The 56125-nt window shown below is 43.2% G+C and overlaps 3 protein-coding genes across 6 annotated transcripts; 2 read left to right on the top strand and 1 right to left on the bottom strand.

Moving 5' to 3' along the window:
* Positions 1–3447: 3447 nt before the first annotated feature.
* LOC139542140 (uncharacterized) lies at positions 3448–15762 on the bottom strand. Of its 3 annotated transcripts, none has more exons than XM_071347219.1 (14): positions 15623–15762; positions 15173–15281; positions 14710–14992; positions 13788–14436; positions 13380–13501; positions 11271–11322; positions 9427–9564; positions 9094–9242; positions 8774–8828; positions 5231–5298; positions 4959–5045; positions 4385–4838; positions 3972–4192; positions 3448–3713 (listed from the first exon to the last, which is right to left on the bottom strand). In XM_071347219.1, the coding sequence occupies exons 2-14, from the start codon at positions 15232–15234 to the stop codon at positions 3639–3641; spliced, it is 2415 nt and encodes an 804-aa protein (XP_071203320.1). In that variant the 5' UTR covers positions 15235–15281; positions 15623–15762; the 3' UTR covers positions 3448–3638. The 3 variants fall into 3 exon arrangements, with proteins under 3 accessions (XP_071203320.1, XP_071203323.1, XP_071203321.1); XM_071347222.1 differs by having other exon boundaries at positions 14710–14983; positions 15623–15760; XM_071347220.1 differs by having other exon boundaries at positions 15173–15265; positions 15623–15754.
* A 2158-nt stretch (positions 15763–17920) lies between these two features.
* On the top strand, positions 17921–35309 carry LOC139542137 (differentially expressed in FDCP 6 homolog). Of its 2 annotated transcripts, XM_071347216.1 has the most exons (11): positions 17921–18097; positions 27863–28003; positions 28176–28361; positions 30425–30652; positions 30810–30956; positions 31214–31322; positions 31552–31850; positions 32049–32215; positions 33122–33320; positions 33788–33878; positions 34652–35309. In XM_071347216.1, the coding sequence occupies exons 1-11, from the start codon at positions 18002–18004 to the stop codon at positions 34861–34863; spliced, it is 1875 nt and encodes a 624-aa protein (XP_071203317.1). In that variant the 5' UTR covers positions 17921–18001; the 3' UTR covers positions 34864–35309. The 2 variants fall into 2 exon arrangements, with proteins under 2 accessions (XP_071203317.1, XP_071203318.1); XM_071347217.1 differs by lacking the exon at positions 28176–28361.
* Positions 35310–38810: 3501 nt separating this feature from the next.
* On the top strand, positions 38811–55516 carry ppardb (peroxisome proliferator-activated receptor delta b). The gene is made up of 8 exons (XM_071347218.1): positions 38811–39141; positions 41001–41453; positions 41667–41818; positions 42429–42567; positions 44613–44815; positions 49364–49570; positions 54096–54339; positions 54681–55516. The coding sequence occupies exons 2-8, from the start codon at positions 41075–41077 to the stop codon at positions 54926–54928; spliced, it is 1572 nt and encodes a 523-aa protein (XP_071203319.1). The 5' UTR covers positions 38811–39141; positions 41001–41074; the 3' UTR covers positions 54929–55516.
* Positions 55517–56125: the final 609 nt, after the last annotated feature.

Below are 56125 nucleotides of genomic sequence, written 5' to 3'. Positions count from 1 at the left end.
AGCAGGGTACAGGGTACATTTCAGATAACCAGCAGCAGAGGAATGCTTACGTTATCATCATGTGTTCCTCATCAGTATGTGTTACATATACTATAGTCTTGCTGGTCTCCACCACCCCCAGTGTCAGAGATACATTGGCTGTGGGAAGAGATGACTTGCTTCCTGAAAACACTGTCTTTAAAGTAACTGCCCAGTGTTTCCAGATTTCTGTTAAATATGACCTATAATTAATTACAATATGCATGAAATAGTTTTCCTTCCAAAAATGTTTTAATTAAGTATGTTTAAAAGCAGCTTTTATGTGCTGGAATGGTGTGGGCGTACCCCAACGACATAATGTGTGGGCGGTATACCAGTCATTAAAAATATTAATGTGAGTAGACCTTTAACAATGAACGTAGCCTTAAAGATGCTTTTGGGAAACCGGGCCCAGTTTGACATACAAGTTTAAAAAAAATTGTTTTTACCTTTTTCTCTCCAATTTATGCTTTGGCCACAAATACAAGTATAGGACGAGTCAACAACATTATGAGTATGAGTTAACATAATATACACTTTTAAGTGAGATTTTCACCAGACAGATACTTTAACTTTAGTATGGCCCAGTAGAAATTCAGGGAATGTTAAAGTTATTTGTCAATCACCTGTAGACACACATTATACATTTTAATCTGTTATGAGGCAGAAAAATTCAGATTAAGACACACGAAATCTTTTAACATGCCAAGCGGTACAGTAGCCAAAGCCAATGGTATGAGCTACAGGTCGCGTTCTACGTTGCAGTCGCACACTAAATCTCCCAAATACTTTTGTTGTGTTTTACATGTTACTAACTGAATCAATATGACATGACTGCAATGTAGACTGCAACGTAGATGACGTACCATTAAATAATTGGTAAATGTGTGTAGCGTGACTACTTTGCAGATGTCTGGTGTGTGATGTCTGGAACGCGACTACAGTCTTGCTCTTCTTCAGAAGCACAGGCCAGTGTATTCATCTGTTATGCGGTATAGCCCAGTTAAAGGGAATGTCTTGAGGAACAACATACTCCCCCGCTAAAGGTTACAGATTCCAGATGGCATTCCATACACAGCGCTAGAAAGAGTCAGTTGACACAGAGGGCTGGATTCAATTCAGGTTATAGCTCGACTGAAATGTAGAGGCAATGATCTCGCCTTCGTGGACTGCATTCACGGTAAACACAGCGTCGGCTCAATCTGAAATGACCTTTACATTTTAACGCGGATCTTCTTGGTCGTCATTGTAAATAAAACTGGTTAAATAAAAATGAAGAGACACTAGTCTGGCTCTGCGAGATTGCTGTAGTTGACACTGTGCACCAGAACCTAAAAAGCAGTCTGGCTCTGTGAGATCGCTGTAGTTGACACTGTCCATCAGAACCTAAAAAGCAGTCTGGCTCTGCGAGATCGCTGTAGTTGACACTGTGCATTAGAACCTAAAAAGCTCTATTACAGTAAGTATAGTTTCCAACGGGCTTCACGACCATGTCATAATAAAACTCACAAAACATGCATCATACAACAGTTTTACACGTCCTGAAATCTACACAATCTGATTTTGGCCTCATTTTAGTGAAACAATGCTGACATCGATATTGACTCAGTTTCATGAAAAATTACAAAATAAAAAAATCAAATAAAATCTACATATTCCCCTTATCAATTCCGGAAGATCATTTAATTTAAATATTTGTAACATTGATCAAGCCACAGATTCCCAACAGTGTCCAAATGGGATCAGTAGTCTAGAAAATATCAACATTGATTTGACAATTCATTTTCTTTGTTTGATTTGAATGAAACACTTTTAATGTCACATTCTTGGATACTGTCAATACTGGCAAAAATAAAATGATTTATTTAACTTTGGCAGCGATTACAGCCTTGAGTCTTCTTGGGTTTAATGCTACAAGCTTGGCACAGCTGTATTTGGGGAGTTTCTACCATTCTTATCTGGATGGGGAGCATTGCTGCACAGCTATTTTCAGGTCTCTCCAGAAATGTTAGATCGAGTTCAAGTCTGGGCTCTGGCTGGGCCATTCAAGGACATTCAGAGACTTGTCCCGAAGCCACTCCTGTCTTGTCTGGGCTGTGTGCTTAGGGTCGTATTCCTGTTGGAAGGTGAACCTCTGCCCCAGTTTGGAGGCCCTGAGCACTGTGGAGCAGGTTATCATCAAGGACCTCTCTCTACTTTGCTCCGTTCATCTTTCCCTCGATCCTGACTATTCTCCCAGGTCCTGCCGCTGAAAAACATCCCCACAGCATGATGCTACCACCACCATGCTTCACTGTAGGGATGGTGTAATGTTTCCTCCAGACGTGACACTTGGCATTCAGGCCAAAGAGTTCAATCTTGGTTTCATCAGACCAGAGAATTTTGTTTCTCATGGTCAGAGCCTTTTACTGAGGAGTGGCATCCATCTTGCCACTGTACCATAAAAGCCTGACTGGTGGAGTGCTGCAGAGATGGTTGTCTTTCTGGAAGGTTCTCCCATCTCCACAGATGAACTGTCAGAGTAACCACCGGGTTCTTGGTCACCTCCCTGACTGCTCAATTTGGCCGGGAAGCCAGCTCTAGGAAGAATCTTGGTGGTTCCAAACTTCTTCCATTTAAGAATGATGGAGGCCACTGTGTTCTTGGGGACCTTCAATGCTGCGTAACTTTTTTAGTACCCTTCCTCAGAACTCTGCCTCGACACAATGCTGTCTCGGAGCTCTACGGACAATTCCTTCAACCTCATGGTTTGGTTTTTGCTCTGACATGCACTGTCAACTGTGGGACTTTATATAAACAGGTGTGTGCCTTTCCAAATCATGTCCAATCAACTGAATTTACCACACATGGACTCCAATCAAGTAGAAACATCTCACGGATGATCAATGGAAACAGGATGTACCTGAGCTCAATTTCAAGTCTCATAGCAATGGGGCTGAATACTTATGTAAATAAAAGGTATCGTTTTTTTTTTATTTGTAATACATTTTCAAAAAAACAGTTTTTGCATTGTCATTATGGGGTATTGTGTGTAGATGGATAAAAAAAAAATTTATTTTATCAATTTTAGCGTAACAAAATGTGGGAAAAGTCAAGGGGTCTGAATACTAACTAACTGCACTGTAAAAATTCTGGGCAGGTCATTTTGGCTACCATGGCTATGCCCCCATAGGATGACAATGCCCCCATCCACAGAGCACGAGTGGTAACTGAATGGTTTGTTGAGCCTGTAAACCATACGCCATCTCAGTCATCAGATCTCAGCACAATTGAAAACTTATAGGAGCTTCTGGAGTGGCATCTGAGCCTGCATTTTCCACCAGCATCAAAATCAAAATACTAAATGATAGAACTTCTCGTGGAAGAATGGTGTTGCATCCTAACAGAGTTCCAGACACTTGTAGAATCTTCAGTATGCCAATGTACACATTATGTTGGTGTTTCCTTTATTTTGGCAGTTACCTGTACATACATACACTCCTTCAAGTCTTTGCTTAACAATCCGTAATTTTTACAGTGTCTTATCAGTAAACTAGACCAGACAAAAAAAGAAGAGAAACAAAAAGAAAAGAGCCATCATCTCTCCTGTAGAGGAGAGGAGCAGGGGGAGGAAAGAGCCATCATCTCTCCTGTAGAGGAGAGGAGCAGGGGGAGGAAAGAGCAGACGAGGGGTCCAAGATGATTGACTGAAAACTCTGAAGGGGAGAAAGGAAGGGAAGAACAGGAAAAGAGTTAAAATTTACTTTTAACTATCACAAAATGATCAATGATGCTCTTCTGATTATTGGACAATGAACATGAATCCTCATCAATAGTTAGGAAGGTCTCACGATGCCATCCTTCCAAGTCTTGTTCATCACCCGACTACTGGAGGAATCTTAGAAACCGATGCTATAGATGGGCTAAATGCCTGTAGGACTAACATGTGAATTAAACAATGATACCAAACTTACAGTGTAGTCCTGCAGATACAGGGCTGCTGCCACAGGGTTTCCACAGCGGGTCTGCACGGGCCAGGAGGAGGTGGCAATGGAGGAGCAGGGAGGGGCTGGGGAGGTGGTGGTGTAGGTAGCCACCTCCTCATCCAGACGTAGCTCCTGCAGAGGGGGGAAGCGCCGGCGGAGCAAGGCTGCAGCAGAACTCAGAGCGCCGCTCTTTGGGATGATGATACTACCTGCAACGACACAGGTTACTGGTTAGACATTCAGAGGACCGCGGTCAGTCAATCAAATGTATTTATTAAGCACTTCTTGCATCAATGGGATAAGAACTATCAAATGTTTATCTATCAATGGATTCTGCCCACTCTACTGAGTCAGCCCAGCTACAAGTAGTATCAAAAGGTAAATTGTCTCAGCAGTCCTACCTCTGGGATGACTCAGGGGGACAAATGCTGAGGGGTTGGCTAGCCTGGTCAAGCCTGATGCTATGGCTGCAGTAGCAACCGTGGATAGAGTTTCTGGTCCAGACGAGGGTCTGACTGGATGTAGCAGGAGCTCAAGGACAGTCCCCTGTGCTGAAGCTCTGGCCCCAGGCCAACACTTCTCCAGTGGCCCACCTCGCTCCAGAAATCCAGCCACAGGGCTCTCCTGTTCTTGTGCTGGAGCTGCTCTGAGCAGCTTCTTCCCCGTTGAGAAGAAAATGACAGATTCCCTGTGTGGGGCTTGAAAGAAGGTCTGGAGTCCTCTTCCCGTGTTATTTTCCTCCTCCTCCTGGTCCTTGTCTGCTCGGGTCTCAGTAGGGTCTTCGACCAGCTCCCTGTTGTCTATCCTATCTTCCTCCTCTTGGTCCGTCTCCTTGAATAATCGCTGAACAACCTCCTGCCACAAACACGCACTCAATGACTTAAGTGACTCAACATTATGAAATAGACGTTAGCAACCTAATTCAGTCATGTGGTGTAGGATATATATATTCCATTAGTAAGCCTTCGTCCTCACCTCCTTGTGTGTCTCCAGATCTCGGTTGTGGCCCCAGAGTCTAGGAGAGCATGCGTAGGGGGTCCGGTGGGCAGACAGGTGCCTCCCCTGAAAGAAGATGGCTCAGTGAGTTAGAGCATCTATGGTGCTGGCAATATCAGGGTTGTCAGTTTGATTCCACCATGGGCAACATATGCTGAGAAGGTGCCACTTTAGTGTTGACAGTTCAAAATCGAAAAACTCTACATACAGACCATGGACATACGAGTGAAATTGTACTGTAACATACTTACCATGGACATGGGCTGATGCCTGGTGTCAGGGACCCGCTGGGGTGTCCACTTCTGGCCGACTGGCATCACTGACGAGAGGGACAGACAGATAGATCATATTGACAGACGGACAGCGACAGACTACTTCATAACACAAAGACAGAGCAGAGGGGTATCCTACGAAGCAGGTTTGTGGAGTTAGCAAGGTAACTGTGGTCAACTCAGAGTTCAAAATCAGGATTAAATAAATAATAATAAAAATAGGTCATACGAAAGTGGCTCACTTTTTCACCAGGTACATGTCTATGGAAACGAATCCTTCAGAGCTAACTAACTCTACTTACCCTGAATGAGATGACAAACGCAAATTGAAGACCAATCAGATTCATTCCCTGTTGCAAAGATTGCGTCATCATCCCCTTCATTTGAGGAAGATGAATTATTCAATATTTTATAACTCAAATGTTTTTTGTGTGCAAAAAAGTGATGTTAAAATATATCACATTACACATTTAGTAACAACATAATCCATTTTAAACTTCACGCAATGTAATACAAATATCGAAAGGAGTGGGGGAAAAAAGGTGCTTGTGCATTGATAAGCACCCCAAAGACGGCATTAACGATAAGTAATACAATGAAGATGGCACAAGAACAATCCTATTTCACACCATAGCCTGCTGAATTTGCATGATACATTTTATTTTAGGCACAAATTAAAATGTGGCACTGACTCGCCCAATGGATTGACGTTTCAGCATTGCCTCAAAGAGTTGTGTTCGACTAGCCACGTGCGACGTCGACTAGCCACGTGCACAAGCAGTTACAAGCCTGCGAGAGTCAGCGGCAGGCGGACAAGCCTGAGCTGGAATGTGAAATTAACTGAAGCTGGTTAGCTTTAGAAAACCCTCAGTAGATCTAGCTTGCTTCATAGGATACCCCACAGAGGCCCGCTAACTCTAGCAGGCTTGTAACTTAAGTCATATAAAAGGTTTTACTGTGCATGAAGATTCAAATGCATTCTGTCATTACTAAATGTGATGGGTATTTTAACATTTAAAACAAAAAAGAGAATACTCAATCAGTCTTCTTCCTTAAATGAAGGGGATAATGAAGCAATCTTTGCGATAGGGAGGGAATCGGATTTCATTGGTCCTCAGCTCGCAGCTCACACTTCATTCAGGATAAATGTAGTTAGCCTGCCCTGGAGCAAGTTAGTTCTTAAGGATTCGTTGCCATAGAAATGTACCTGGCTAAAAGGTGAGCCACTTTGGTGGTACCGGTTGACCAAAGATACCTCGCTAACTCCTCAAACCAGGTATGTAGTATTGGGCTCAAATCAAGTTATAAGACAGACATAACATTTGAACATTTACATTTTTGTCATTTAGCAGACGTTCTTATCCAGAGCGACTTACAATTTGGTGGTCCTCTTAAGATAGCTGGGTAAGACAACCACATATTACAGTCGTAGCAAATAAATGTTTCCCTCAAGGCCCCTGAGTAACACAGACCCAAGAGGAGAGGGACAACCCGGTGAATATCTGGCGATAGAAACGGTAGCATATACAGTGTATTCGGGAAGTATTCAGACCTTCACTTTTTCCACATTTTATTACTTTACAGCCTAATTCTAAAATGTATAAAACATTTTTCCTTATCAATCTACACACTATACCCCATAATGACAAAGCGAAACAAGTTTGTAGAAAACGAAGTATTTAGACCATTTACTCAGTGCTTTGTTGAAGCACCTTTGCCAGCGATTACAGTCTTCTTGTGTATGCCGCTACAGGCTTGGCACACCTGTATATTTGGGGAGTTCCTCCAATTCTTCTCTGCAGATCATCTCACGCTCTGTTAGGTTGTATGGGGAGCGATGCTGCACAGCTATTTTCAAGTCCCCAGAAATGTTTGATCGGGTTCAAGTCCGGGCTCTGGGCGGGCCACTCAAGAAAATTGAGACTTGTCCTGAAGCCACTCCTGCGTTATCTTGGCTGTGTGCTTAGGGTCGTTGTCCTGTTGGAAGATGAACTTTGGCACCAGTCTGAAGTCCTAAGCAGGTTTTCAGCAAGGATCTCTTTACTTTTCTCTGTTCGTCTTTCCCTCGATCCTGACTAGTCTCCCAGTCCCTGCCACTGAAAAACATCCTCACAGCATGATGCTGCCACCACCATGCTTCACCGTGGGGACGGGGACAGGTTTCCTCCAAACATGACGCTTGTCATTCAGACCAAAGAATATTTTTTCGAATGGTCAAAGTCCTTTAGGAGCCTTTTGGCAAACTCCAAGCGGGCTGTCATGTGCCTTTTACTGAGGAGTGGCTTCCGTCTGGCCACTCTACCATAAAGGCCTGATTGCTAGAGTGCTGATGAGATGGTTGTCCTTCTGGAAGGTTCTCCTATCTCCCAAGAGGAAAATCGGGAGCTCTGTCAGAGTGACCATAAATGTTTCCATTTAAGAATGATGGAGGCCACTGTGTTCTTGGGGACCTTCAATGCTGCAGACATTTTTTGGTACCCTTCCCAGATCTGTGCCTCGACAACAATCGTGTCTCGGAGCTCTACGGACAATTCCTTTCGACCTCATGGCTTGGTTTTTACTCTGGCGTGTACTGTCAACTGTGGGACCCTATATAGACAGGTGTGTGCCTTTCCAAATCATGTCAAATCAATTGAATTTACCACAGGTGGACTCCAATCAAGTTGTAGAAACATCTCAAGGATGATCAATGGAAACAGGATACACCTGACCTCAATTTCAAGTCTCAGAGGAAAGGGTCTGAATATGTAAATAAGGCATCTGTTTTTTTATTTTAATACATTTGCAAAAATGTCTAAATTGTTTTTGCTTTGTCATTACGGGATATTGTGTGTAGATTGATGAGGAAAAGGCTGTAACGTAACAAAATGTGGGAAAAGTCTGAATACTTTCCCAATGCACTGTAACTATACTGAACAAATATATAAAACGCAACAGGTAGTGTTGGTCCCATTTTTCATGAGCTGAAATAAAAGATCCCAGAAATGTTCCATATGCACAAAAAGCATCTTTCCCTCAAATTTTGTGCACAAAATTGTTTAAATCCCTGTTAGTGATCATTTCTCATTTGCCAAGATAATCCATCCACCTGACAGGTATGGCATATCAAGAAGCTGATTAAACAGCAAGATCAGTACACAGGTGAACCTTGTCCTGGGGACAATAAAAGGCCACTCTAAAATGTGCAGTTTTGTCACACAAGACAATGCCACAGATGTCTCTAGTTGAGGGAGCGTGCAATTGGCATGCTGACTACAGGAATGTACAACAGAGCTGTTGCCAGAGAACTTAACCAAAAGCCGCCTCCGACGTAAGAATTTGGCAGTACATCCAACCAAGTGGATGGGCCTATGCCCTGCCAGGTCCACCCATGGCTGCACCCCGACCCAGTCATGTGAAATCTATAGATTAGGGCCTACTGAATTTTACTCAATTGACCGATTTCCTTCTATGAACTGTAACTGAGTAAAATCTTTGATATTGTTAAATGTTGCGTTTATATTTTTGTTCAGTATAACTTACCCAGAGGTCCTCCAGATGCTTCAGTGCAACTCTTTGTGACAGGTACTCTCTGAGCCTGGAAAAGTAAAGCACCACAGTGAATATTCTGTTTATATTCCTAAAGCCTCTCTATACTCATCAGTAAACTGTGGCTGCCTGTTTCATGCAGCCCTAAGGAGACATGACATGAGAAATAGGGACATGAGGCAGTACTATGGCAATGACTTTTAAATCTTAATTGAAATGCATATAAAGTTGTTTTCACCCTGGCTGGAGCGGATTTATATGCATGATCAAATCATACATTTTAAATACAATTATCGATCAAAGTATTTACTCACAGTGTAGATGGAGGTCCCCCTGGCAGAGGGGCAGACAGAGGTGCGTTGTGGTGTGGCCCCCAGCATTCCCCCAGCCGTCACCCCTTCATTCTGTAGGATGCTGCTTAGGGCCGTGGGGTCTGGGGTGAACGGGACACTCCGTCCTGGACCTGGAACACAAGGTTACAGACTTGTTAGTTTAACTTTTTTTCTTTCTTTTAGCACTGGTTGAAGCTAGAAAGCTTCTTTACAATGAATATTTTTGCATCATGATTATGAAGCAGTAGTAAGCTATTGCAGACATTTCTAAGCTTTGCTCTTCAAAACGTGCTCAAAGATAGTACTACCACGGACCTGCCAAGGCTGCAGTCTTCTGGTGACTCTTCATGACGGACACTCTCTGGGGCTGCAGAGGGTAGGTAACCCCTTCATTCTGAAGGATGCTGTTGAGGGCTGAAGGCTCAGGGGAGAACTGAAGAGATCTTAAAGGACCTATAAACAATTCAAGCACATACAAGGCTATAGACTTGCTAGCCTGTCCTAGGCCCTTAGATTGAGCTGGAGTAGGAGTTTGAATAGGCTGGGTAATCAAACAGATCAGTGCAAATTGTGTTTTTAAAGGGGTGCTACATGCAACATTTCCACACGGAAATAGCCTTCAATGTCAATGTTAAACTCACCAAAAAAAGAAACGTCCCCTCACTGTCAACTGCGTTTATTTTCAGCAAACTTAACATGTGTAAATATTTGTATGAACATAACAAGATTCAACAACTGAGACAAACTGAACAAGTTCCACAGACATGTGACTAACAGAAATTGAATAATGTGTCCCTGAACAAAGCAGGGGGGGGGGGGGGGGGAGTCAAAATCAAAAGTAACAGTCAGTATCTGGTGTGGCCACCAGCTGCATTAAGTACTACAGTGCATTTCCTCCACATGGACTGCACCATATTTGCCAGTTCTTGCTGTGAGATGTTACCCCACTCTTCCACCAAGGCACCTGCAAGTTCCCAGACATTTCTGGGGGGGAATGGCCCTAGCCCTCACCCTCCGATCCAACAGGTCCCAGACATGCGCAATGGGATTGAGATCCGGGCTCGTCGCTGGCCATGGCAGGAAACTGACATTCCTGTCTTGCAGGAAATCACGCACAGACCGAGCAGTATGGCTGGTGGCATTGTCATGCTGGAGGGTCATGTCAGGATGAGCCTGCAGGAAGGGTACTACATGAGGGAGGAGGATGTCTTCCCTGTAACGCACTGTGTTGAGATTGCCTGCAATGACAACAAGCTCAGTCCGATGATGCTGTGACACACCGCCCCAGACCATGACTGACCCTCCACCTCCAAATCGATCCCGCTCCAGAGTACAGGCCTCGGTGTAACGCTCAGTCCTTTAACGATAAACACGAATCCGACCATCACTCCTGATGAGACAAACCCACGACTCGTCAGTGAAGATCAATTTTTGCCAGTCCTCTCTGGTCCAGCAACGATGGGTTTGTGCCCGTAGGCGACGTTGTTGAGGTTGATGTCTGGTGAGGACCTGCATTACAACAGGCCTACAAGCCCTCAGTCCAGCCTCTCTCAGCCTATTGCAGACAGTCTGGGCACTGATGGAGGGATTATACATTCCTGGTGTAACTCGGGCAGTTGTTGTTGCCATCCTGTACCTGTCCCGCAGGTGTGATGTTCAGATGTACCGATCCTGTACAGGTGTTGTTACACGTGGTCTGCCACTGTGAGGACGATCAGCTGGCCATCCCGTCTCCCTGTAGCACTGTCTTAGGCCTCTCACAGTATGAACATTGCAATTTATTGCCCTGGCCACATCTGCAGTCCTCATGCTTCCTTGCAGCATGCAAGTGTTTTTCAGAGTCAGTAGAAAGGCCTCTTTAGTGTCCTAAGTTGTCATAACTGTGACCTTAATTGCCTACCGTCTGTAAGCTGTTAGTGTCTTAACGACCGTTCCACAGGTGCATCTTCATTAATTGTTTATGGTTCATTGAACAAGCATGGGAAACAGTGTTTAAACCCTTTACAATGAAGATCTGTGAAGTTATTTGGAATTTTACAAATTATCTTTTGAAAGACAGGGTCCTGAAAAAGACACATTTCTTTTTTTGCTGAGTTTATATCAGCGGTACATAGACCGTTATATGCAGCTTGGAAATGTCCAGTACTACTACCACTAACCTGCAGAGGGTGCAGTCTTCTGTTGACTCTTCATGATGGACACTCTCTGGGGCTGCAGAGGAAAGATCACTTCAAGTTAGTTCACAGACTGATATTGGACACAAACTCAGAAAGATCATCAGTCAGTACCCTGCAGATCTGGGTTCACTTCAATTGGTATTTGTTTTCTTTCAAATACGAGTGTTTGATTACTATGACTATTCTATTGGTTCCATTGCGCCAGGCAACCTCAAAACAAAAATAAGTTGATGCCGGATAGTAAACAATGCCGGAACAGCCTTTGTGCAAACAAACTTCCAGAAGTAATCAACTAACTGTCATGTAGTGCAAAAATAAAAAAGCCTAATGGTAAGAATAAAACCCACCGATGCCTTGCGGCCTTCATCAGGGTGAAAGAATAGTGGTGGACAAACTGTTGTATATCCCAACTCTCACAGGAAGTGACTCAATTCATTACCATATGTAGTTGATAAAGCAAAAAAAAAACGTAAAGAAAATATTCAAGATACAAAGATAAACATGGCATAACGAGAATGGAACACCACAAAAGAAATGCAATATCATAAAAGGAAAAAACCTGTGTACACGAGCTCTTGCTACTAAACTTAAGATTGGAGAACAAAAAATGTATAAACCACATATATCTTACAGGAAGGGAGAATAATACAGTGGCTTGCGAAAGTATTCACCCCCTTGGCATTTTTCCTATTTTGCTGCCTTACAACCTGGAATAAAAATAGATTTTTGGGGGTCTTGTATCATTTGATTTACACAACATGCCTACCGCTTTGAAGATGCAAAATATGATTTTCTTGTGAAACAAACAAGACAACAAAAAAAACTGAACTTAAGCATGCATAACTATTCACCCCCCAAAGTCAATACTTTGTAGAGCCACCCTTTACAGCAGCAAGTCTCTTGGGGTATGTCTCTATAAGCGTGGCACATCTGGCCACTGGGATTTTTGCTCATTCTTGAAGGCAAAACTGCTCCAGCTCCTTCAAGTTGGATGGGTTCGTTGGTGTACAGCGATCTTTAAGTCATACCACAGATTCTCAAAAGGATTGAGGTCTAGGCCATTCCAAGACATTTGTTTCCCCTTAAACCACTCGAGTGTTGCTTTAGCAGTATGTTTAGGGTCATTGTCCTGCTGGAAGGTGAACCTTCGTCCCAGTCTCAAATCTCAAAGACTGAAACAGGTTTCCCTCAAGAATTTCCCTGTATTTAGCACCATCCATCAACCCTTACCAGTTTCCCAGTCCCTGCCAATGAAAAACATACCCTCAGCATGATGCTGCCACTACCATTCACTGTGGGGATGGTGTTCTCGGGATGATGAGAGGTGTTGGGTTTGTGCCAGACATAGCGTTTTCCTTGATGGCCAAAAAGCAAGTGATCCTACTCTGTGCGATGTGTTCACTGAACCCCCAGCATTCTCTTACAGAAGGGCCCCTACCCTCAAGGATAAGTTGGTGCGCAGCGAACTCATCCCAGTAACTAAACCAAGTTGGCTCCCCAAGCCCAGAAGCAACTTCCATGTGGTAACTGCAATCATATTGTAAAAACAAATACATTCAGGGACACTTATGTACCTGGAACCTATAAAGTTCAATCATTTGTCAACACTACCTATGTTGTGTACAGGCTGGAGTGCCCATGTGGGTGCTTTTACATAGGACGTACTAAGAGAAGGCTCAAGGACAGGGTGTCTGAACATGCCTATGCTATAAGGACTGATAACAATAAGTATCCTAATGCTAAACAATACAGACAGGTAAATGGTAGCCCAAACTCTCCCTTTTAGAGTTGCCTTTTATTGTCCCTAGCACAAGGTGCACCTGTGTAATAATCATGCTGTTTAATCAGCTTCTTGAAATGCCACACCTGTCAGTTGGATGGACTATCATGGCAAGGGAGAAATGTTCACTAACAGGGATGTAAACAAATTTGTACACAATTTGAGAAGATTTTTGTGCATATGGAAAAATTCCGATTCTGTTGCGTTTATATTTTTGTTGAGTATATAACCAAAGAAGCGCTACTCTCCTGTGTCTCTCAATCTGATAGAGTACCAGGTCTGCTGTGTAAAGGAACCATAGGACAACTCACCATGTTGTTATAGGCTTTTGTAGAGGGACGGCTAGACATAGAAGCCCCAGCAGCATTGACTCCGACATTCTGCAGGATACTACGTAGGGCAAAGGGGTCAGAGGAGAAGGCCTCCACACGTCCTGGAACACACACAAGGGACAAAGGAACACAATTTCAAAAACTAAATATACATTTACATTTAAGTCATTTAGCAGACGCTCTTATCCAGAGCGACTTACAAATTGGAAAGTTCATACATATTCATCCTGGTCCCCCCGTGGGGAATGAACCCACAACCCTGGCGTTGCAAGCGCCATGCTCTACCAACTGAGCCACACGGGACCAAAGATAACGAAAACCTAGAGACAAGGGAGAGAGAGAACAAACACCATGACACTGCAGCTCTATGATGAGCTCTGAACTCACCAGCGGTGCTACTTAGTAACTGGCCAGGCTCGGAAAGATCTTTGATGCTGAGCGTGTCCAAATGGCCCCTGCAGGCTTCCGTACTGAGGGCAGTGAGCTTGGCTGAGGTAGTGGAGGAGTAACTGCTAAATGAGAACGCAATGGACGAAAGACCTGAGCCAGGACCAAATGAACTGGGCGGTCTGGAAAGACCAAGCTGTCCCGATCCAGATCCGTGAAATGGATTGTCTGAAGAAGACTGTGCCTTTGGTTTCGGATGTTGAGACAAAGACATGGAGGTGGCAGCACTGGTAGCCTGGGGCCAATGAGTCTTCCATTCTTTCCCATCGTGATGTGACAAGATGCCTGCTAGCCCTGGACCTTCTTTTCTGGCCGCCAAGTGTTGTGCGAGTGTTGGGAGTCGAGCAGCAAGTTCTACTGTTGACTTTGTTCGGGCCTTGTTATGAGTTTGTGGGACAGAACTGGGTAGTTTAGCTGTCGTTGTGGGTCTTGTTTTATGGCTGGCAGCAGCGCTAAAAGTATTTTCAGGTTGGGTGGTTTGAGCAACCAGCGGCGGCCTCTGGTTCGTGGCCCCCATTCGGTTGGCTCTGGGATGGGTGAAGTTGAAAGGTACAGGCTTGGTGTTTGGCTTCTTCCTCTTTGCTTTACCCTTTAGGAAAACAGATAAGGACAAAACATTTAAATGACATCCCTTAGCACTGCCAGTAATGCTAGTAAGATACACATTCAGGGCCGGTTTCTCAAAGTTAGGGCTATTCCTGGTTAAGAAACACTTTCAATGTAGACTCCCCATCGCACGTGCTTTTTAATGCAGAAAGGCTTAATATGGGACCAGAATCAGTGATACATGTCATTTGAAGCAATGGGTTTACCACATAAATATAATTGGGTTATGTATTTAGAATCTATCTATAGTTCTTACCGCTAGAGAGTTCTCCTCCCATCTCTTGTGTGACTGGGTGAAGTCAGAGGGAGTCTGAAGGGGCAGGGATTTAGCAAGCACTGGCAGCCTGCTGATGCCCAGTGGTCTTACAGGGGGCTTAGGGTCTTTGTCTGAGGTTGCTGCTGGGACCTTGTTCTCAGTCCCTCGTTTGGAATGGTGGCCGTGGGGTATAGAGGGGTGTATGCAAGGGTGGGGTACAGACGGGTGTTTAGAACCTGGTTTGGGGTCTGCTGTCATTCTGTTGATCTTCATTCTGTTTGGACTGGAGATTGACAGTCAATGTAGACAGATATATACTTTCCAGGCCGTTTATACAGTGTTTTTAATTCAGGTTAACCTATCAACAGTACTTGATAAACAGTGGCCATGCATCATTAGGGAGCGGCGACCACCAACATAAAGCACAATTGACTTGTTAGTTGTTCATACTCTGTAGGCCTACCTTGAATGGTTGTTCAGGATTTTGTTCTGACTATGCTGACGCAGAATCGGAGAGGAATCCATCTTCGCTCAGTCAGAGAGGTTCAACAGAATTCTGCAAATAACAAACCCTGAACCAAATGTTAGTTAAAACATAATTCAGCATGCTAGCTAACACAGTTGGCAAGAGCATATGCTTTTTAGAGACAAAAACAGTAACCACATTGTCACATTGCTTAATTGCTTTGCTACAGTTAGTTAACTTGTTTAATGACTCGCTGGATAGCTTAGTAGCTGTCGTATAAAGCAAATAACCCACTGAAATATTCGGATCCCTTAGAAAACACCACAAAACGTTGAACAATTTAAACAGTACTGTTACTGCTAGCTTCAAGCGAGCTACCTGAGAGAAAGGACAGCTTGCTCTCTGGGTATCTGACCGTGACAAGAGAGAAAATCTGACTGTACTCACATGCACACTTCAAAATAGAGAATTGTTTACTTGCTTCAAAAAATGTTTTCGAACAAAATAATGAATATATCCAAGACTTTTCTCTGTTTTCAACACAAAAGAGGCATGAAAAAAAGACAAGCTCAAAACTTCCTGAACATGCTCCAGTTTGTAAAAAGCAAGTATTTTTATTGGTTAAACCAGAAACGCCATAAGCCAATCGTTGCGCTAGTTTTTTCAAGAGCCGTATTTCCTTTGACCAATCAGCATCAAGCGTGCAAAAACAACTCCATGGAAACGACGTATAATGCTTCACCACGTGACACAAAGAGTACCTTCCCCACACACTCCCTCTGAAACGTCTTTGTCCCTGTGCCCCCATCTGAGCTTCTAGTAGCACCCTTGGTTACATACAAATATTTGTATTCTGTATATTTGTATTCTTCTTTTCAATCTGTCATTTGTATTTGTACGTATTATGGATTCCCATTAGCTGCTGCCAAGGCAGCAGCTACTCTTCCTGTTATTCAGCACAAATTAAGGCATTATAATAAACATTTTAAACATTCAAAAACATTTTATAACAGATTTCACAATACATTAAGTGTGTGCCCTCCGGCCACAACTGTGTACGTGTGTGTATAGTGTGCATGTTATGTATGTTTGTATGTGTGTGTTTGTGCCTGTGTGTGTGACTCTTCACAGTCCTCACTGTTCCATAAGGTATATTGTTATAAGATTTTTAAATCTGATTTTATTACTTGCGTGAGTTTCTTGATGTGGAATAGAGTTCCATGTAGCCATGGCTCCATGTAGTACTGTGCGCCTCCCATAGTCTGTTCTGGACTTGGGGACTATGAAGGGACCTCTGGTGGCATGTCGTGTGGGGTATGCATGAGTGTCCGAGCTGTGTGCTAGTAGTTTAAACAGACAGCTCGGTACATTCAACATGTCAATACTTCTTACAAAAACAAGTAGTGATGAAGTCAATCTCTCCTCTACTTTGAACCATGAGATATTGACATGCATATTATTAATGTTAGCTCTACGTGTACATTTAAGGGCCAGATGTGTTGCAGTGTTTTGGGCCAGTTGTAATTTTCCCAAGTCCCTCTTTGTTGCACCTGACCACACGACTGGACAGTAGTTCAGGTGCGACAAAACTAGGGCCTGTAAGGACCTGCCTTGTTGATTTGTTGTTCAGAAGGCAAAGCGGTGCTTTACTACGGACAGACCTCTCCCCATCTTAGCTACTGTTGCATCAATATGTTTTGACCATAACAGTTTACAATCCAGGATTACTATTTTGGAGTCACTGCAATGTTGTTGATCCCGCCTCAGTTTTCTCCCATCACAGCCATTGAACTCTGTAGCTGTTTTAAAATGACCAATGGCCTCATGGTAACATCCCTGAGCAGTTGCATTCCTATCCTGCAGCTAAGATCAGAAGACAACTGTATTTTTTATGTGTCTGGGTGGTTTAATACATAATCAACAGCATAATTATTAACTTGAACATGCTTAAATAGATGTTCAATGTCTGATTTGTTATTGTTACCCAATCTACCAAGCATTGCCCTTCTTTATGAGGCTTTTGAAAAGCTCCCTGGTCTTTGTAGTTGTATCTGTGCTTGAAATGCAATAATTGACTGAGGGACCTTACAGATGCTGTATGTATGGGGGACAGAGTAAGGGTTAGTCATCCAAAAATCATGTCAACCCCTATTATTTCACACAGAGTGAGTCCATGTATCTTATTATGTGATTTGTTGAGCCACATTTTACAGATGAACTAATTTAAGCTTGCCTAAACAGAGGGGCTGAATACTTAAGCAGCGATTATATTTTGGTTATTCTTTATTTATCTTTAAAAAAAAAGAATCTTCCACTTTGACACTACAGAGTATTTTGTGTAGATTGTTGACAATTTTTTTTACAATTACTTGTTTTTAATCCCACTTTGTAACACAATAAAACGTGAAGAAATTCAAGGGGTCTGAATACTTTTTGCAAAGCATAATAATGGCGCAGGAGGGGATGGCTGCCTAACCAACTGTGCTCTTAACTCTATTTATTGAACTGAATTGTTGGTTAAGGGCTTGTAAGTAAGCATTTCACGGTAAGGTCTACTACACCTGTTGTATTCGGCACATGTGACAAATACAATTTGATTTGATATGATAGTGGACCCCTACCTGCAGTGTCCTGCCCCGCCAGCAGGTGGGGTAGCTGAGACTGATTGGATTGTAGGACTGTCAGCACAGGTCCTCACGAGCCACAGTACAGGGTGTGGGTGACTGCTGGCTGTCACACATAGGGCCACGTATCAAGAGGAGGGGAGAGGAGAGGAAAAAAAGCTGTGAAAGAAGGAGCAAAACAGAAAGTTATGCTGCTGCAGACATGGACCTACGCTCAGAGCTCCTCAAGTCCATTTGGTATGGTTTCACAGCCTTGGATCTAGAGAAGAGTGGGAAAGTGTCAAAGTCTCAACTTAAGGTAAGTACCTGGTTACATTAGGTAAAGGTAGATTTTATGAGGTTTTTTGGACCAATGCTTTGGGGCTCTTTCTTCTATCCAGGCACACTTTCTGCCTCATTTTCGACCTCAGGAACATCATATTAATCTTCTCTTCTTGAGGTAGCTGGAGTCAGCCAACAATATATAAAGTGAACTGGATCCACAAAAATATACATTTATTGACATTGGATGATGAGCAAAACAGGTCCTGACCCAGCTAGCACATAACGTTCTGGGAACCATATGTTTAACTTCCCACAACTTTCTGGGAATGGTGCAGGATAGTTGCTTGGCTTTGGAACATTCTTAGCACATTTAACTTGACAAAAAAGCGTTATTTTCTTGGTATTTCATTACTTTAACAGAACGTTTCCATTTAATTTCAATTTTGTTAATGTTCACGGAACATTCTCCAACTGGTTTGACATTGAAAATGTTCTCAAATAGTTCAGAGAATGTTAAGAAACATTGTTCTTCTGTGCGAATTTCAGTGCTTCAACATAGCGTTTCCTACATCTTTCCTCATGGTTCTATTTAAAGTCATATTCTCACATTGTTCCAGAGAACGTTAAGAAACAATATTCTTCTGCAGGAATTTCAGTACTTTAGCTTAACGTTTATTACAGGTGTCCTCATGATTCTATTTAAAGTAATGTTCTTAAATGGTTCCCAGAACGTTAAGAAAACTTTACATAAAAACCCCAAGAAAACTTTAGTAACTTTCAGAGAACGATCTAAGAATGTTATTCAACAACATAAAGATTCCATTCTCATTATTAACAAAACTCTCTCTATCCTCTATCTTAAGTATGTTCAGAGCTGTGTTCTAGAATGTTCAATTGAACGGAAACGGTGCTGTATTGAATGACCAGATGAAAAACTGGGAGGGGTTGGGGAACACTGTCAGCATGGCAACTGCCCTTTAAATACGCCACTCATTGCTTCAAGCCACAACTCACAACACCCACCAAACGGGAGGAAACGTACCTCAAAGTCTGTTAAAAAACATACAATAAAGTTTTGTATTAATGTGTCGTTCAGTACAAACTGTTCCGCAAAACGTTCACGGGATCACGCACCTCTGGTGTGTTGGCCTTGCCCACTAATTGGCCACACCTGATCTTAATGAGTGCTTGTTTCCTTTGAAATGGGGACTATTGAACATTGCTAGCTATTCCACAAAGAGAGAACAGAAGATCATAGGTTTCAATCTCACTGATGCTGTGCCATAAAAAATAAACATATGCATTTAACGAGGCAAGTCAGTTAAGAACAAATTGTTATTTGCAATGACGCTGGGCCAATTGTGCACTGCTCTATGGGACTCACAATCACAGCCAGAAGTGATACAGCCTGGATTTGAACCAGGTTCTATAGTGACGCTGGTTGCATCAAGATGCAGTGCCTTAGACTGCTGCGCCACTCGGGAGCCTCAACAAAATAATTTCCATGTGTCCTATGTGTGCTGGAGTGCAAAACAGTTAACCCAAACTAAGCTAGCAGTGTTATTAAAAGCCTTATTGAAACATGTTCTCAGAACATTATTTAATTACCTTCAAATAACCTGTCATTAATGAAATAACCTGTCATTAATGAAACCTCAGATTAAAAACTTTCAGGGAACCATAGTAAAATGTTCTCAGAATCTCCCTGTAAACTAAAAATGTACGTCCAGATCAGGTGAAAGTTTCACTTCTGTTATCAGAACGTTTAAAAAACGTTCAGTTTTACCAGTCAAGGAAACGAATGGCTTCATTCCCAGAACCAATGGGAAACCAAAAACTTATGTTCCATAACTTCCAAGGAACCAAATTGTGCTAGCTGGAGAATAACTTGACATAATTCTGTAGGATTTTGAAAGATATGTGGTAGATTTTGTGCTGATCCTTATCTGATTATATGTACTGTATTTCCCGGTTGAGCAAACCTTCATGCCACATGCTCTGTTATGGTGACAAGATATTTGCAGATTTCATAAGTACACTGCTCAAAAAAATAAAGGGAACACTAAAATAACACATCCTAGATCTGAATGAATGAAACATTCTTATTAAATACTTTTTTCTTTACATAGTTGAATGTGCTGACTACAAAATCACACAAATATTATCAATGGAAATCAAATTTATCAACCCATGGAGGTCTGGATTTGGAGTCACACTCAAAATTAAAGTGGAAAACCACAATACAGGCTGATCCAACTTTGATGTAATGTCCTTAAAACAAGTTAAAATGAGGCTCAGTAGTATGTGTGGCCTCCACGTGCCTGTATGACCTCCCTACAACGCCTGGGCATGCTCCTGATGAGGTGGCGGATGGTCTCCTGAGGGATCTCCTCCCAGACCTGGACTAAAGTTCCGCCAACTCCTGGACAGTCTGTGGTGCAACGTGGCGTTGGTGGATGGAGCGAGACATGTTGTCCCAGATGTGCTCAATTGGATTCAGGTCTGGGGAACGGGCGGGCCAGTCCATAGCATCAATGCCTTCCTCTTGCAGGAACTGCTGACACACTCCAGCCACATGAGGTCTAGCATTGTCTTGCATTAGAAAGAACCCAGGGCCAACCGCACCAGCATATGGTCTCACAAAGGGTCTGAGGATCTCATCTCGGTACCTAATGGCAGTCAGGCTACCTCTGGCGAGCACATGGAGGGCTGTGCGGCCCCACAAAGAAATGCCACCCCACACCATGACTGACCCACCGCCAAACCGGTCATGCTGGAGGATGTTGCAGGCAGCAGAACGTTCTCCACGGCGTCTCCAGACTCTGTCACGTCTGTCACATGTGCGTGTGAACCTGCTTTCATCTGTGAAGAGCACAGGGCGCCAGTGGCGAATTTGCCAATCTTGGTGTTCTCTGGCAAATGCCAAACGTCCTGCACGGTGTTGGGCTGTAAGCACAACCCCCACCTGTGGACGTCTGGCCCTCATACCACCCTCATGGAGTCTGTTTCTGACCGTTTGAGCAGACACATGCACATTTGTGGCCTGCTGGAGGTCATTTTGCAGGGCTCTGGCAGTGCTCCTCCTTCCACAAAGGCGGAGGTAGCGGTCCTGCTGCTGGGTTGTTGCCCTCCTACGGCCTCCTCCACGTCTCCTGATGTACTGGCCTGTCTCCTGGTAGCGCCTCCATGCTCTGGACACTACGCTGACAGACACAGCAAACCTTCTTGCCACAGCTCGCATTGATGTGCCATCCTGGATGAGCTGCACTACCTGAGCCACTTGTGTGGGTTGTAGACTCCGTCTCATGCTACCACTAGAGTGAAAGCACCGCCAGCATTCAAAAGTGACCAAAACATCAGCCAGGAAGCATAGGAACTGAGAAGTGGTCTGTGGTCACCACCTGCAGAACCACTCCTTTATTGGGGGTGTCTTGCTAATTGCCTATAATTTCCACCTTTTGTCTATTCCATTTGCACAACAGCATGTGAAATTTATTGTCAATCAGTGTTGCTTCCTAAGTGGACAGTTTGATTTCACAGAAGTGTGATTGACTTGGAGTTACATTGTGTTGTTTAAGTGTTCCCTTTATTTTTTTGAGCAGTGTATATTAGCCGAAATCGTTTGTGTTGTCTTATCAACTCCTATGGTCATTGGCAACAGATCTGTGACCATACTAGTATATACTATATTCAGTTCCTTCAGAAAGTATTCAGAAACATTTACATTTACATTACATTTAAGTCATTTAGCAGACGCTCTTATCCAGAGCGACTTACAAATTGGAAAGTTCATACATATTCATCCTGGTCCCCCCGTGGGGAATGAACCCACAACCCTGGCGTTGCAAGCGCCATGCTCTACCAACTGAGCCACACGGGACCGTGACCCCACCCCGTGGGGAATGAAGCCACACGGGACATTGACTTTTTCTACATTTTGTTACATTACAGCCTTATTCTAAAATATATATATTTCTACCTCATCAATCTACACATAATACGCCATAATGACAAAGCAAATGTTTTTGCTAATGTGGATATATAAACCCCCCCTGGAAATATCCCATTTACATACGTTTTCAGACCCTTTACGCAGTACTTTGTTGAAGCACCTTTGGCAGCGATTACAACATTGAGTCTTCTTGGGTATGACGCTACACGCTTGGCACATCTGTATTTGGGGAGTTTCTTCTATTCTTCTCTGCAGATTCTCTCAAGCTCTGTCAGGTTGGAGGGGGAGTGTCGCTGCACAGCTATTTTCAGGTCTCTCTAGAGATGTTCAAACGGGTTCAAGTCCGGGCTCTGGCTGGGTCACTCAAGGACATTCAGATAGTTGTCCGGAAGCCACTCCTGTGTTGTCTTGGCTCTGTGCTTAGGGTCGTTGTCCTGTTGGAAAGTGAACCTTCACCCCAGTCTGAGGTCCTGAGCACTCTGGAGCAGGTTTTCATCAAGGATCTCTTTGTACTTTGCTCCATTCATCTTTCCCTCGATCCTGACTAGTCTCCCAGTCCGCTGCCGCTGAAAAACATCCCCACAGCATGATGCTGTCACCACCATGCTTCACTGTAGGGATGGTGCCAGGTTTCCTCCAGACGTGACACTTGGCATTCAGGCCAAACGGTCAATCTTAATTTATCAGACCAGAGAATCTTGTTTGGTCTGAGAGTCCTTTAGGTACCTTTTGGCTAACTCCAAGCGGGCTGTCACGTGCCTTGTACTGAGGAGTGGCTTCCGTCTGGCCACTACCATAAAGGCCTGATTGGTGGAGAACTCTAGAGCTCTGTTAAAGTGACCATAAGTTCTTGGTCACCTCCCTGACCAAGGCCTTTCTACCTCGATTGATCAGTTTGGCTGGGCGGCCAGCTCTAGGAAGAGTCTTGGTGGTTCCAAACTTCTTCCATTTAAGAATGATGGAGGCCACTGTGTTCTTGGGGACCTTCAATGCTGCAGAAATGTTTTGGTACCCTTCTCCAGATCTGTGCCTCGACATAATCCTGTCTCGGAGCTCGACAGACAATTCCTTCGACCTCATGGCTTGGTTTTTGCTCTTACATGCACTGTCAACTGTGGGACCTTATATAGACAGGTGTGTGCATTTCCAAATCATATCCAGTCAATTGAATTTACCACAGGCGGACTCATATCAATTTGTGGAAACATCTCAAGGATGATCAATGGAAACCAGGATGCACCTCACCAAAATTTTGAGTCTCATAGCAAAGGGTTTGAATACTTATGTAAATAAGGTATTTCCGTTTTTATTTTTAATACTTTATATCTAAAAACCTGTTTTCATTTGGTCATTATGGGGTATTGTGTGTAGATTGCTGATAGAAGAAAAAAAACATTTAATCAATTTAAGAATAAGGCTGTAATGTAACAAATGTGGAAAAAGTCAAGGGGTCTGAATAATTTCCGAATGCACTGTATATAAAAGTATGTGAACACCCATTAAAATGTGTGAATTCTGCTGTTTCAGCCACACCCATTTTTGACAGGTGTATAAAATTGAGCACACAGGCAGTAGAATGGCCTTACTGAAGAGCTCAGTTACTTTCAACGTGGCACCGTCATAGGATGCCACCTTTCCAACAAGTCAGTTCGTCAAATTTCTGCCGTGGTCAACTGTAAGTGCTGTTATTGTGAAGTGGAAACATCTAGGCTCAACAACGAAGTGGTAGGTTACACAAGCTCACCGAATGGGACTGTCGAGTGCTGAAGTGTGTACAAATCGTCAGTCCTCAGTTGCAACACTCACTACTGAGTTCCAAACTGCCTCTGGAAGCAATGTCAACACAAGAACTGTTCGTCGGGAACATCATGAAATGGGTTTCCAAGCGTCAGCTGGTGTGGTGTAAAGCTCAGTGCCATTGGAGCAGTGGAATCGCGTTCTCTGGAGTGATGAATCACGCTTCACCATCTGGTAGTCCTACGGACAAATTTGGGTTTGGCGGATGCCAGAAAAACGCTACCTGCCTGAAAGCATAGTGCCAACTGTAAAGTTTGGTGGATGAGTAATAATTGTTTGGGGCTGTTTTTCATGGTTCGGGCTAGGCCACTTGGATTCCAGTGAAGGGAAATCTTAACGCTACAGCATACAATGACATTCTAGAGGATTCTGTGCTTCCAACTTTGTGGCAACAGTTTGGAGAAGGCCCTTTCCTGTTTCAGCATCTCAATGCCCCTGTGCAGTGGCAGTTCTAGCTTGTATGGCTCCCAGGGCAAACCCCCCCCAACAACAAAAAAAACACAATTCTGCATTAACTGTAATTTTTATTAAGATTTGGAACAACACAAATAAATAATCAGAACATTTAAAACTATATAAAAATATATGCAAAAATAAGACTCATAAATATAAAAAATAAGTAACAAGGAGCATCAATACATTACCCATCCCCCAACACTGTCAACCAAGAGTCAAGACTAAACCAATTCACCTTGCTGGTGTGCAGACTGGTTTTATATTATTCCTTACGATTTCACACAAACCAGAAAAAAATGCAACAATATGTCTGTGAAACTATATATTCACAGTATTATAAATGAATTGTGGTTTATTTGGTAGCATTTCGTAGTGTGACTGATTTTACTAATTGCATTAGTACTGTATAAAGTTAGTGGTGCGCTATTTGATAGATTCCCCCGCTCCCCCTACCTCGGACTTCCAATGGGGAGACCTGAAGTCAACCTACCCCCGCCCTATCTCGTACTTCTGAGTGGATGACCTTCCCAGGCAGTAGCCTGCCTAGCTCACAAACTAGAATCAGGGTGCTCAGTCCGACAAGGTTAATTGACCCACAGTCCCACACGGTGACATGATATCATTGACGTGACGTGCAAATGAGCGATAGAAAACCGATCACGCAAATGTCACCATTAATTTCTTATTTTTTTGTGCGAGCACCTCGTGCTGCCCCAGGCAAGATGCCCATGTCGCCTATAACTAAATCTGCCACTGCCCCCATGCACAAAGCGAGGTCCATACAGAAATGGTTTGTCGAGATTGGAGTGGAAGAACTTGACTGGCCTGCATAGAGTCCTGTCCTCAACCCCATCAAACACCTTTTGAGATGAATTGGAACGCCAACTGCGTTCAGGTCTAATTGCCCAACATCCGTGCCCGACCTCACAAATGCTCTTGTGGCTGAATGGAAGTAAGTCCCCGCAGCAATGTTCCAACATCTAGTGGAAAGCCTTCCCTGAAGAGTGGAGGCTGTTATAGCAGCAAAGAGGTGGTTTGAGATATTCGACAAGGAGGTGTCCACATACTTTTGGTCATGTAGTGTAGATGGCTGACTCAGTGATGAAGATGTTTCCTATGGGGAGCAAAACAGTAGTGATAGTGAGAGTGAACAATGTGTGCTTGTGTTTTAGAGGCACTGCAAGTGTGGAGCTGACAAGTAACAGTTTGCTCTCAGTGTTTCTATGAATAAGAGCCCTTATCACCAAGTTGTACCCAGACTAGTCCATGATGTCACCACATACAGTGCAATTGGTACTGTGGCACTGAACATGACCAAAGAGGTGGTGAATGGAATAGAACGTGTCACACATTGTCTTCAATACTATGGTCATGTACATCTTCAGTGCTTATTGTTATTGACAAAGTAGTGCTGTAGAAAGTTGGATATATAATCATTACATTACCCTCCATCTCTCCATTCGGCCCTACGTTCAGCCATGTGCTACTGGCTTTAACTACTAGAACCTCGTGACAATGCCTATCCCGTCATACTGGTGGTGGGGCAGGCTCTAGTCTAGAGTATTGTCCAGACCAGAACCATGCAGTCAGGTTTATCGAGGCTAAGTACTCTGGTCTGGAGTATGGCCCAGTCAGTCCAGAGACCAGGGAGTCATATACCCTTTTTAAAATCTACTTAGCCAAGCTGAGCGGAGCTGTATCATGTTGGTTACAGTACACCTACCATCAACCATAGGTGATGGAACCGTGCTGGAAAAATGAAAAAAGAGCCAGCCAGCACCGTATGGTTCAGGTTGGAATGATATTGTGAAAGGGTAATAGAGGCTTAGAAGCCAGCAGGTCACACAGGTCACATACTCTTGGTTTCGTAGTGAAAAGAGGAGGGAGGGAGAAGGAGAGGAAGACAGGATGTGATGATGTTTCAGAAGATGTGGGCTGGGTGCACTGCCTCAAACCCCCCACTCTCAAAAAAAAGGATTCTCTCAACTTCTATTTCAATAAGCCACCAGTTATTTATTGATGATGCTCTCTTGAAAAACTATTATAAACTTCACAGAAATAGCATTGTATTTTCTCTGAGGTCTAAATGGCAGTTGAAACATTGTTGTGCCTGTGAGAACCACTCTTGAATGACATATTGTTATGGGTAAATCAAAGATATTATAGCAACTCTAACACAACACTTAGCGATCTTGTCAAATGGTTCAGATCTCTTGTTGTAACGGCTAAGGTGTTGGCTTGACAGTCGCGGGACCAGGGTTTGAGTTCTGGTCGGGGCTACCCCCCAAAATTCCCTACAATATGTAAACTAACTTTTTTGCTTTTTATAGAAGACTAAAATACTTTCATGATTCAGCTTTTATGTTTCAGTTCCTTCATAAACCGTCAAAGTATTTCTCTTTTTACTGTACGCCACATCTCTGTCTGACAGAGACAAGTCAGTTTTTAAAAGGATCTACCAAAGATCTAAACTTGATTTGAAACTTATTTTCAATATACATTTAGCTGTATCTCATCTACAGTGCAGTGAAACGCTTTCTGCATATTTTTGATACTGATTGTTATGAGATCTTCAACCAAAACCTAATATTAGATAAAGGGAACCTGAATTTACAAATAACAAAAAAAGGATACTTATTTAATTATCAAAGTTATGCAACACCCAATTTCCCTCTGTTTAAAACTAATTGCTCCCTTACACTCAATAACTGGTTGTGCCACCTTAAGCTGCAACGACTGCAACCAAATGGTTCCTGTAGTTGTTGATCAGTCTCTCACATCGCTGTGGAGGAATGTTTGCCCACTCTTGTATGTAGAACTGCTTTAACTGAGCAACATCTGTGGGTTTTCAAGCATGAACTGCTCGTTTCAAGTCCTGCCACATCTCAATCGGGATTAGGTCTGGACTTTGACTACGCCATTCTAAAACGTCACATTATTATTTTTTTTAACCATTTTCATGTAGACTTGATTGTGTTTTGGATCATTGTCTTGCTGCATGACCCAGCTGTGCTTCCACTTCAGCTCACAGACGGATGGCCTGACATTCCCCAAACCATCACACTACAGTACCACCACCATGCTTGACGATTTGTATGAAGTTCTTACTGTGGAATGCAGTGTTTGGTTTTTGCCAGACAAAGTGGGACCCATCTCATCCAAAAAGTTGAGTCAAGTTGACCAAAAAGCACCTGGATGATCATCAAGACTCTCTGAAGAATGTTTTATAGACAGATCAGTCAAAAGTGTAACTTTTATGCCTGCCGAAAACCAAACACTGCATTCCACAGTGAGAACCTTTAACCAACAGTCAACAAGCATGGTGGTGGTAGTATGATAGTTTGGTGATGCTTTGCTGCCTCAGGACCTGGACAACTTGCCTTAATAGAAGGAACCACGAATGTGTGTGTGTGTGTGCCAAGGTGCGGAGAATCAGAGCAGGTGGTCAGTCCAGTTCAATTATTCAGCAGTCTGATGGCTTGTAGATAGAAACTGTCTCTGTGCCTGTGGGTATCAGACCTCATGCCCCGATACTGTTTGCCCGACGATAAGGAAGTGAACAGCCCTCATAACCCTGTCGTTTGTGTGTTCTAGGTCCTATCACATAACTTGTGTACGGTTCTGTCCATCCCTCACGACCCGGTGGCTCTGGAAGAACATTTCAGGGATGATGACGATGGACCGGTCTCCAGCCAGGGGTACATGCCTTACCTCAACAAATACATACTGGACAAGGTAAAGTCATGTACACAAACACACCCAGGTCACCTTACATTTTTGCCTCAGGCTTTCCTTTTATTTTGTTTGTGTACCCAGATGCCACCACTTGGTTTATACAGAAGGAAAAGAGAGCTAAAAAATGCTAGGTACATTTTCCTTACTCAGTGCTGTTTATTATGCCTCACAGGTAGAAGAGGGCTGTTTTGTGAAAGAACAGGTTGATGAACTGTGCTGGACTCTCACTGCTAAGAAGAACTACAAACCGGTGAAGGACAATAAGAATGTGTTGCCAGGGAAAGATGCCTTTCATCTCTGGAGTCTATTTAACTTTCTGTCAGAGGATAAATACCCTCTCGTTATGGTTCCTGATGAGGTGAGTTATGTATACAAAGCATGCTGGGTTCTGTAGCATACTATACTACAAATTCACCTAGAATACAATAATCCTAATACATTTAGTCACTTAAAAAGGGAAAAGGTCCATCACTAACTTTCAAAACCGCTGTAACCAAATCCAAACACTCATTCAAATTGTAGTATTTAATTGTAGGGGCAGCAGGTAGCCGAGCGGTTAAGCTCATTGGGCCAGTAACCGAAAGGTCTCTGGTTCAAATCGCCGACTAACATTAGGGGAAAAGTCTGTGCCCTTGAGCAAGGCACTTACCCTTAAATGCTCTTGTAAGTCACTCTGGATAAGAGTGTCTGCTAAATTACTTAAATGTAAATGTAGTATTTATCTGCCAAACCTCTATACAGCCTGCTCTCATAGACTAGACGTAACATAGTAAATGTAAATCAGTATGATATGTTACATTTGGTATGGTTACTTAAGGCAAAAACGAAAGTAGGGTGGTTGGGCGTGCGTGACCGCGAACATCTAGCAACCCAAAGTTTGAATTCGTATCTCATCATGGACAATTTTAGCAACTTTTCAACTACTTATTACTTTTGAGCTACTTTGCAACTACTTAGCATGTTAGCTAACCCTTCCCCTAACCCTTTAACCTAACTCCTAAACTTAACCCCTAACCTAACCCCTAGTCTCGCTAATGTTAACCAGATTACTAACGTTAGCCACCTAACCATCCAGCTAGAATTTGTAACATATTATATGTTTTGCAAATTCGTAACATATAATATAAATTGTAATTTGTAACATAACATACGTAATGGACATCCACAAATTAATACATAACATACAAAACGTAACATTACATTTACATTTACATTTAAGTCATTTAGCAGACGCTCTTATCCAGAGCGACTTACAAGTTGGTGCATTCACCTTATGATGTCCAGTGGAACAACCACTTTACAATAGTGCATCTAACTCTAAGGGGGGGGGGGGGGGGGTTAGAAGGATTACTTTATCCTATCCTAGGTATTCCTTAAAGAGGTGGGGTTTCAGGTGTCTCCGGAAGGTGGTGATTGATTCCGCTGACCTGGCGTCGTGGGGGAGTTTGTTCCACCATTGGGGTGCCAGAGCAGCGAACAGTTTTGACTGGGCTGAGCGGGAGCTGTACTTCCTCAGAGGTAGGGAGGCGAGCAGGCCAGAGGTGGATGAACGCAGTGCCCTTGTTTGGGTGTAGGGCCTGATCAGAGCCTGAAGGTACGGAGGTGCCGTTCCCCTCACAGCTCCGTAGGCAAGCACCATGGTCTTGTAGCGGATGCGAGCTTCAACTGGAAGCCAGTGGAGAGAGCGGAGGAGCAGGGTGACGTGAGAGAACTTGGGAAGGTTGAACACCAGACGGGCTGCGGCGTTCTGGATGAGTTGTAGGGGTTTAATCGCACAGGCAGGGAGCCCAGCCAACAGCGAGTTGCAGTAATCCAGACGGGAGATGACAAGTGCCTGGATTAGGACCTGCGCCGCTTCCTGTGTGAGGCAGGGTCGTACTCTGCGAATGTTGTAGAGCATGAACCTACAGGAACGGGTCATACAGTATCATACAGTATCATACGAAATAGTATCAGAATTACGTATAGAATAATACGAAATGCTCTGAGAGCAGGTTGCTAAATATAGGAAATCTGTGAGGAATGCTTCTCTTCCTACTGATTGCTGTGTGTCTTTCAGTACCTAAATATGGGCTTGTATGTCACTTGTAGCATGGCTTTGGTTTCAGCCTGTAGTCTGTTTTTCACAACCGGTGTTGGCAGTATGATTGTGATAAGCCACAGATTTCAGAGCAGGGCACTACACTGCCTCAGAGTAACAGCCAGCAGTCGGGGTGGTTTCACTGAAAACAAAAGCATAGGTTACATTATCATCCAAATATTATCTTGTGAGTCGTGACAGACTATTAAAATAAACGAGATCGAGATTGATACTCGGATTATAAACCAATTACAAAACAATTGAAAGGCAACCATTCCCCCCATATACCAATTGCATCCCTTTTACAAACAAAATATTTGTGTTTTGTTTGAATTATTCAGGTGGAATACCTCCTGAAGAAGATTTGCATGGCCATGAGTGTTGAGCTCAACTGTGTGGAGCTGGAAGACTTCATCTCCCAGGATGCAGTGCAACAGAATGGTTTCACTGTCTGGTCCTTCCTGGAGATGATGAACACTGGGAAGATAACCAGAGGCATGGGCCAGGAAATCACCAGCATGGCCATAGAGGAGGTCTACAGGGAGATAGTTGCTGATGTCCTCAAAGAGGTAGGGTACTTAAAAACAACAGAACAACAATACAGCATCTCTATACTGTCTGCCTGTCTGTCTGAATTTCTTGCTATCTGCCTGTGACCTTCAATTCTGTTTCAGTGACGTGTGTTGATTGTGTCAGTTCTGTGTGGGTTAACTGTGTTGCCTACAGGGGTACCTGTGGAAAAAGAGTCAGCTGAGGAGGAACTGGAAGGAGCGCTGGTTCACCCTGAGGCCGATTACCCTGGATTACTACACCAGTGAGGACCGCAAGGAGCGCCAGGGAAGCATTGCTCTGGATGGGAACTGCTGTGTGGAGGTAGGCTGGGCTTGAGGTGGGGTGGGACCTGGGGTGGGGCAGTGGGGACAGGCACAGCTGAGATGGGCCTGCTCCTTTTTGAGAATGGGTGACAGATAGGAATAACTTATTCAATCAGAGCTACAGGGTTAACACATCCCTCCCTCATATGCTTCATTTGAAAAAGCTGAAAATAGAAATAGATTTACAATGAATGTACAAAAAATATATATACATTGTGCTAATGTGTCACAATGAGTACTTCTCCTGTTGATCAGGTGCTGCCAGACCGGGATGGAAAGAGGTGTATGTTCTGTCTGAAAACTCTGTCCAAGACCTACGAGATGAGTGCCTCGGACACCAAGCAGAGACAGGAATGGACTGCAGGTATCACGATCAATAATTTATTTATTGAGCATTTACACATTGTTGACACAATTATTTAGGGATATGATGAATTACCAAGCTTGTAACAGCTATCATACTGATGACAAAAGTAGTGAAGGCAACGATTCCCCCTGCCCTATATGTTGGGTTGATTACTGGGTTGATTATTCAAAGTCAAGCAGTAAGCATATACTGAGTACTGACATCCTGTCCCTCCCTTCACCCCCAGCCATTCAGACAGCCATCCGTCTACACACTGAAGGGAAGACCTCTCTCCACAAGGACCTGAAGCTGAAGAGGAGGGAGCAGAGGGAGCAGCGGGAGAAGAGGCGGCTGGCCAAGGAGCAGGAGCAGCAACGTTTTCAGGCCCTGCAGGAGGAGAAGGAGCGTAAGCTGGCCGAGCTGGAGCTCCTAAAGGAGGCGCAGAGGCAGGCCCAAGCCCTCCTGGAGCAGGACGAGATGAGGCGGCGCCAGCATCATGAGGAGATGCAACAGGCCCTGGAGGTGCAGCTCCGCGAGGCAAAGGAGGTGGGAACTGGGAGGGGGGAGGGGTGGAGGAAGTGTACAGGGGAGGAGGGTGGAGGGAAGAGAGGAGTGTGGTTGCATGGAGGAGAGTGACGACCGCACAATGTTTACCTGTGTCGCGCAGGAGAAGGGTGGAGGTTGATTCAGACTGGAGGAGTGGGTGTTTAGATGTTCCATGCTGATGTGGGTCTCCTCTTCCAGTCGCGGGCCACCATGCAGGCAGAGATGGTTCTGAAGGAGGAGGAGGCGGAGCGGCAGAGGAAGAGGATCAAGGAGCTGGAGGAGATGCAGACAAGTCTGGAGGAGGCTCTACAGCAGGAGATCAAAGCTCGGCAGGACGAAGAGGTCTTTCGATACGCACAGACTGGGTAAAGGGATACACACACACACACACACACACACACACACACACACAGGTAGGCAGTTACCCACGCACGCACGCACGCACGCAAACACACTCTCGCATACACACACAGGCTGAGGGCAGGTTGCTGGACACACTCAAGACATTGTTTCGCTCACACTGACTCACAAACCTAGTACCCTCACTACTTTGCTTACAAGACATAGGCTCATCTTAGGGCTTGCTGTCATCGTGTGAGAAGGCACCAAGTTGGCACGTAATGTCTTTTTACAGAGCACAGTACACAGCAGAGAGACAGATGGTGTTAAGAGAAGCCAATTGCTGTTGAAGAGAGGCTGTTGCATTAGTTAGGTTCCTGAGGAAGTTGAGTTTAACAGAGGAAGTTGTCTAGCTATGATCTGTAGGATCTGTTGACACTGACAGGGTGTTCATGGTGTGTCTGTCACAATCCTACATGTAAGAATAAGCCGTGTGCTTTGTTGCATTTATTCACTGACTGCTCGATGGGAAACATACAGATCCTAACCTGTTCCATTTCATTTTGTGACTGCAAATACCAAGCGCCAAGCTCTCTGCTTGTCTCAAAGATCACAAACACTCAGACAAGGCAAATATAGCATACAAATATGAAGTAATAAGACATTACAAAGGCTCATATATGCTTTTAAAAAATGTACATAACATTGTACAGTATATAATGAAAAGTAATGGAGATAAGCAACAGCCTTGGAGGACGCCTGTGTTTTACTGGACACTTTTTGAGAGATGATTGCGAGGTCAAGAGTTTGCACGGGTCACATTTCTAAAAACATTAAATGTGTCTCGTCCAACTTCTTACCACACAATGCCATATCTACTGTATGTCTTCCAGTTAAAGATTTTCTATTTGTCATATACGTTTATTGTACAGTTTGCTGTCTGAGGAGGAGGACAAGATGAAGGCCCTGATGACGCTGCAAGAGGAGCAGGAGGAGTACATCCTGAAGACCCAGAGGGAGAAGCAGGAGCTAAGGCAAGAGATGGAGAACAAGTCCCGCGCTCTTGAGGAGGCCCAAAAGCAGCTGGAGGAGGTCAGGGCCAACCGCTACAGGGTCGACCAGGACGTTGTGGTAAGTACAGAGATACACTATATAATATAAATACCTGTGCATAATGTTATAGTTATATAGTGATGAGTAGCCTATCCACACACCGTTAATGGTACTTCAAAACAGCCCTGGCTATTTGGGTATCACATCCCACTGGGCACAGACGTCTAGTTTTGATTTACATTTGGTTGAGTTGTCAACTATGGTGAATTTAACATGAAATGTAAAATATTCACCATGTCATTGGCTTTCGGTTAAAAGTTGGTAGAAAAAAATACAAAATGTCTTGGTTGAGCTAATTAGTTTCCCACATTGATTCAATGTCGTCACAGATTTTCTGGGTTGAAATGAAGTGGAAACAACGTTGATTGAACCAGTTTTGCCAAGTGGGATGTGATCAGGGATGGGATTGCAGGAGATAGTGAGAGAATTAAGTACGTTTTACTGTGTTTGCGGGGGATGTTTCAATCCGTCTTGTGTTCTTATAGGCTGCCCAGAGGAAGCTTCGCCAGGCCAGCACCAATGTCAAACACTGGAATGTTCAGATGAACCGACTGATGCGTCCTATTGGACCAGGAGGTAGGCTACGTCACACCACATCAGTGTCTTCATTGACTATAAAAAAAACTTACACAGAAAGCTAAGGTTTGATATATTATCATGTTTGAGGCGGAGACGAAGCAAGGAGGGGGTAGTCACGATCTGCAACATAAACACTGGTCGTGTCCCAAATTTTGACCGGTCAAAAATACTGCACTATAAATGGAATCGGGTGCCATTTGGGATGGGTACACTGCTAAGTGCTCAGCCAGGACTTATGAAATCAGGTCACTAGAATAAGCCTACGTTTCCTTGTGGTTTGGGTGGCTTTTAACTATGCACAAAGAGCATGTAGTGGATAAGACCTACAGTAGTAGGTGTATACTATACAGTATGCTAAAGGTCTTCAGAAGTGTCCCTCTTTCTCACTGTGGTTGCAGCTGGGGTTTGTCAAGCTCCTTTTAGAAGACGTCTTCCTCAAACATAGTTTAGACAAGACGCGTTCGTGCATTTCTATTTTATTGATCTTAATCATATTTTGAACTGAAACCCCCTGGCTCTACTCATTCCCCCCTTACCAGGTGACATGCCACCACTCTCCCTGCATGGCAGACACAGAATCACATGGATCTGTCTCCTATCTTTGCCAAAGTTAAACAGCTTCAAGTTAGACAAATTACATTTCAGGGGGTGACTGATATTTTTGCTGCAGATAACCCTGGTTCTCTTTGATGACATTGTTTCTTCAGCGCCATATATGTTAAAATAAATGTTTGTTGTTCTGTCTCCTGATCTCCCTCCCATGGTTCTAGAGAAGAGACCATCAGGAGGGGGTTCTTTCTCCAGCTTCCAGATCCCATCCCAGAGAGATCCCGGTTTGCGTCTGAGACAGAGGTCTGAGGAGCAGGACGAGGAGAGCAAGGAAAACGTGGACAACAGCAGCAGTGCAGAGTCGGGGTGTGAAGGAGAGAGAGTTGAGAGGCGTCTCTCTCAGGCGTCTAACGGAGACATGGACATTCCCTGAGGATCATATGGTGCTTCTCTTCCTAACTCATCAACTGTTTATTTTGTTTGTGTTTTTTGTAATGAAAAAGCAAGGTGGAGAACCTTTTAGTATGAAATCATATTTTGAGGTGAACTTTCTGTCAATGGGATTGCTGGGTAGGGTAAAGGCAAAGTAAACACTCTGTTTACAGCTGTTCAAATGTTCTCCCACAAACATTTTTGTAATTGTATTAACTTTTTAAAAGTTTGTATTATTCTCTCACCTTAACTCACAGTATGTTATAACAGATCTCCATGTTTTAATGAAGAATGAAAGAACCATAATGCACCACTATGAATATTTAATATATGTAACCTCGTCCCCAGGCTCAATTGAGCTGGCTGGTGGACCAGATTAAATGGTTTGGAATCTAGTTTTTGCTCGCCACTTTGTCTGTCTCCATTAAAAGTATTATCAAATGATAACGGGTTGGGCTCGATATACAAACAGAGAAGACTGATTTGTAGAGGGAAACTAATGCAAACTGCTTCTGTGGTGTCTATTTCCTGTTTCCGTTGTAAGTCAACAGACATGTTGAGATCAAGGCTCTTTCTGGGGTGCCTACCTTACCTACATATTATGCAACATTGACGTGGCAGTTTCTCAATGTTTGTGTCTAATTCAGGGTATTCTCTTCCTTTTTATTTGAGTGCATCCATTGCATTATTTACACTGAGTGTACAAAATATTAGGAACACCTTCCTAATATTCAGTTGCACTCCCTTTTGCCCTCAACAGCCTAAATTCGTCGGGGCATGGACTCTACAAGGTGTCGAAAGCGTTCCACAGGGATGCTGGCCCATGTTGACTCCAATGCTTTCCACAGTTGTGTCAAGTTCACTGGATGTCCTTTGGGTGGTGAACAATTCTTGATACACACAGGAAACTGTTGAGCGTGAAAGACCCAGCAGCGTTGCAGTTCTTGACACAAACCAGCGTGCCTGGCACCCAGTACCATTCCCAGTTTAAAAGACACTTAAATATTTTGTCTTGCCCATTCACCCTCTGAATGACAGATATGAGTACAAAGAACCTTGGCATGACAACACTCTGTTGTTCTCTGCAAACATCAAGGCAGTGACTTGCTCCTGTAGGTTCATGCTCTACAACAGGAAGCGGCACAGGTCCTAATCCAGGCACTTACCATCTCCCATCCAGACTACTGGAACTCTCTGTTAGATGGGCTCCCCGCTTGTGCCATCAAACCCCTGCAACTTATCCAGAATGCCGCAGCCGCCTGGTGTTCGACATTCTTCTTCTTCGGTATCATGTCGTTCACATATTTTGTTTGTGCATGCCGCCATCTACTGTAGTGTGTGTTCAATCACCTTACATTTTGTTATACAAAAATAAAAAGGGGGAAAAATTAAGAAATAATATGCACCACCAACTAACCCTACACCTATTTTTCACTATTTCATTTTTTAAATATTTTTATCACCATCCCATTCCACTATTTTGAACCTATCTGGTTCATGCCACTTGCCTGGGAGGACGGGACACCACCACTTCACACACCCTGTAACTCTTCTGAAGTCAAATCTCGTATACACAAATACTTCTCTGCAGCTGCCACCACAACATCTATTTTTTGTGATTTACATTCCATTTCTGTGGTACAGTTGATAACCATTGTTATGAACGCTAAGAGGCCAACCTTACTAAAGCATACAGTGTATCCTTCGATGGCCTATCCCTCTGTTGCTGGCACATATCCACTCCTCACAGGCATCCTCTCAGGATCTCTCACCGTTGACGCATCCTCCTCTACTTTCTTCACTGCCTCAGCATACAACACATTCTGCACTACTCTGACTCTGGCCAGCTCCACCTGCCTCTCTCGCACCGGACACTTCCGATCCCCAGCAACATGTGCACCCCTACAGTTGACACACAACTTTATTCCCCGAAACTACACAATCCTCTATCTCATGCACTCCTGCACACTTCCCACATCTTGGAATCTCCCTCCTACACACTGCTGTGACATGACCATAGCCGCAATGGATTCGGCACAAATGCTCTAACGGGATAACTGATATATCCTAACAAGACTTTGTCAGGTAAAAAGACTCAAAACTCAAAAAGGACTGACAGTTTCCCCACCGGGTCTGTGTTGCAGCAAACGGCAGGCATCACAAACACCAGGAATCTTCAACTTCTCCACCTGCACACTTAACACTGCCCCAGAAATCACTCCATTCAATGATGCCCTATTCCTAAGTGCAAAGCAAGAAACAGATCTTGGCCCAAGTTGCTTGACATGGAGCGCCCGCTCCCTCTGGTCCAAAGAAAATATCACAAGTCCACTTTAGGTTACCTTCACTGATTCAACTGCTCCCAACTTCTTTCCTAGCCACCCTGAAACCGCACATGGATCCGCCAAAAGGCAAGGATTTTCACCTAAAATGACATACCCAAATCAAACTGCCTGTAGCTCAGTACCTGAAGCAAGGATATGCATATGCTTGATACCATTTGAAAGGAAACACTTTGAAGTTTGTGGAAATGTGTAATGTAGGAGAATATAACACATTAGATCTGGTAAAAGATAATACAAACAAAAAAACATGCGTTTAAAAAAAAATTGTTCCATCATCTTTGAAATGCAAGAGAAAGACCATAATATAATATTGCAGTTTGGGTGCAATTTAGATGATGCAGTGTGCGCGCAAAGTTTCAGATAGATCCAGTAAAGCATTGCAATACTGGACAATATTTCTTATCAAGTCTGCCCAAATGTGCCAAATTGGTCAATTGATTTAATTTCAAGTACATAACTAGAGAACATACAAAAATTATATGGTAACACAACATTTAAGTTTACACACTCCCAGGAATGTCATACATGATAGATCATTAGCTTATACATTAACTTTCACACATCTAGATGGCCGGGCGGGGTGGGTGTGGAGCCAGAGACAGCAGGGGTTCCAACTGTTGAACCCAGTTCCCACATTTGAATATAAAAATTGATTTTATCAAACAAAACTGCTACATTTTATATCTGGGACCTTCAGGATGACAAATCAGAGCAAGATTACTGAATGTAAGTACATTATTTACCTTCAGAGGTGAATGTATCAAACCTGTTGCCATGATACCTTTTTTGTTGTTGTTGTGCACTCTCCTCAAACAATAGCATAACATTTCACTGTAATAGCAACTGTAAATTGGACAGTTCAGTTAGATTAACAAGAATTTAAGCTTTCTGCCCATATAAGACATGTTTATGTCCTGGAAAGTTGGCTATTACTTACAAAATCATGCTAATCATATTACTGCCCGTTAGCTCAACGGTCCTAGTCATGGTCTTGCACATGGCTCACTCATTTTGCACTTGACACCAATCTTCTTCGACACCACATCTGGAGAAAAAAAATCGCCATCTTCCACAAATTCAAATCTCTGCTTTCCTTATTCTCTTTAACCTCTTATTCCTCTTCTCCCGTGACCACCGGTGTTCAACCTTCCAAAGTAATCCCATGTCACCCCTCTATTTTTTCACTAGCATTGACTTTGCTGATAAATATTTTGTTGGGGTAAAATGTACTTGATATGATTGTGATGTGTTGTCTCACCTGGCTATCTTAAAATGAATGCACTAACTGTAGGTCTGCTAAATTACTAAAATGTAAAATGAGGGGAACTCAGGGTAGTCACTAGTTACCACAGCCACAAAGTCATAAACCTCGCCTATTTCTAACATTTATATTCTTCAATTTTGATTTTAAACCTAACCATAACCGTAACCACACTGCTAATCTAATGCTAACCCAAACCTTAAATTAAGACTAAAAAGCACATTTTTGTTTTCATTAATTTTTACGATAAAGCCAATTTTGCCTTTGTACGGTAATTCTGTAACGTTAACTAGTGGAAGCAGGCACTCAGAGGGCAACAGCGGGGCGCAGAGAAGGTTGCCTGAGTGAGGTGTATGATTCACACTGGGCTAACAGTAGTTAGCAAGAGCTCACTGAAAAGTTTGATACAAAATGTACTTTAACCAGCCAGCTACCAGACACGGAGACTGTACTGCAAGCATACAGGACAGACTATTTGACAGCATTGACAGATGAATTGGGATTTTTACAGAGAGATTTTTTTTTACAAGTTCAGAGCTAGCTAACGTAAGCTAGCTAGCTGCTATCAAACAACACCGCATAGCCAGCGAATCGAATCAAGTGCTAATGGACATGACTTGGTAACTTCACCGGTACACATTCTTTGGGAAAGTAAGCAACACCATTGAGAAAGGTAAGAATGGACTAACGGTTAGCTGCCATGCTAGGCTAGCTAGGTAGCTATATTCACCAAGACAAAAACAACAACAGTTCAATTTATTCACTAGCTTGTCTTTTGCCTCTGGTCTGTACTCGGAACTATCAGACATTGTTTATTTAGGATGATTGCTTTCACGTCACTATAGTTAAGTCTATAGATTTCTTTCAATTCATGTTTGCATTTTCTGTCAATGTGCTTTTTGAATGCATGTTTTGGGATATGGAATTTGGATTCAATCAAATCTACCAGTCATGATTTTAACAGAAAAGTCTCATGATAAGCCTATATTGCTGACCTACTGTTGGTCAGACCCGCTGACCTTATGAGCCTACTTGACATCAAAGCAACATTTGGTGTTGGAAGAGGCTGCATTGGGAAGAGGATTCATCAGAGATGTTTGTGATACACTCACTCGTAAACACTTTTTTTGTGTGTCATGTATACTTATATTTTGCTATTTTCGACCCTGTCTGTGCCAATCAATGGTGCCAAGCCCTTTAGAATGACTCACACAAAGCACAGCAGCAGATATTCTGAGAACCAGCATGACAGGTTATTAGCTAAGTGACAAGTCTGAACGAGTGTTTGAACAGTAATTTCCTACAGTTTTTTTCTGTACTAGACTTGTTCTGTTGAGTAATAGCCTAGAATTGGTATTAAACGAAACATTTGTTGTCTCTTCCCCGAGTCAAAACATTCCTTTTTCTTTGACAAGTGTGGCACTCAGGTTGGTTTTGCTGAAACCTCAGACTTACCATGGTTACCCCATTGCTATTCAGTCTGAAAGAAGTTTGCCTAAAAAAGTCTCTACAAGTCAGAATGTTGATTTTAAAATGATATTTACACATACTTTACTGGTTGTACATGCTGTTGGTCCTTTTGGCGATAGGAAGTGGATATTGGGTATCCACAGGAAAGTCTTGTTTACTCTGATTTTTGCTGCTCCAGTAGGTTCTGTTGCTTGCATTTTCAATCTCCTGACACATGCATGTGATGCACAATATGTAAACAATAGCTGAATGTTGCCAAAAGTAGAGGACCTAAGCAAGTTAACTCGCAATCAACTGTAAAATTTGCCAGCAGATAGTGTGGGACAACATTTGGTCTGTGGTTCGGTTAGGCTCAGCCATATCGTGCAAGTGTTTGTCATATGCGAATTGCTTCAGTATTGAAAAAAAGAAACCGAAATGTTGTATTTATTTTTATTTATCTGTTATTTTACCAGGTAAGTTGACTGAGAACATGTTCTCATTTACAGCAACGACCTAGGGAATAGTTACAGGGGAGAGGGGCATGAATGAGTCAATCGTAAAAATACAAAAGTTATACAGACCATAGGGACAATATCGGGTAAAGTACGTTGAAATTAAGTTTGTTCAACATTCTGACTTGTAATGGGACTGTTTGGGAATACTGAGCCTACATGTTAGAGACGAAAGTGTACGTATTTTACTCTTGGATTCTAAAAGAGGTTAAGGTTGGTTATGAGACTAGTGTTTGATTGCTGCACTAGCAGAGACAGTTGAGCTCACTCTTGCTCTCTCACCCTCTCTCTAATCCTACAACAAAGAACCCCAATAACTAGGTCATGTTCATTAGGCACCAAAACAGAAGAAAACAGTCTGAAACAGGGAGGGCCTACCAGGACTTGTCCAATAAGTATTGCACATTTTTTTGTTTCAAATGTTTAGCTACAGTTTGCCATAATAACTCTACCTGGGTTTCCTTTTGATATGAACCTAGTGATCCATTCAGTCATATGTCAAGTATATGGAGACGTAGATAGGTCTTTAAATGTTGTTGCATAATTACGCTGTTCTTTACCTTAACAGGGGAGACCATGTCAGCAACATCATGACAGACAGGGAAGAGGCGCTTTAGCACCCTGACCACAAGGTAAGGAGCCATGGATGTGTTACAGCAGCTACCTTCCCCTGAGCACCTTGAACAGGTGAATGGGGAGACTAGGACAGGCCCGCAGCCCCTATGTGGCCCAAACTCTCCACATCCCCTGGACACAGCAGCTGATGATATATGGACTGCAAGGGAGGTGGAGGCAGTGGCCCCTGACTTTGGAGGGTTGACGGACCTGCAGGAGCTGGGGGTTGAGGAGGGTGAAGGCAGTGGGGCGGAGAGGCCGAGGTCCCCCATCTCGAGGGTATCATGGAATGGGACTGGCAGCCAACAGAATGGAGAGAATGGAGGAGGGGAAGAGGAGAGACTGGAGAAGGACAAGACTAGCTACAGCAGACAAGACAGTCCTGCTGCTGATAACAACTATACAGGTAAAAGAGAGTAAATGAAATACATGTCATTGGTTATATTTGAAATAATACGCTAAGTGGGATGTGATATGCTTCACTGAAATATTTTGGACTTATAGTGAATACATCAGCAGACCAGAGCATATGGGTATGGCCTGGTCCCAGATCAGTTTGAGCTGGTAATACGAGTCTCTCGTACGACAATCAGATGGGTGTTGTCTCTCTGTGTGCCAGACCTGTCTCACACGTCGTCTCCCTCGCTGTCGGAGCAGCTGCGTCTGGGACGGGATGAGGCCACAGGCCCTGGTATCAACGTGGAGTGTAGGATCTGTGCTGACAAAGCTTCAGGGTTCCACTACGGTGTGCATGCCTGCGAGGGCTGCAAGGTGAGAGATTTCACAAGTCTACCAATGGGGCTTAATAATCAGAAAACAAATTTGCTTAATGTTCTTAGGTCTTAAATCCTGGAGGTTTTGTCATGGCTTCTAACAGCCTTAACCTGGCTTGAGCTTAGCTTGAGTTTAGTTGGTGTCCTATGTTGCAGCATTCCAGTCCGGTAGCCCTTTCCTGCAGTCAAATGACCTAGTGGCCTCATGGGTGGAATGTTATTCATAATTAAACATTATTTGAAATAACTCGTCGAATATCCGGTCTTTCTATGTCCAACAATTTTGTTATATTTCAGTTTTCTGTGATGAATATAAAGTGTAATATTGGGATGCAAACTTAATATTGAATACATTTCAACTATATCTGACATGGTACAGGTGTCTTTTTTTTAAACCCATAACCATGTGTGTGAGGTGTATACTTTTGTTTCAAAGTAGATTTGTTTAAGACTACCACTCTGTGTGACCCAAATTTAGCCCACTGCAACTCAAGTTCAATGGCCATAATGTGTGACTTGTGTTATATCTGTCTTTCCTGTAATGCCTTCAATTGTAAATAAACTGAACTCGCTCGCTCTCTCTCCCCTGTGCGTATCGGGTGGTCTAGGGCTTCTTCCGGCGGACCATTCGGATGAAGCTGGAGTACGAGCGCTGTGAGAGAGCCTGTAAGATCCTGAAAAAGAATCGTAACAAGTGCCAATACTGCCGCTTCCAGAAGTGTCTGGCCCTGGGCATGTCCCATGACGGTGAGAGGAGACCGTTAATGAGTCTTTCAGGGTCTGGAAATACTTGATCCTTTTACAGGTTAAGGGCCAGTTTCCCAGACGCAGATAAAGCCCTGGACTGAATGGAGGATCTTAATCTGTGTTTTGAAAACTGTCCCTAAGAACTACTGATAATGTGTTTCAATATTAACAATATTAATTGATGAAACTCTTGAACCTCATTTTGGTGGGGCTATACAGTGCATTTGAAAAGTACAGCCTTATTCTCATTTTTAAAATTTTTAAATACCCCATAATGACAAAGAAAAACATGTTTTTCGAAATGTATTAAAAATAAAAACTATCACATTTACATAAGTATTCAGACCCTTTACTCAGTACTTTGTTGAAGCAACGTTGGCAGCAATTATAGCCTCAAGTGTTCTTGGGTATGATGCTACAAGCTAGGCACACCAGCATTTGGGGAGTTTTTCCCATTCTCTGCAGATCCTCAAGTTTTGTCAGGTTAGTTGGGGAGCGTCAGAGCACAGTTATTTTTATACCTCTCCAGAGATGATTGATCGGGTTTAAGTCCGGCCTCTGGCTGGGCCACTCAAGGTCATTCAGAGACTTGTCCCGAAGCCACTCCTGCGTTGTTTTGGCTGTGTGTTTAGGGTTGTTGTCCTTTTGGAAGGTGAACCTTCACCCCCAGTCTGAGGTCCTCAGCGCTCTGGAGCAGGTTTTCATCAATGATCTCTCTGTACTTTGCTTCATTAATCTCTCCCTCGATCCTGACTAGTCTCCCAGTCCCTGCCGCTGAAAAACATCCCCACAGCATGATGTTGCCACCACCATGCTTCACCGTAGGGATGGTCCCAGGTTTCTAACAGATGTGATGCCTGGTATTCACATTTTTTTTTTTCACCTTTATTTAACCAGGTAGGCTAGTTGAGAACAAGTTCTCATTTGCAACTGCGACCTAGCCAAGATAAAGCATAGCAATTCGACACATACAACAACACAGAGTTACACATGGAATAAACAAAACAAACAGTCAATAATACAGTAGAAAAATAAGTCTATATACAATGTGAGCAAATGAGGTGAGATAAGGGAGGTAAAAGGCAAAAAAAGGCCATTGTGGCGAGGTAAATACAATACAGCAAGTAAAACACTGGAATGGTAGATTTGCAGTGGAAGAATGTGCAAAGTAGGAATAATGGGGTGCAAAGGAGCAAAATAAATAAATAAATACAGTAGGGGAAGAGGTAGTTTTCTGGGCTAAATTATAGATGGGCTATGTACAGGTGCAGTAATCTGTGAGTGGCTCTGACAGCTGGTGCTTAAAGCTAGTTAGGGAGATAAGTGTTTCCAGCTTCATAGATTTTTGCAGTTCGTTCCAGTCATTGGCAGCAGAGAACTGGAAGGAAAGACGACCAAAGGAGGAATTGGCGTTGGGGGTGACCAGTGAGATATACCTGCTGGAGCGCGTGCTACGGATGGGTGCTGCTATGGTGACCACTGAGCTGAGATAAGGCAGGGTTTTACCTAGCAGAGACTTGTAGATAACCTGTAGCCAGTGGGTTTGGCGACGAGTATGAAGTGAGGGCCAACCAACGAGAGCGTACAGGTCGCAATGGTGGGTAGTGTATGGGGCTTTGGTGACAAAACGGATGGCACTGTGATAGAGTGTTGGAGGCTATTTTATAGATGACATCACCGAAGTCGAGGATCGGTAGGATGGTCAGTTTTACGAGGGTATGTTTGGCAGCATGAGTGAAGGATGTTTGTTGCGATATAGGAAGCCGATTCTAGATTTAATTTTGGAGATTCATATTTCTAAAAACCTGTTTTTGCTTTGTCATTATGGGGTATTGTGTGTAGATTGATGAGGAAAACAATACATTTAATTTTAGAATAACAAAATGTGGGAAAAGTCAAGGGTTAGGAATACTTTCCAAATGCACTGTACAGCTTTCGATGCTAATGCTACTGTCTACCCAGCGATCTAATATGGCTGTATGCATGATGCTAACCTGTCTGTTTCACCTTCAATGCTAACACTACTCTGCCTGTTCGCCCGGCAGCGATCCGGTATGGGCGTATGCCGGGGGCTGAGAAGAAGAAGCTAGTGGCTGGCCTGCTAGCGGAGGAGCTGGACCCCCACCACCTTGGTGGCTCAGACCTCAAGACCCTGGCTAAACAGGTGTACCAAGCCTACCTGAAGAACCTCATTATGACCAAGAAGAAAGCCCGCAGCATCCTCACCGGCAAGACCAGCTGCACATCGGTACGCTCACTGTTATGTAAATATACACTGAGTGTGCAAAATATTAGGAACACCTGCTCTTTCCGTTACAGACGGACCAGGTGAATGCTATGATGACTTATTGATGTCACCGGTTAAATCCACTTTAATCAGTGTAGATGAAGGGGAGGAGACATTTTTTGAAGGAGGATTTTTAAGCCTTGTGACAATTGAGACATGGATTGTGTATGTGTGCTATTCAGAAGGTGAATGGGCAAGACACAAGATCAAAGTGCCTTTGAACGAGGTATGGTGGTAGGTGCCAGGCGCACCTGTTTGAGTGTGTCAAGAACTGCAACGTTGCTGAGTTTTTCACGATCAACAGTTTCCCATGTGTATCAAGAATGGTCCACCACCCAAAGGACATCAAGCCATCTTGACACAACTGTGGGAAGGATTGTAGTCAACATGGGCTAGTATCCCAGTGGAACGCTTTCGACACCTTGTAGAGTCCATGCCTGACATTTTAAGGCTGTTCTGAGGGAAAAAAGGGGGGTGCAACTCAATATTAGGAAGGTGTAACTAATATTTTCTACACTCAGTGTTGACGCCCTTGATAAAGATGAGCAAAAAAGACTACAAAATAAATAAAACAAATACTGAGCTATATTGTATGCTACAAAACATTTGAAAATGATATTATTTTATACTAATACAATTGCTCAGTTGTTTTAATAAAAAGGATGGTGGTCAAAATTATTGGCACCCCTGTTTTCAATACTCCAGCATCCTCCCCTGGCGAGGATAATGACAGACTTTTTCTATAATGTTTTTATGAGATTGGAGAACACATTGGGAGAGATCTTAGACCATTCCTCCATACAGAATATTTCCAGATCCTTGATATCCTTCGTCTGCACTTATGGACTGCCCTCTTCAATTCAAACCACAGGTTTTCAATGGGGTTCAAGTCCAAAGACTGAGATGGCCATTGCCAAATTATGATTTTTGTGGTCAATTAATAATTTATTTGGGTTTTGATGCTTGGGGTTAATGTTTTGCTGGAAGATCCAGTTGTGGCCAAGTGTCAGCCTCCTGGCAGAGGCAACCATGTTTTTGGCAGAAAATGTTCTGGTACTTGGTAAAGTTCATGATGCCTTTGCCCTTAACAGGAACCCCAGGACAAGTGGAAGCAAAATAGCCCCATAACATAAAATATCCACAACCATCTTTTACTGTAGGTATGAGGTACTTTTCTGCAAATGCTTCCGTTCTTCAACCCACCACTGGGTTTCATGTCATCTGACCATAGCACCGGTTTCAATCCAAGTTTATCGAACTCCAGGCGGTGCTGTGTTCAGGTGATATGAAAATAGAGCTGTTTGGCCAAAAACCTGGTTTGGCCACAAGTGGATCTTCCGGCAAGACAACAGCCCCAAGCACACATCAAAATCCACAAAGAAATGGTTAATTGACCACAAAATCTAAATTTTGCATTGACTATCTCACTCCTCGGACTTGAACCCCATTGCAAAACTGTGGTTTGAATTGAAGAGGGCAGTCCATAAGCATATATACATATCCATAAGACTTACATAATTTGTAAGTCGCTCTGGATAAGAGCGTCTGCTAAATGACTTAAATGTAAATGTAAATAAGCGCAGACAAAGGATATCAAGGATCTGGAAAGATTCTGTATGGAGGAATGGTCTAAGATCTCTCCCAATGTGTTCTCCAATCTCATAAAACATAATAGAAACGGGCTCAGTGTTATTATCCTCACAAGGGTAGGGTGATGGAGTACTGAAAACGGGTGCCAATCATTTTAACCCTTATCTTTTGGGGTATTTTTATTTTAGTATAAAATAATATATGCACATTTTACATTTACATTTAAGTCATTTAGCAGATAAGAGCGACTTACAAATTGGTGCATTCACCTTATGATATCCAGTGGAACAACCACTTTACAATAGTGCATCTAACTCTTTTAAGGGGGGGGGGGGGGGGTTAGAAGGATTACTTTATCCTATCCTAGGTATTCCTTAAAGAGGTGGGGTTTCAGGTGTCTCCGGAAGGTGGTGATTGACTCCGCTGACCTGGCGTCGTGAGGGAGTTTGTTCCACCATTGGGGTGCCAGAGCAGCGAACAGTGTTGACTGGGCTGAGCGGGAACTGTACTTCCTCAGAGGTAGGGAGGCGAGCAGGCCAGAGGTGGATGAACGCAGTGCCCTTGTTTGGGTGTAGGGCCTGATCAGAGCCTGAAGGTACGGAGGTGCCGTTCCCCTCACAGCTCCGTAGGCAAGCACCATGGTCTTGTAGCGGATGCGAGCTTCAACTGGAAGCCAGTGGAGAGAGCGGAGGAGCGGGGTGACGTGAGAGAACTTGGGAAGGTTGAACACCAGACGGGCTGCGGCGTTCTGGATGAGTTGTAGGGGTTTAATGGTACAGGCAGGGAGCCCGGCCAACAGCGAGTTGCAGTAATCCAGACGGGAGATGACAAGTGCCTGGATTAGGACCTGCGCCGCTTCCTGTGTGAGGCAGGGTCGAACTCTGCGAATGTTGTAGAGCATGAACCTACAGGAACGGGTCACCGCCTTGATGTTAGTTGAGAACGACAGGGTGTTGTCCAGGATCACGCCAAGGTTCTTAGCACTCTGGGAGGAGGACACAATGGAGTTGTCAACCGTGATGGCGAGATCATGGAACGGGCAGTCCTTCCCCGGGAGGAAGAGCAGCTCCGTCTTGCCGAGGTTCAGCTTGAGGTGGTGATCCGTCATCCACACTGATATGTCTGCCAGACATGCAGAGATGCGATTCGCCACCTGGTTATCAGAAGGGGGAAAGGATAAGATTAATTGTGTGTCGTCTGCATAGCAATGATAGGAGAGACCATGTGAGGATATGACAGAGCCAAGTGACTTGGTGTATAGCGAGAATAGGAGAGGGCCTAGAACAGAGCCCTGGGGGACACCAGTGGTGAGAGCACGTGGTGCGGAGACAGATTCTCGCCTCGCCACGCCACCTGGTAGGAGCGACCTGTCAGGTAGGACGCAATCCAAGCGTGGGCCGCGCCGGAGATGCCCAACTCGGAGAGGGTGGAGAGGAGGATCTGATGGTTGACAGTATCAAAGGCAGCCGATAGGTCTAGAAGGATGAGAGCAGAGGAGAGAGAGTTAGCTTTAGCAGTGCGGAGCGCCTCCGTGACACAGAGAAGAGCAGTCTCAGTTGAATGACTAGTCTTGAAACCTGATTTGGATCAAGAAGGTCATTCTGAGAGAGATAGCAGGAGAGCTGGCCAAGGACGGCCCGTTCAAGAGTTTTGGAGAGAAAAGAAAGAAGGGATACTGGTCTGTAGTTGTTGACATCGGAGGGATCGAGTGTAGGTTTTTTCAGAAGGGGTGCAACTCTCGCTCTCTTGAAGACGGAAGGGACGTAGCCAGCGGTCAAGGATGAGTTGATGAGCGAGGTGAGGTAAGGGAGAAGGTCTCCGGAAATGGTCTGGAGAAGAGAGGAGGGGATAGGGTCAAGCGGGCAGGTTGTTGGGCGGCCGGCCGTCACAAGACGCGAGATTTCATCTGGAGAGAGAGGGGAGAAAGAGGTCAAACACAGGGTAGGGCAGTGTGAGCAGAACCAGCGGTGTCGTTTGACTTAGCAAACGAGGATCGGATGTCGTCGACCTTCTTTTCAAAATGGTTGACGAAGTCATCCGCAGAGAGGGAGGAGGGGGGGGAGGGGGAGGAGGATTCAGGAGGGAGGAGAAGGTGGCAAAGAGCTTCCTAGGGTTAGAGGCAGATGCTTGGAATTTAGAGTGGTAGAAAGTGGCTTTAGCAGCAGAGACAGAAGAGGAGAATGTAGAGAGGAGGGAGTGAAAGGATGCCAGGTCCGCAGGGAGGCAAGTTTTCCTCCATTTCCGCTCGGCTGCCCGGAGCCCTGTTCACATAATGTAGCTGTATTTGTATTATTTATTTTATACAGTTTTTTTGCTAATCTTTATCAACGGTGCCAATAATTTTGGACATGACCGTGCATGGGTATTGGTTACACCTCCGGTTAGAAGATTTAGAACACACTCTCTGAGCTTCATTATGAGGAAGACTTTTCTGGTTGCACCAAGGTAGGATACGCCTTCCAAGCTGAACCAATGATGTGTATGTTTATGGTCATAACTCACAACAACTCCTCTGAGCTTGGATGAGGGGAAGGCTTTTCTGGTTGCACCAAGGTAGGATACGCCTTCCAAGCTGAACCAATGATGTGTATGTTTATGGTCATAACTCACAACAACTCCTCTGAGCTTGGATGAGGTGGAAGGCTTTTCTGGTTGCACCAATGTAGATGCAAATTACTAGTAACCTCCTCATGGAAAGATTTAGTGGCTGATTATTTGTAGAGCTCTTTAGTTTTTAATTAGCCTCTTATCAATCTGTTTTTCGTAATGAGTTTTAACTTGTTATTAACAATTACATATAGCTTTTTTGTCTCCCGAGACCTATAAGAGCAAGGCGTTTTGTTTAGCTGAATAGTTTTTAAAGAAAAGGAAGACCAGACTGTTAAAAGATGAATGCTTTCTCTCTCTCTCCCCCGGCAGCCATTTGTGATCCATGATGTGGACACCCTGTGGCAAGCAGAGAGTGGTCTAGTGTGGAACCAGTTAATCCCGGGCGCGCCCCTCACAAAGGAGATAGGGGTACACGTGTTTTACCGCTGTCAGTGCACCACGGTGGAGACGGTACGAGAGCTAACTGAGTTCGCCAAGAACATCCCAGGGTTTGTGGATCTCTTCCTCAACGACCAGGTACGGCATGGACCACGGTCTTCTCAACAGAGCTTACTAACGCTAGTATTTAAAAAAATAAAATAAAAAAAATTAAGGGGTGGATCAGCTTTAAAATTGAGGATAGATTGTTGCTTCCATCAATGTAATTGTCTACATCATTTCCAATCCCCCATATATTTCTGGGGTAAATATATATATTTATATATACAGTTGAAGTCGGAAGTTTACATACACTTAGGTTGGAGTCATTAAAACTCGTTTTTCAACCACTCCACAAATTTCTTGTTAACAAACAATAGTTTTGGCAAGTCGGTTAGGACATCTACTTTGTGCATGACACAAGTCATTTTTCCAACAATTGTTTACAGACAGATTATTTAACTTATAATTCACTGTATCACAATTCCAGTGGGTCAGAAGTTTACATACACTAAGTTGACTGTGCCTTTTAAACAGCTTGGAAAATTCCCGAAAATGATGTCATGGCTTTAGAAGCTTCTGATAGGCTAAATGACATCATTTGAGTCAATTGGAGGTGTACCTGTGGGTGTATTTCAAGGCCTACCTTCAAACTCAGTCCCTCTTTGCCTGACATCATGGGAAAATCAAAAGAAATCAGTCAAGACCTCAGAAGAAAATGGTAGACCTCCACAAGTCTGGTTCATCCTTGGGAGCAGTTTCCAAACGCCTGAAGGTACCACGTTCATCTGTACAAACAATAGTACACAAGTATAAACACCATGAGACCACGCAGCCGTCATACCACTCAGGAAGGAGACGCGTTCTGTCTCCTAGAGATGAGCATACTGTGGTGCGAAAAGTGCAAATCAAATCAACAACAGTAAAGGACCTTGTGGAGATGCTGGAGGAAACGGGTACAAAAGTATCTATATCCACAGTTAAACGAGTACTATATCAACATAACCTGAAAGGCCGCTCAGCAAGGAAGAAGCCACTGCTCCAAAACCGCCATAAAAAGCCAGACTACGGTTCGCAACTGCACATGGGTACAAAAATCGTACTTTTTGGAGAAATGTCCTCTGGTCTGATGAAACAAAAATAGAACTGTTTGGCCATAATGACCTTCGTTATGTTTGGAGGAAAAAGGGGGATGCTTGCAAGCCGAAGAACACCATCCCAACCATGAAGTACGGGGTGACCGCATCATGTTGTGGGGGTGCTTTGCTGCAGGAGGGACTGGTGCACTTCACAAAATAGATGGCATCATTAGGAAAGAAAATTGTGGATATATTGAAGCAACATCTCAAGACATCAGTCAGGAAGTTAAAGCTTGGTCGCAAATGGGTCTTCCAAATGGACAATGACCCCAAGCATACTTTGAAAGTTGTGGCAAAATGGCTTAAGGACTACAAAGTCAAGGTATTGGAGTGGCCATCACAAACCCTGACCTCAAACCTGTAGAAAATTTGTGGGCAGAACTGAAAAAGCGTGTGCGAGCAAGGAGGCCTACAAACCTGACTCAGTTACACCAGCTCTGTCAGGAGGAATGGGCCAAAATTCACCCAACTTATTGTGGGAGACTTGTGGAAGGCTACTCGAAACGTTTGACCCAAGTTAAACTATTTAAAGGCAATGCTACCAAATACTCATTGAGTGTATGTAAACTTCTGACGCTTTGGGAATGTGATGAAAGAAATAAAAGCTCAAAAAAGTAATTCTCTCTACTGATTATTCTTTCACATTCTTAACATAAAGTGGTGATCCTGACTGACGCAAGACAGGGAATTTTTACTAGGATTGAATGTCAGGAATTGTGAAAAACTGAATTTAAATGTATTTGGGTAAGGTGTATGTAAACTTCCGACTTCAACTGTACATGCATATATACACACGCACATAAAAATTAATGCATACGCACACACATATATATATATATATATGTTTAGCTGAATCTCAAGGTCCAGACCTGAACCCAATAGAAAATCTTTGGAGGGAGCTGAAAGTTCGTATTGCCCAGCGACAGCCCCGAAACCTGAAGGATCTGGAGAAGGTCTGTATGGAGGAGTGGGCCAAAATCCCTGCTGCAGTGTGTGCAAACCTGGTCAAGAACTACAGGAAACGTATGATCTCTGTAATTGCAAACAAAGGTTTCTGTACCAAATATTAAGTTCTGCTTTTCTGATGTATCAAATACTTATGTCATGCAATACAATGCATATTAATTACTTAAAAATCATACAATGGGATTTTCTGGATTTTTGTTTTAGATTCCGTCTCTCACAGTTGAAGTGTACCTATGATAAAAATTACAGACCTCTACATGCTTTGTAAGTAGGAAAACCTGCAAAATCGGCAGTGTATCAAATACTTGTTCTCCCCACTGTATGTATGTATGTATACATATTGTATACATATATGTGTATATGTATTTATGTATACATATATGTGTATGTATATATGTGTGTGTATGTAACATTCTATTGGTTGCAAGAATTTTGTATAATTTAAATGGGAAAATTCGAAGTTTTGAATCATGAATCATTCCAGTGCCATGGAATCTGTACATCACAAATCTCTTCCCAACTATTTTGCAATTTATTTGGCACAGCTGTCAATTTTTTGGTCCTTAAATTAAATTGGTATATGTTTTTATTTATCACAATTTTCTTAAACCATTTATGGTCTTTAATGCAGGGCTGACAGACAAGTTCCTTACTTTTTCCCCCCTTCCATTTGCCTCTTCCATTTTTGTGGGAATGCTGCGATTAGTTGGTTGTAGTTTTGGGTAGAGCAGACATTTCCATATTTCTGTGTTAGCTGCATGTGTGACAACTCCAGCAGTCCTATTTATGATATCATTTACAAAAATTATACCTTTTTTTTTTAGATAATTTCTTTCTTTTGGGATTTGTATACCAAGTATGTCCACATCCCTGTCAGACCGTTTTATTGGTAAACTGCACGGTAATGTAAAAGTTGCATTTTTTTGTGACCCAATACGTAATATAGTGCATTTATCATAATTTGGTTTTAATCCAGAGAAATTAGCAAAAGTATCCAGATCCTCTATGAGGCCGTGGAGGGATCCAAATTGTGGATTTGAAAGAAAACAACATGAATCATCAGCGTACAAAGCCACGGATTTCTGATCCCTTAATATTATTGTTGGATCTAATTTTAACAGCTAATTTCGATGGCAATAATAAATAGATATGCCGATAGTGGACAACCTTGTTTTACTCCTCTTGGCAGTTTAAAACTTTCTGAGATGTAGCCATTATTTACTATTTTACACCTAGGGTTATGAAACGTAACTTTAACACATTTTATAAGAGATTCTCCAAAATTGAAATATCCTAGGCATTTATATATAAACTCCAGTCATACTTTATCAAAAGCCTTTTCAAAATCAGCTATGAAAACTAGGCCTGGTTTCCCTGATATTTCATAGTATTCTATTGTTTCCAGTACTTATTATCTCCAATATATTGTCCATGTAAAAAACCTGTCTGACTAGAATGAATAATATCTGACAAAACCTTTTTTAATTCTTTGCGCCAAGCATTTAGCAAAAATTTTTGCATCACAACTCTGAAGTGTAAGAGGCCTCCAATTTTTTAAATAGACTGGATCTTTATATATACCATTTGAGTCCTGTTTCAGTAATAATGAAATCAGACCTTCTTGTTGTGTATCTGATAATCTACCGTTTATATAGGAGTGGTTAAAACATGTGAATAAAGTTTGGTATACTTCCACTGGTATGCCATTCAGCCCTGGAGTTTTCCCAGCCTTAAAGGCTTTAATTGCATCAAGAAGTTCCTCCTCTAATTTGGCCTTCACATGAGTCTTTCTGTACAGATGTTCATTTTAAATGATTAATTGGGAAAAAATATTATAATTAGCTTCGGTTAGTGGAGATGGAGGAGACTGAAATGAAAACATTCTTAAAGTACTTCCTCTTTCAAGATATCATTCGGTGAATCATGCGTGACTCCACTTGTAACAAGTTTCAATAATAAAAATGGTAGCATTTCTATGTTGAAGATAAAAAATATATAATTTTGTGAATTTTTCCCCATATTCTATCCAGTTCGCTTTATTTTTATAATATATTACACTAGATCTTACACTCGTTTTTTTTGTTTTTCCTCTCATTTACACTGTGCCTCTGGTACAATTTTTATTGCTATCTACCTGTACTGTTAGTCCTTCAATATCCTTTGTTAATATGGACTCTTGATCTAAATTGCTTTTGTTTTATAGATGAGTACTGAATTGCATGGCCTCTAAAGGTACATTTTAAAAGTGTCCCATACAAAAAGGGGATCTGTTGTACCTATGTTATGTCGGGGGAAAAAACAAAAAAAGTAACCTTGTCTTTTCACTTATTGATTATCAACTTCATTTCTTGTCACACTCAGTGAAATGTACTGACATTAATGTAGAAATATCTCCCATAGTTATACGATGAAGTCATCATGCATTTTCTTTTGTCAACTGTTCAAACTGCTGTTAATGGCACTTTTACTTTGTTGTTGAATTCTAATTTCTCCCCTGTTTACCTGCCTGCTTCCATCAGGTGACACTACTGAAGTATGGCGTCCACGAGGCCATCTTCGCCATGCTGCCCTCCCTCATGAACAAAGATGGCCTCCTGGTGGCCAACGGGAAGGGCTTTGTGACCCGGGAGTTCCTGAGGAGCCTCCGTAAACCCTTCAGTGAGATCATGGAGCCCAAGTTTGAGTTTGCTGTGAAGTTCAATGCTCTGGAGCTGGATGACAGTGACCTGGCTCTGTTTGTGGCCATTATCATCCTGTGTGGAGGTATGGTATACTTTTGTACTAGTAGTATCACAGTAACTCTGACATTAGTACTGTTCTCCCCTAATAACCCTGGCTCCTAACGTTGTTCGTAGGCACTATTATCCTGTCTGGAATTGAGGGGGAGCTCTTTCTCAATTAATCTTTCCCTCGATTCCTGGTATCCTCTCTCCTCACCTCTTTCGCAAAACACATTGGAGAATAAGATATGGTCCAATATGGTTGAGAAGGTGAGGAGATAGGATGCATGGAGTCACGAAAGCTTTTAGTGAGGTTGTGCTGTGAGTTGGCAGCTCTGTCACGTCTGTGGTCTACCCATCTAACTATTCTCGATCTATCTGCAGACCGCCCGGGGCTAATGAACGTGAAGCAGGTAGAACAGAGTCAGGACGGTATTCTCCAGGCCTTGGACCAGCACCTGCAGGCCAACCACCAGGACTCCCTCTACCTTTTCCCCAAGCTGCTGAACAAGATGGCCGACCTCAGACAGCTGGTCACAGAGAACGCCCTGCTGGTGCAGAAGATCAAGAAGACAGAGTCAGAGACCTCTCTGCACCCTCTACTACAGGAGATCTATAAGGACATGTACTGACTGGACTAAACCAGACTGAACATGCACTGACTGGGCTAAACCAGACTGAACTGGACTGGGACTTGCTGCACCCGCTAGTGCAGGATTTCTACAAGGACATGTACTAGTCTCCTCAAAAGTAGTGCACAACATAGGGAATAGGGTGCCATTTCGGACACACCCCGAGTCTGAGACCTCATTGCTCCCGCTACTGCAGGAGCTCAACAAGAACATGACTGGACACAGTGGCCTAAACCGGACCAACTCCGACTAGACTGCTGCATCTGCTACTACAGGAATTGGACTAAACCAGATTTAACAGGATGGGACCGTACCTTGCTGCACTCTCTACTGTAGGAGATCTATAAAGACATTCATGTACTAGTCCTCCTCATAAGCAGAGCCACACTGTTCAATTCAATACTTTATTGTCCCCTTGGAGCGAACCCTGACTTAGCAAATAGTGTCCCCTTAGAGCAAATACTGACTGTTGTTGACAGCAATATGTTTACATAATGATGTTATGTATATATTAATGTACAATACCAGTCAAAAGTTTGGACACACCTACTCATTCCAGGGTTCTTCTTTATTTTTACGATTTTCTACATTGTAGAATAATGGTTTAGACATCAAAACTATGAAATAACACATATGGAATCATGTAGTAACCAAAAAAAAGTGTTAAACAAATCAAAATATGTTTTAGATTTGAGATTCTTCAAAGTAGCCACCCTTTGACAGCTTTGCACACTCTTGGCATTCTCTCAAACAGCTTCATGAGGTAGTCACCTGGAATACATGGCAATTAACAGGCGTGCCTTGTTAATTTGTGGAATTTCTTTCCTTAATGCGTTTGAGCTAATCAGTTGTGTTGTGACAAGGTAGGAGTGGCAAGAACAGCTCAAATAAGCAAAGAGAAACAACAGTCCATCATTACTTTAAGACATGAAGGTCAGTCAATCCGGAAAATTTCAAGAGCTTTGAATGTTTCTTCAAGTGCAGTCGCAAAAACCATCAAGTGCTATGATAAAACTGGTTCTCATGAGGACCGCCACAGGAAAGGAAGACCCAGAGTTACCTCTGCTGCAGAGGATAAGTTCATTAGAGTTAACTGCACCTCAGATTGCAGACCAAATAAATGCTTCACAGAGTTCAAGTAACAGACACATCTCAACATCAATTGTTCAGACTGCGTGAATCAGGCCTTCATGGCTG

Source organism: Salvelinus alpinus, chromosome 17 (assembly GCF_045679555.1).
Source record: "Salvelinus alpinus chromosome 17, SLU_Salpinus.1, whole genome shotgun sequence".
Lineage (NCBI taxonomy): Eukaryota > Metazoa > Chordata > Actinopteri > Salmoniformes > Salmonidae > Salvelinus > Salvelinus alpinus.
This window is presented reverse-complemented; position numbering and strand designations above follow the sequence as displayed.

Bases quoted from the DNA above. Each gene is read 5' to 3' on its own strand.
- LOC139542140 (XM_071347219.1), bottom strand. From the start codon at position 15,234: ATGGATTCCTCTCCGATTCTGCGTCAGCATAGTCAGAACAAAATCCTG. The intron at 13,502-13,787 runs GTGAGTTCAGAG...TGTGTGTTCCAG, and splicing joins GTTACTAAGTAGCACCGCTG to GACGTGTGGAGGCCTTCTCC. The intron at 4,839-4,958 runs GTGAGGACGAAG...TGTTTGTGGCAG, and splicing joins ATCTGGAGACACACAAGGAG to GAGGTTGTTCAGCGATTATT.
- LOC139542137 (XM_071347216.1), top strand. From the start codon at position 18,002: ATGGACCTACGCTCAGAGCTCCTCAAGTCCATTTGGTATGGTTTCACA. The intron at 28,362-30,424 runs GTGAGTTATGTA...TGAATTATTCAG, and splicing joins TCGTTATGGTTCCTGATGAG to GTGGAATACCTCCTGAAGAA. The intron at 31,323-31,551 runs GTATCACGATCA...CTTCACCCCCAG, and splicing joins GAGACAGGAATGGACTGCAG to CCATTCAGACAGCCATCCGT.
- ppardb (XM_071347218.1), top strand. From the start codon at position 41,075: ATGGATGTGTTACAGCAGCTACCTTCCCCTGAGCACCTTGAACAGGTG. The intron at 49,571-54,095 runs GTACGGCATGGA...TGCTTCCATCAG, and splicing joins ATCTCTTCCTCAACGACCAG to GTGACACTACTGAAGTATGG. The intron at 54,340-54,680 runs GTATGGTATACT...ATCTATCTGCAG, and splicing joins CATTATCATCCTGTGTGGAG to ACCGCCCGGGGCTAATGAAC.